At 44.6% G+C, this 70,668-nt stretch overlaps 4 protein-coding genes across 11 annotated transcripts; 3 read left to right on the top strand and 1 right to left on the bottom strand.

Annotated features, from left to right (window-relative positions):
* Positions 1 to 15,591: 15,591 nt before the first annotated feature.
* Positions 15,592 to 18,751, top strand: cdca8 (cell division cycle associated 8). 2 transcript variants are annotated; one of them, XM_047384072.1, is made up of 11 exons: positions 15,592 to 15,713; positions 15,997 to 16,089; positions 16,849 to 16,977; positions 17,073 to 17,113; positions 17,196 to 17,271; positions 17,350 to 17,417; positions 17,539 to 17,621; positions 17,698 to 17,796; positions 17,877 to 18,006; positions 18,096 to 18,182; positions 18,264 to 18,751. In XM_047384072.1, exons 2-11 carry the CDS (start codon positions 15,999 to 16,001, stop codon positions 18,297 to 18,299), a joined length of 840 nt encoding a protein of 279 aa, XP_047240028.1. In that variant the 5' UTR covers positions 15,592 to 15,713; positions 15,997 to 15,998; the 3' UTR covers positions 18,300 to 18,751. The 2 variants fall into 2 exon arrangements, with proteins under 2 accessions (XP_047240028.1, XP_047240027.1); XM_047384071.1 differs by having other exon boundaries at positions 17,527 to 17,621.
* Positions 18,752 to 32,214: 13,463 nt separating this feature from the next.
* On the top strand, positions 32,215 to 47,999 carry LOC124879902 (probable thiopurine S-methyltransferase). 7 transcript variants are annotated; one of them, XM_047384749.1, is made up of 9 exons: positions 32,355 to 32,376; positions 44,921 to 45,043; positions 45,260 to 45,352; positions 45,441 to 45,573; positions 46,242 to 46,294; positions 46,369 to 46,443; positions 46,516 to 46,601; positions 46,678 to 46,722; positions 47,805 to 47,999. In XM_047384749.1, exons 2-9 carry the CDS (start codon positions 44,946 to 44,948, stop codon positions 47,924 to 47,926), a joined length of 705 nt encoding a protein of 234 aa, XP_047240705.1. In that variant the 5' UTR covers positions 32,355 to 32,376; positions 44,921 to 44,945; the 3' UTR covers positions 47,927 to 47,999. The 7 variants fall into 7 exon arrangements, with proteins under 7 accessions (XP_047240710.1, XP_047240709.1, XP_047240705.1 ...); XM_047384750.1 differs by lacking the exon at positions 32,355 to 32,376 and adding an exon at positions 44,278 to 44,615 and having other exon boundaries at positions 44,931 to 45,043; XM_047384748.1 differs by lacking the exon at positions 32,355 to 32,376 and adding an exon at positions 44,310 to 44,615.
* On the bottom strand, positions 38,582 to 44,003 carry cldn35 (claudin 35). The gene has a single exon (XM_047384755.1). It carries the CDS (start codon positions 39,263 to 39,265, stop codon positions 38,582 to 38,584), a length of 684 nt encoding a protein of 227 aa, XP_047240711.1. The 5' UTR covers positions 39,266 to 44,003.
* A 2,137-nt stretch (positions 48,000 to 50,136) lies between the features above and the next one.
* Positions 50,137 to 67,114, top strand: sdc2 (syndecan 2). Its single transcript, XM_047384756.1, has 5 exons — positions 50,137 to 50,355; positions 61,984 to 62,098; positions 62,265 to 62,434; positions 65,797 to 65,926; positions 66,504 to 67,114. The coding sequence occupies exons 1-5, from the start codon at positions 50,299 to 50,301 to the stop codon at positions 66,665 to 66,667; spliced, it is 636 nt and encodes a 211-aa protein (XP_047240712.1). The 5' UTR covers positions 50,137 to 50,298; the 3' UTR covers positions 66,668 to 67,114.
* The last annotated feature ends 3,554 nt before the right edge of the window (positions 67,115 to 70,668 follow it).

Below are 70,668 nucleotides of genomic sequence, written 5' to 3'. Positions count from 1 at the left end.
CTATCGGCTGTGGTTGGCTTGTGGGACTCCTGAGGCGGCTGACGGGTACCGTGAGGCCAAGCGTGTTGCGGCCCGGGCGGTGGCAGAGGCAAAAACTCGGGCCTGGGAAGAGTTCGATGAGGCCATGGAGAAGGACTACCGGTTGGCCTCGAAGCGATTCTGGCAAACCATCTGGCGCCTCAGGAGGGGGAAGCAGTGCTTTGCCAACACTGTTTATAGTGGGGGCGGGAGACTGCTGACCTCGACTGAGGACATTATCGTGCGGTGGAAGGAGTACTTCGAGGATCTCCTCAATCCTGCCATCACGCATTCCGTGGTGGAAACAGAGGCTGGGGACACGGGGTTGGACTCTTTCATCACCCAGGCTGAAGTCACCGAGGTGGTTAAAAAGCTCCGCGGTGGCAAGGCTTCGGGGGTGGATGAGATCCGCCCTGAGTACCTCAAGTCTCTGGATGTTGTAGGGCTGTCATGGTTGACACGCCTCTTCAACATTGCGTGGCGGTCGGGTACAGTGCCTCTGGACTGGCAGACTGGGGTCTAAGAAGGGGGACCGGAGGGTATGTTCCAACTACAGGGGGATCACACTCCTCAGCCTCCCTGGTAAGGCCTACGCCAGGGTATTGGAGAGGAGAGTCCGACTGATAGTCGAACCTCGGCTTCAGGAGGAACAGTGTGGTTTTCGTCCCGGCCGTGGAACACTGGACCAGCTCTATACCCTCTACAGGGTGCTCGAGGGTTCATGGGAGTTTGCCCAACCGGTTCACATGTGTTTTGTGGACCTGGAGAAGGCATTCGACTGTGTCCCTCGTGATGCCCTGTGGGGGGTGCTCCAGGAGTATGGAATCGGGGGCCCTTTATTAGGGGCCATCCGGTCCCTGTACGAGCGGAGCAGGAGTTTGGTCCGCATTGCCGGCACTAAGTTGGACCTGTTCCCGGTGCATGTTGGACTCCAGCAGGGCTGCCCTTTGTCGCCGGTCTTGTTCATAACTTTTATGGACAGGATTTCTAGATGCAGCCAAGGGCCGGAGGGGGTCTGGTTTGGGGACCAGTGAATTTCGGCCTTCTGGGAGGGGCTCAGAGTAGAGCTGCTGCTCCTCCACATCGAGAGGAGCCAGTTGAGGTGGCTCGGGCATCTATACCGGATGCCTCCTGGACGCCTTCCTCGGGAGGTGTTCCAGGCACGTCCCACCGGGAGGAGGCCCAGGGGACGGCCCGGGACACGCTGGAGGGACTATGTCTCTCGGCTGGCCTGGGAACGCCTTGGGCTCCCCCTGGAGGAGCTGGAGGAGGTGTCTGGAGAGAGGGACGTCTGGGCGTCTCTGCTGAGTCTGCTGCCCCCGCGACCCGGTCCTGGATAAGCGGAAGACGACGAGTACGAGTACAGCTCATTGGGTAAAACTAGCAAAGACTCTTCCTGACAGAAAACATTAAGCCTCTATCATGCTTGCAGGAGCAAAGGTTTGATTTCCAGGGAGCTGATTAGTCTAGACTGGCGCCAGACTGATGGTCAGACCAGGTCCACCATCTTCATCCTTCTGTCTTTAATGTGGGCAAGGTGGACGCGTTTAAATGCCGTCAAACATAATGTACAGTTACATTAAATAAAAAATTTGACGACAAACGAACAAACGAATGAGGTCTGGGGATATTTAGCCACTCCTCTCTTCAATCTGCAGAAAGTTAACATCATTGTTCATTTTAGGAAAAGAAAAAAAAATACAGGCTCTCTCAACACTAAAGAGGATGGTCGTCTCAAACTCCAGTCTCCTTGTTTGATTTCTTAGGGTTTAAAGATTAAAACAATACATAGGAGTAGAAAGGTACACAGAGTAATTTCAGATTACTAAATCATAAAATATTGGAACATTTATCAGCATTTGGATTATTAAAGAGGGGTTATAGTAATAATTTTCTCCCCAACTCTCAAAATTTAAATAGCCAAATTAAGGAAAATTATGTGTGTCTTCCCTTTAAAACATTATGTGGAAAAAAGTCCAGTTTGGATTCAAGCTTATTATTTTAATTTCTGATTAAGTCAAACACTGCAGTTTTGTTTAGTTTGGGTATAACATAAAAATGTCAACGCCGGCTTAAAATACTTCTTTACATTTAACCTGAGCAGAGAAATTCTTGAATGCAGCTGCGATCAAATTGAGCCAAACAAAAAGAGAATTATAACAATAACTCTCAGGATTGTAGTTATTATTATAGAGTTACAATACAAAGAATTAGCAAAAGGTTTCAGCATCAGTGAATTTGGATTCATTTAAGAGAAAACTGTTGCTGTGCTTCTAAATAGTTTGAGATCTTTTTGGATTATGTGCACTCATCTTAAAAAGGATGCTGAAGATTGTCATAACAAGATTGATCAATTACAGCATTAAAAGATATGGTTGAGAAAACATATTCTGAAAAGAGATTGTTAAGAATTTCTTTGAATTATTGAAGCTTCAAATTTGGCCATTTGTTTGTCTTTGATGTTTTGTTTGTTTTGTTTGAATAAATGTTTGATTATATGTTGCATGAAACAATAATCCATGTTTAGAATAATGTTTCTAAATCCTAGATTGATTAAAACTTTGAGTTTTCAGGAGAGTTAAGAAGCAGCTTGTTTCTGAGGTAGGTGCATGTTAACAGTTTTGTAGTTTAAGGTTCACTAAGATGGGTTGGAATGAAGAAACTGTGGGTCCGCCCATAAGCTGCCAATCAGAGGTTAGTTCTGCCTGACTCCGCCCACCTACCAGGTTGGTTCATACCTTTGCTGTCATGGAAACGCTCAGCACCTCCCTTCCCGAGTTTTAATACTGTTTAAGAGACAATAGAATCAAAATGCTTGTAGTGATTGTTGCTTTAATAACATGTTTTTGTATAATAATTAAGGATGTAGCATGACATTTAGATTTATGTGTTTTACTATTAAAAGGTTAATGAAATAGTTTACACTAGTTTGAAGAATTAGTTTTGCATGCAGAATCATTGGTGATTTATTAGATTGAAAGTTTTCCCTGGTGCTCTTAAGCTAACTGACAGTTCAAGACATGCCAATACTTTTCTGAGTGCTAAATGTTATACTACCAACAATACCATGATAAAATGCAAAAGATTCATTTTACAGGGAAATAATTTCATATTTGGCTCAGATTTTGTGCATTCTTGATTTTTCCTCTTTGAGAGAAGTTAGTTTTCAGCTCTGTGAAACGACCTTGACAAAGAGATGCAGCTGCCTGAGAACAGAGATAACACTTCTGCACAAAAGGCAGAAGCCTGACTCTGCTGAGAGATGGGGATTTTAACTCTACCCTGCATGTGTCGGGCTCAAGGTCCACGGGCCAAAACTGGACCCCAAAAGTTTAGTGATTCTCTAGAAGTAGAGCCTTTAATATGGTGATTGTGTGCTTGAATGTTATTTTGTCAATCAATAAGCAGTTTTGTCTACATTCTGCCACAATCTGCCTTTTGAAAATGTTTTGAATCTTGCTCTTTATGTAAAAAATTGGCTAAAGTCTGCAGACACAAAATGAACCTGGATTGAAGCTCTAACTATGTTTATTTAATCTGAGATCTTCTCCAAATGCAACATTATATGTCAGTCTACATGAGATACTAACAACTTCACCTACTGGTATAATATAAAGATCTGATTGAATATGTGAAACAAACAATGATGAAAGTTTTTCAACAGGTGATGCTCATCCAGGAGGAAGACAGTGTTCCTAGGAAATGCAGCTCATTCATTAACAATCACTTTTTCTCCTATAGGTGGAAGTTTTGCTGACTAATCATAGGCTGGATCTATGAAACATTATGAGCACAGAACAAATGACCAAGGTTCAGACTGACTGATGAACCTCACTGACCTGACAATGATAACATGACACCCAACAGACAACACCTTTAAGATGGACCCACTAAGACCACCTTATTGATTCTGGGTGAATAAAAAAAGAATTGAAGCGTTCAAAACAGACCTAGTGGAAACAAAAGGGGTTATGAGGAAACAATGTGCATTTTAAGAATAATAGAAGGCAAATTATGTTCACATTTTTGCAAATAAAATGACTCTGACAGAGAAATAAGTAAGTAGTGTGTGAATGTGTGTGAATGGGAATGACTGATTTCATTGTAATGCATCTTTGAGGGACCTTAAAAGCGCTAATAAAGGTCTGATGTTCTGATGATCTTTGCCAAACTTATATCTCCCCACATATGGTATCCCACAGATTATAAGGTCAGATAATGGAACTCATTTTATAAATAAACTAATAGAAATAAGTTCTAAATTATTAGGGGTTCAGTTAAAGATTAAGGAAAACAATAGCTCAGGAGGCAGAGAAAAAGAAAAGAGGAGAAAGAGCAGCTACAGAATCAGCTCCTTAAATTGCAGCTGCAAGAGGCCAAAGAGAAAATTAAATAACAGACAAATGATATAACTGAAAATGTAATGTTAGCTGCAGCTCAACCTGTTCCTCCAGCAGCACACAACCCTATGTCTATGACTGATCACTGGCAAGGACGGGGTTACTCCCTCTTGCACCCTATACATTTTAATAATTACAGGTACAGTGGAGGTCGTGGAGGCAGATGGCATGTTGGTGGTCGGCTGGTCGTGGTGGATGGTCTGGAGCACCCAGAGGAAGAGATGGAGCCAGCGGGGCACTGGGAGATGTGTGCTACAACTGTGCAACGTGGGCACAGCAGATCCCACGTTGCCTGCAAAGGTGGGAGAGAACTGTTTGAATTTTTGAGTGGACACTGGAGCTACTTTGTTAGGTATTATTTAGTCAACTCAGAGGTAAGAACGATACAGTCATAGTTACTTGCAGCAAGGGTAGCCCACTTTGCAGTGAAACTACAAAGTTTTTGACACCCTATCTCTTTATTTATATGCACAGTTCAACAGACAGTTCAGATGTGTGTGAGACAGAAAGGAGGCTGGTTCACACAGAGATAACAATGATCTCACACACACAGGGAGGAAGGCATAGTGCAGGTGCCTTGCAACACAAAGTTTTTACATGAGTGATAACAAGTTTTTGCACCCATCCAACAGTCCCTCCTTTTATCACAAGTAAAAACATTTAATATAAAAACGAGTAAGAAAAATACTTTGTATGAGCGAAAACCCACAGACGCCCTCGGCGACCATTAAAAGTTAAATGTTGATTAATACTTGAAATCATAAAAATAAAAGAATGATACTTGAAATCATAAAAATAAAAGAATAATACTTGAAATCATAAAAATAAAAGAATTAAAAAATCTGCCCTGTTTATGTCATCATAATCGTTCCCTTCATTTTCGTGCATTTCTACCTAGTTCAGTGTTGTATATGCCACCATGAACAATACCAGAAATTCTGTAGGAATGGATGTGCGTCATGTTCTTCCGTCAGTGTTCTGAGATGGGTCCCGTCTGATGTCCATCTCTTCTGGTTCGGTATCACCTCCTGTGGATCCTGCTTTAGATAGAGAAAGAGTCCTGCTACCAGAATTAAGCTCAGGCTTATCAGTCCTGTCCACATGTTACAGAGAGCCATTTTATAATTGGGCGCAGATCAGCTGTTTTCTTCACCGGTTTGAGACGCTGGGCCATAGGGGTCCTCCAACTCCTTTGAACCCGGACTTCCTTCTGCTACCCCGTCGGTTGGTTTGGCTCCTGTAACGGCAAAACTGGCTTACAGTGGCTTTTATGGATCCAGGAAGGCCTCTCTGCTATTTTCAGAGCTGTGGGCGTTGTCAGGAGTACTTGAAACGGCCCTTTCCACCGAGGAGTGCTCCAATCCTTCCGGTGGAGTGTCTTAATCAGGACCAGGTCTCCAGGCCTCAGGTCATTCTGTGGGATAGGAGCAGAGATTATCGGCAGACCACTGGACATTTGTTTTTCTTTTGTCTGCAACATTTTATTCATCCACTCAGCTAATGAAGTTTCCTGTTGTGCTTTCTCTATTTCATTCATGTCAGAGGGCAGAGAAAACGGTCTGCCATGTACTATTTCTTTGAGAATACAAATTTATATCAGCAACTTGGTGTCACGTGATCTCAGACTCAGAATATAGTGGGTGGAGTTATACAATGATGTACAGTAGGTGGCAAATGGAGTAAGACCAGTTTGATTTGGAGTTATTCTCATCCATAATTAACCAGGGTTAGGCATTCGGGCCATGGCCTCCCTGTTTCTTCCATTGTTTTCCTTAATCTTTAACTGAAACCCTAATGTATTAGAACTTAGTTCTATTAATTTATTTACAAAATGAGTTCCATTATCTGACCTTATGACCTGTGGGATACCATAAGTGGGGAAGAAATGTGTCACTAGGTTCATCTATTACAACTAGGCAATATTTATTCCCCCGTGTTTGCAACATCTGATCTTTGCATGATCTGCAAAAATTCTTTGAATAGCAGAAAAATTTATAGTGTAGCATTAATGCTTTACCAGATGTGACATATTCCCCCGTGACACGTGGGTCTTCCCAATGTGTCACTGTAGCCGCTGTGTTGTATAAATTTTTTGGGAGGATTGGTTTATCTTCTATCTGATAGATGTCATCTTTTCTCTGTGCTCCTCTCTTTAGCCAGGCCTTTATTTCTGTCTTGGGTGCTGACTGTTGGGCGTCTTTCAGCACGTCTGTGTCTATAAATAGCAGATCTGACATTTTCTCTTTAATAGGTTGAAATGAGTTAGTTCTGTCCCTGATGATGTTTTAAAACCTCTATTTTGCCAAATCTTAGCATGGTGATGTACTGATCCGAACACGTATTGGCTGTCTGTGTATATAAGTCAGTCAGAACCTTGGTCATTTGGTCTGTGCTCATAATGTTTCATAGATCCAGCCTATGATTTGTCAGCAAAACATCCACCTATAGGAGAAAAATTGATTGTTAATGAATGAGCTGCATTTCCTAGGAACACTGTCTTCCTCCTGGATGAGCATCACCTGTTGAAAAACTTTCATCATTGTTTGTTTCACATATTCAATCAGATCTTTATATTATACCAGTAGGTGAGGTTGTTAGTATCTCATGTAGACTGACATATACTGTTGCATTTGGAGAGGATCTCAGATTAAATAAACTTAGTTAGAGCTTCAATCCAGGTTCATTTTGTGTCTGCAGACTTTAGCCAATTTTTCTTTTCTTTTTTTTTTTTATACATAAAGAGCAAAATTCAAAACATTTTCAAAAGGCAGATTGTGGCAGAATGTAGACAAAACTGCTTATTGATTGACAAAATAACATTCAAGCAAATAATCACCATATTAAAGGCTCTACTTCTAGAGAATCACTAAACTTCTGAGGTCCGGTTTTGGCCCGCGGACCTTGAGTTTGACACATGCAGAGGTAGAGTTACAATTTTTTTCAGACCTTTCAGCAGAGACAGGCTTCTGCTGTTTGCAGAAGTTTTATCTTTGTTTTCAGGCAGCTGCATCTCTTTGTCAAGGTCGTTTCACAGAGCTGAAATTTAACTTCTCTCAAAGAGGAAAAATCAAGAATGTACACAATCTGAGCCAAATATGGAATTATTTCCCTGTAAAATGAATCTTTTGCATTTTATCATGATATTGTTGGTAGTATAACACCATAGAATGATTTTTAAAGCACCTGTTTCTCACTAATGCTTGCCTACAAAATCTTTTACTCTCAGATTACTTCTTTAACAACATTCTGTTCTCTCTTCTCTAGTCATTGTTCACTGGGTTGTCCAGTTGGACAGTTTCCATGTTGTCCACATTGTCACCTCCTCTTTTAACTTCTTTTACCACGTCCTTTAAAACCATCTCTTAGTCTTTATAATTTGGGGCTACCTTGGTATTCTAACCTGGGATGGGTGGCGGTCCGCCCCCCTTTATTTGTTTTCAGTTAAGCTGAAAGTTTTTTCCTGTGCTTTTCTTAAGGCCTCAGTATTATGGCTATGTCAGTTAAAAGCTGCTCTTATTGTTTTTTGGTTTCTTTTAATTCATCTTTTTGTTTTAATCTGTTTATCAACTGTGTGCACTCAGGGACTGAAAAGTCCCCTTTGAAATTATAATCTGGCAAGGTTTTTTTATTGTCTCTTGAATCTTTTGAATGCATAATCTCCAGTTTAAGATCCCCGTGTAGTTTTAGGATTTCAGTGATAATTAAGTTACCTGAAAATCCGTATTTTTATGCCATCGTGTACATATTTCTGTTAAATCAGAGCTTTTTCTCTGTCCCTTCCCCATTGTTCTTTGTTATTTTTCTCTTTTTAGTTTTCATTATTTCTAATTTTAGATCCCCTTGTAATTTTAAGACATCCTTTGTTTCTAATTTGCCCAAAAACCCATGTTTTTTATTTTTTATTCCATCTATGACAGATCATACCTGCTCCTTTTACATAGTTCTCCATAAACTTTACCTCCCCTTCTAAGTCAATTAGTTTACTTTGTTTCTTCCCCATTATGTTTTATGTTAGTTTAATTGTAGTATAAATGTCCCAGATAAAAGGTCACTGGCATGAGACTTTAAGGAGAGGACATTAACACGCCCTTCTACTGCGACTAATTCGCAGCGGTGTTAATTTTCTGGAATGAAATCCGACCTGAATCTCCAAAGTCACCAGTACGTAGTTTTAATCTGGGCAAAAGAAAACACAGGACTAGCAGAATCCTGCTATGATTCTATTAAAATGCTTAGTCCTCCATACACACACAACACAGTCACACAGTTAGTTTCAGGTACCTTGTAATTTATCTAAGTTAACTTGGTGTTATTTTATGAGCTCAATTTACTCTGTTCTTTTTACTTTTATAGCGCTTATTCTATTCCCTCGCAGGGGAATAACCCTTAGTCGTTTTATTTGGCCCCCTTCTTGGCGGGGCCCTACCTTAATTTGTCACTATTCCTTTCACGGTGGAATAAAACCATCCGAATGCAGCGTCCTTACCGGCGACGCACTACCAACGACTGTTAAGTACTTTTCCTATGAACTGTATTTTAAAACTGTCTCACCTCGGAGTTGACTTCTTGGTGACTCTCTGGACCCTGTGAGAGTCACCCCGCGCCGAGGAAGGCGATAACCCACTGGCCAGGTGTGAATTCACACACACCGGGACTTTCAGCCACTCCGGCTAATGGAGGCTGTGCAGCGGTGCTTCGTTCGACGTCAGGCTTCCCCCACGGATCCCAGAGTCACTGTTGAAGCAAAGAGAAATAAGGTTATTGAATTAATCCGGCTACGAAGGACCAATAAATGTTAGGTATTATTTAGTCAACTCAGAGGTAAGAACGATACAGTCAGAGTTACTTGCAGCAAGGGTAGCCCACTTTGCAGTGAAACTACAAAGTTTTTGACACCCTATCTCTTTATTTATATGCACAGTTCAACAGACAGTTCAGATGTGTGTGAGACAGAAAGGAGGCTGGTTCACACAGAGATAACAATGATCTCACACACACAGGGAGGAAGGCATAGTGCAGGTGCCTTGCAACACAAAGTTTTTACATGAGTGATAACAAGTTTTTGCACCCATCCAACATACTTATTCCACCATAACACAGCAACCTCCTAAACCACTGCTCTCTACCAAGACTGTTTCTGTGATGGGCTTCTCAGGGGCTGCATAAATTCTTCCTGTTCAGACTGGGACTCAGAGAGTAACTCACTATTTTGTGTGTTCACTCAGCACACCTGCTAATTTGCTGGGCAGAGACTTATTAGTGAAGCTGGGAGCATCAGTGTTGTGTGGTACTGATGGGTTAACGATAACCTTTCCAGATGGTTCCTCTTTGGCATGTGGACAAATACTTCAGCATGGACAATATTTTTACAGCCAGTTGCAGAGGCATATGCTGACATCTACTGGGCACTGTTGACTGAACCTCCAAGCAACATCTTCTCGGTGTATCAGCTCTGGAAACCCTGGATTCAAAGTCTCTGCCCCTGCACCTCTCCGCCTGACCCGCCCCATGTCACTCTGTTCTACGACCATTGTCACACTGAATGGTACCAGATTTGTTTAATGAAACAGTAGAAGGTAGGACATGGTTTATTACATCAAAATGTTTATGTGGCTCTTGAGGGTGTGGCTGCAACAGTTGATTTAACACCTATCAGATGAAGCTGTTCCTCATGTTTCTTTTTCTTTGCATCCTGAGCATCAAGCTAAGGAATTGAGAGGAGTGGTAAAGCGCTCTCTGGCAGCTGGGGACTGGCAGGACAACTTAATTTTGGTTACAGATTTCTCAAAACAGGTTCCAGAGAAACCAACCGAGGGACCTCAGCCAACCACGTCCGAAGCTGAGGGGATCCTGCTGAAGGTGATCAAAAGGAAGTGGTCAGAGCCCAGGTGGACGGGTCCATTCCAGGTCACAGAGAGAACCTCACATGCGGTGAGGGTCAAGGGCAAAGGAGACACGTGGTATCTTTGGAGCCAGTGTGCAGCAGCAGAGGCACCACAGAGATCGCTGCCAGAGGTCCAGCAGAACCTGAGGGACAACACCAGCACACCAGAAGATCTCTCTCACCCAATTCAAGGGGCAGAATAATCCCCTAGGGTGAGAAAGCGTTCATTTACACCTAAAGGTTAGTCTACACCTTAGGTGCACCGTCAGATCAGTGGTCCCACCAATAGGGGCAGAATAATCCCCTGGTGAGACCACTTAGCTCCAGGTCAGTCTACACCTGTGAGTGAAGACCAGGACATCACACAGAAGAGGCGGATGTGATTGAGCGTTCCTCTCTTTCACTGGTGGTCGTAGCTGCTCTCCCACCGAGAACTGAACTGAACACTCTGAACTTTAAAAAATAATAATAATAAAAAGGTATTTTGTGTTTCACCATATTGTTAATCCTCATCTTTCTTTGCAGGTACCTTCGAAACAAATGGGAGGTGAAAATCTAGGACCCAGGCCCCTTAAGGGTTGGGTCATGGTAGGTATACGTGTTTTAGCATTCTTCATTGTTACATTGATTTTCGGATTGTTCTTTGAACTGCCTTTCCAAGCATGCTCCAGTCATCCAGACAATAAAGTATCAATACGCAGCGCTCCACCCATTGCCAACAAAACCAGGGCTGGCCCTTTTACCCCTCTACGGAGAAATGTCACATACACTTGCTTTGACTTCACTTCCAAATCCCCGCAGGTAAATGTAGGACAAATTCCTCGCGATTGGTGCAACTCCACTGTGTCAGGCTCAGTGATAGGTCCTTGGGCAAGATCAGGACTTTATTATTATTGTGGAGGACACCGCCTTCTGACTAGGATCCAAAATAATACTATTGGAGTGTGTGCCATGGTTAGGTTGCAGGCACCTCTCCTCTTGTTAGGAAAAGACCTTAAGTATCTTCCTTCAACACACGCCCAAAGCACAGCTTTAACTAGGAGAAGGCGTAGACATATCATAAAACGGAGCGCAAACACCTTTGACTTAAGCAAAGACTCACCCACTTACATTGATGCAATAGGAGTTCCTCAAGGCGTACCTAATGAATATAAATTAGCGGATCAAGTCTCAGCAGGCTTTGAAAATATCCCCATTATAACAGCTTTGTTCCATGTTACTCCCAATAAAAACGTAGACCGCATCAACTACATCCATTACAATGTTTTACATCTAGCTAACTTAACAAGGGATGCAGTAGAAGGCCTGTCCGAACAATTGGCACCAACCTCCCTCATGGCTGTGCAAAACCGAATGGCATTAGATATGTTGTTAGCAGAAAAAGGGGGCGTCTGTTCGATGTTTGGGGATATGTGTTGCACTTTTATTCCCAACAACAATGCACCTGATGGTTCCGTCTCAAAAGCTTTAGAAGGATTAAAAACACTTTCCGCCACCTTGCATGAGCACTCAGGAATAGACAATCCGTTAGAAGACTGGATGACGGGCATGTTTGGACACTGGAAAGGGTTGATTATGTCATTGTTTATTTCCATTGCTGTTTTTGTAGCTATTATGGTTACCTGTGGATGTTGCTGCGTACCATGTATAAGATCTTTGATTGTTCGCTTTATTACTACAACCATTGAAGGGAAAACCGCACCTCCTCCTTCCCATATGATGCCTTTGCTTGCGGTGGATGCTAACGAGGAGGAGGATGAAGATTGACCTGTAAGAGTAAGTTACAGGGCGTCTGATATGTATTACTGTCTAGGGAGCAGAAGGATGGCAGATTATTATATTGGCATATTTGGACAGATTATGGAATAAAGCACGGATAGACACCCTCCAGTTAGAGGGGTCATGACTCCCTGTCAAGACTTAGAAGGTTGTAAGCATCCTTGGGACTACAAAGGCCCGACAGGCAATAGTCCCTGGGCACATGGCACGGCATTGGAGGCAGGGTCAAAAAGCATGATGACAAACATTTCCTTCTGCTCCACAGGTTGTAATGACTGTTCAAATCTTTTATGTAGTATCTCCAATTAGTGGTGAAGTCATAGGTGACTTCAAAAGGGGGAAATTGTGGAGATATATTATGTGTGTGCATTATTATTATTATGTTCATAACCAGTGTGGGAAATAAAATGTATAACCTGAGTTAGTGGCCTGCAGAATTGTTATTGCACAAACTTGGTCTTGAGTGTGGTGAAGCAGAAAAATACAGAAGAACTGTAGGGGTGGGAAAAGGATGTGAAAAGATTAACGGGCCAAGTACCCCCTTCTTATATCAGTAGATACGGGATGCACCTGGGAGACAGGAACATGTCCTAATATGGTAGGCAGGAAAAGTTTGTACGTGACTATATGTGAGAAAAAACTGTAAACAGGGCGCTGCCCATTTTCAAGTGTGTTTTAATAAAAGCAATGTGCCCAGTGAGAAGCTCTGAAGTCGACTCGGTGTGTGGCCTGATAACGAGAGCTTTCCTGGTCCAGGTACTTTGAATAACATACAGCTGTCTCCGTGTGATTTATTATAATGTGTGTAATTCCTCCAGGTTATGGTGAATAAACGAACGCGCAGAAGGCCTCTTTAAAGATGAACTTCAACACCAGATAGAGAGCTGCATTCAGTCACCTGCTTATGAGAGCCTGCTGTGCACATCTGCTCTCCTGTCACACACAAATTTTCATTCACTCCCCCAATAATGTCTGTAACACAGATTATTTCCTCTGCGCACAGCTCATGAGTTTTTTACCAAAAAGCCTGGTCTTGCTGAATTCTATGTCAGCTCACAGTTCATTACTTTATCACAAACCTGATCTCGTTGGATTATTTCTCCAACTCACAGTTTATCACTTCACAGGACTTATTCTCAGACTATGTGTTTGTGCTTTTATTACGTCTGTAATCCGGTTTTACTGAGGCAGAACTCACGTAAAACACGGCATTCACACCCAAGTGTTTTGCCTGATCTTAGTGTATTTACTTTTCTGTAGAATTTGGGGTTTCTCACTTCCCAGGGCCTCAAACCCAGCTAACAGTCGTTCCCCCATCGAGGACGTACTCTGAACCGCCACGTTCGAGAAACTACTATATTTTTCCACACAATACCACCACTAAGTCTTGTAATTCTCTTAAAACAACATCTTATTTGCCAGTATAAAACAGCCTCCTATTCACCAGTTTAAATCCTAGTCAACATTTATGACACTCTTTTTCTTAAGTTTTGGCAGACTCAGACTTACTTAGACATCAGACACACTATTAATTTAGCCTATCGAAAATCCAAAAGCAGAGTTTGATTAAACAGGTTCTGCTTACCTGTTGTGTAGTTTTGGCTAGCCCGTGTCTGATGTCTGTTGGTCCTCGTCAGTGGTCCGAATTTCTTTCGCCTGTTGTTCCAAATCCCGGATGAGCCCCCAATTGTTGAAGCCATCTCTGCTTCCCCGGGTCCGTTGATTTGGGTACGGGTTTCAAAGAGTGAAATAAACACAAGTACAATCTACTTATGTTCACCTTCTGCGCAGAGTGAGAGATGGAGGCCCCATGCAGCTGCAGGCCCAATGCTGATCAACTCTCCGCTTCCAGCTCGTTTTATTCAGTCTCAAGGGTGTGTTCAATATATACATATATCATGTCACACATGTATAACATAACATTTCCTTATGTCCAAATATGGAGTATTTCTAGTTGTTTTCTTATAGCAAGCTTGTCTTGTCTTGTCTCGGCCTTCCTTGTCCTCCACTTGTTTACGACCTTGGACTCTCTCTATCCTGTACTCCCTTGTCATTCACCAATTTATGCCCTTGCCCTCTCTGTGCTTCTCACTCCCTATGTTTTCACTCCCATAGGACCCTTCTATGCTTCACTCCTTAAGCTTGACCCCCCTATTTCCACACATTCCAATTACACACATAGATGGTTTATATTCTACACTACCTGTGACACCTTTGTGGAGAGGGGCATCGTCCGAGCTTCTGCTGGCAACAACTTAATGCTCACCTTCTACAGATGATCCACATGGCCCTGTCTTTCAGTGTTTAACCCTTTCTCTCTCCTAGACATGGCTACTGACTGAGCTTCTACTGTAACTAACTCTATGTGCTCTCTTTCAGACTCTAACCTTGAAAACTGGCTCAGAGTTTATCTGTTCTTTCTTTCTAGATGAAACGACTAAAGGAGCTACATCCATTAACATTTAATTTCCTTCCCATAGAAAGGACTCCTGGATCAGTGCTTCTTTGTTCTCTTTGTGTCTCTGCTCTGTTCTCTCAAACCTCCAGTCGGTCGTGGCAGATGGCCGCTCACACTGAGCCTGGTTCTGGTTCTGCTGGAGGTTTCTTCCTGTTAAAAGGGAGTTTTTCCTCTCCACTGTCGCTACATGCATGCTCAGTATGAGGGATTGCTGCAAAGTCAACGCCAGTGACTGTCCACTGTCTCTACATGTTCATCCAGGAGGAGTGAATGCTGCAAGTCACTGACTGGATGCAATCTGCTGGGTTTCCTTAGATAGAAAAACTTTTTATCCAATTTGAATAAATAACTGAATCTGACTGCACTGTTCAATGATTAGGATTAACTGGAATGTATGAACCTGACTTGAAATCTATATGATTCAATTGAATTGACTTAGCCCATTTTAAAGTTACCCACCTTTCACACAATGTAACAGGAAACAACTCTCTCCAATTATGTTTACCTCCGTCTTCTTCCCTCTCTGTTGGATGGAGTAAGGGGGAGTCAGGTTTAGCCTAAACCGGCTCAGTTATGGTTGAGGTGCAAACACACCCTCCATTTCTGCTACCTGTATGACCCGTTCTCTTTTCCAATGGTTATAATCAGTCTGACAGAGAGAGGTATCCTAATCCTTGTGGTTTTTAGTAGAACAATGACCATCAGTGGCTCTAGATGGATAAACTTTATCAGTTTGTATAGCCCATTGTAAAATGGCCAAACTCTAACACTCCGTAGTTTGATCTAACCTCCTCAACAACCCGCACCATTCAAACGCTTTGTGAAGTCCCCTGAGACGACATGTGTTGTGAATTGGCGCTGTATAAATAAAACTGAATTGAATTGAATCAAAACAACAGTTAATTAATCAAATATCACTCTTTGAAATATTAAAATCAAAGCATCAGCAAAATCGGCTCAGCTTGACTAGTTATGAAAATTCCGAGTTCGTAGTTGCGCCTCAATGCAGCATGAGAACAGACCAATAGAGTGAAATGTTTTCTGGTCACGCAGAACAAACGTATGTTCTGATTGGCTGATGGGTTGCTGTGGTCCCTCCCATCACAGAGATTTGAAAGCAGCATTGAAAACGGAGGGAGAGCAGCGGTAGTAGAAAAAAAACGTTGATGTTAAGGTAATAAACTCTTCGGTAATCTGTTCGGTGGTTGGTGGGTCGATGTTTTGAGATGATGTGAAGTGTGTGAGTTCAGCTGCCGAGCGATATTCACTCACATTTACCAACAGCTGCTTCTGGTGCTGCTAGCAAGCTAGCTGAAGGAGAGGAACTGCTGCTGTTAGCGTCACCTACTGCCGTTAAACCCTCCATACTGGCTGCTTCAAACCTTTATTATGTCTGTTCAAAACAAGCTAAACTGTCTGCTTGATGACTAACTTAGTGTAACTTCATTATACGGCAGACATGGCTCCCAGAAAGAGAACTACGAAGCAGCGGAAAAACAACCCGAAAACAGCGAAGCTGGAGGTCTTTCTGGAGGACTTTGATAGTGAAGGTAGGTTCAGTTTGATAACTTTACGAAACAGTTTTTACTCTGTTGGGCTGAAGTTTCTGCATAAAGACAAATAATGTTCTATTATAAACTAAGCTTTGTCAGATTTCTGCTCAGCTTGAATCGTCGCACTGTTGATCCTTCTTCTCCCCATCTTCTGGGATTCTGTCTGACCTGCTGGATATCAGCTTGTGGACCAGACGGTGACCCATTCTTGTCTTAGATCTTGGAGTTGATCCCATTTTGTTGGCCTCTGTTTCTCCACCTGTCTTTATAAAACTAACCACAAGTTCTCAAAGAGGTTAAGATCTTGGGAGTTTCCTGACCACAGGTCCAACATTTGGATGTTCTGATCTTTAAGCCGCTTTGTGACACAGAGCTCCATCTTTCAGGAAAATCCAGAGATCCTATCCATACCGTTCCTGGATGGTGGGAAGAAGCTGCTCCTGGAGGACGTTTAAAACCAATCTTTTATTTTTTTTATCCATGGCAGAGTTCTTTGACTGGACTGGAACGAAGTCCACACATGGATTGGATTGGATATTCACAGTGTGGAGGTCTCAAGTTGGACTGACGTCCTTAGACTTGCTCAGATGCTGGAGTGTGTTTTTCTCCTCCTTCAGATGGTTCATGCGAGTTTCATCCATGCTGTCTGTGTGCTGTGGTTCTCTGCATTAATGCATTAATTCCTGCTCAGACGTGTCTAAATGCCAGCATTCATGTCGCCTGCACTGTGAAAATCATCACTCTGTGTTCGTGCAGTAAAGACCCGAGTGGGCCAGCTGAAAGAGAAGCTCAACCAGCTGCTGAAGGATGTGGACAACAGCTACAACATGGCTCTGATCAAAATGCCCATAGCTGTGAGGCAGACGGTGTGGCTGCAGCATTGCAGTAAGTCCAGGCTGACAGTCTGAAACTCCACACAGATCCCTAGAGAGGTTCTACTCCTCGGGGTGTCTCTCTGATTTTTCTGTTTCTCTCTGCAGACTCAGGCAAACCAAAGACTCCGGAGGTAGATGATGTAAAGGTGAGCATGTTCTTCATCTCTCCTCATCACCCAATGCTCTGGTTGTGTGTTAACCCTGCAGCTGTGTTTCCTCTCTGAGCAGAGAGAAAAGGAGGCAGCCATTGTGGAGAGCGTGGTGGCAGAGGACCACGCTGTCCTCCTGAAGTCTGTTAAAAAAAGTCAGTTCAACTCAGCTCTGAGCTTGTGTTGGGAGTTATAAAGATCTGCTGCTGACTCTGTTCTGGTTCCACCTGCAGCCACCAGGAAGAAAGGTGGAGCCAAGTCCAGCACAGACGATGAAACCGTCCTGAACTCAACCAGGAAGGTATGCGCAGTTATCAGTGTTAGTCTGTGACTCTGAAGGCAGCATGTTGGAGGATTTTTAGTTATAACAACAAGATAATGTCTAGTTTCTGCTTCCTTTTTGCTTTATGGTGTTGATTCAGGGCCGAGCAGTCAGAAAACCTCCGTCTACAGCAAAGAGATCCAGAGCTCTGACTGTCAGCAAGCAGAGCACCAGCATCAGACGGTAAGCGTTCTCCTTCAAACTCCTCCCCCTCTTTAGACTCCTCCTCCTCAGGTGTTCTGACTGTTTGTGTTTTCAGCTCCAACAGGAAACCTCTGCTGACCCCTGCCAGGAACTTACTGGACTCCTCTCTGATGATGGGATCAACTCCTCTTATCACGCCACGCTTTGACCCCAGGTAAGACTCACCTGCACTAAAACATGTTCGCTCTGACGCTGGACTTCAGGCTGCTCACCACTTTGGTTCTGTCTCCTCAGACTCCCAAAGACCCCTGCTGTCAGACTCCCCTGCCACAAAGAGAGGGTCTACAGCATCTCTGTGAACGGCTCTCCCATCGCAGCAGGAAGTGAGGACATCATTATCAACGTTCCTGTCGGGAATGGAGAGGTGAGTCTGCAGTGGGGGGGACTTTGTGCCTCAGCACTCGGTGTCTTTGCGGATCGGTTCCTTAATAAACCTGACCTCTGTCCCTGCAGAGCATCCAGCTGCTGGCTAGTGAGATGGACTCTATGGACCTAAATCTGTTGGACGAGACGGCTCTGAGGAGCATCCGGCTTCTGAAGGTGGGTTCATCACCTGTCCAGTCTGTGTCCACAGTGTCTCTTCATGACTGGAATCATTTTGTTCTTCTGTGTTTTTGACAGAACCGTCTGGCGACTCTGTGCGATACATCAGAGTGACATAACCAGCTGTTTCTCAAAGAACCCGTCCCACCTGTTGTGGAAAACTCAGACTGGGACTGAACCAGTAAACCTATTAAGAACAGAGGCGGCGGGTCCTGTTCTTTTATTTTTTACCTGAACCATGAAAGCTGGAATGTTTGGATTTTCTAAAATAAGGATCGATCTCCCAGCAGCTGAAGACTCTGGTCTGCAACTCTTGGGCCGGATAAGCGTCCAGAACCGATTTTCTGTTGGTGGTCTTGTTTTTTTTTTTCAATGTTTTTAGAACTTTTAGTTTATTTGGTTTCATTCTTTCTGATTTTAGTGTTTTTGTGTTCAGACCTTCTTGCTTCTTTATCCAAACTGAAACCTAATCCTTTGTAAGCTCTGTTTGACCCAGAAGAACAATTTGTTCTGTAAATCTTCCATGTTTGAATAAATTCAGAAGCAGAGTGTTCTGTGGAAACCTCTGTCGGCTCTGATCCATACATTCAGTCCTGGTCCTTCACTAACAGGCTGGAGATATTCCAACAAAAAAGCTAATTAGGTCTGTCTGAGCATCAAATGTCTGGTTCTATTGTGAATAAAGTTTATTTTAACGGGTCAAACAGTCAGAAAGTAGAGTTTCAAAACTTAATAAAGTTCAGTGTTTAAATAGAAGCAGACTTTATTTCTAACCAGATGGGACCTCCATGAAGCCTGGTGAGATACAAGCTTTGGATCTGCTGAACTGAAGCTTCAACAGGTCCAGCCTAATAAATCAGAACATCATCAGAACTTTAATTTCAGTTCAAAAGGAAAAAAAACTTCAGATCCATTCCACACAGAGTAAAATATTTGTTAATATTCTGATGATTCTAGCTTCCAGCCTGGGAAAACCCAAGATTCAGTTTGTCACAATATAATATCAGACCAATAAAAAACGACAATCCAGAAATGTAGACCCACAGAACCGATTCAGTATCTGGAATGGTTGGGCCCCTTTCCCACGTGGTGTGGCATGGGTGCCTGTGGTTCTGCTGAGATGTTCAGGAAGTCCAGTTTGCCGTGATAGGGGCCTTCAGTTGCAGTGTTGGTTCTGTTGTCTCTCATCTTCCCCTTGGCATCTGAAAAGAGGGCTATGGACTACTGAACAACAGTTCAGTTTGTTTCTCCTCAGCGCAGGTAAGGTGGTTCTGGTGTTGTCTGTGGTTTAGGATTTTTACATAAAGACTGACCTTTGTAGTCCATTTCCTGGATATGTGTGTGTGGTAGATCCTCAAGTTCTGGCTCCAGCCACAGTCCACTCCTTGTGGATCTCCCTTAAACTCCAATGAGCTATGCTTGTCAATCCTCTCTGAGCTCATTATCCCTACTTTTTCCATCCACTCAACTTTCTATGAATAGCACTCTGAATAACCAGCTTCTTGAGCGATGAGAATCTCTGGCTTACCCTCATTCTGGATGGTGCCTGTCTTCTGGACATCTCAGGTTCAGCCAGCTTCCACAGTGATAATCAGTACTTGTGAAATGGATCTATTTTAGTTTCATTTTTTGAGGCAAATCACTGAAATAAATAAACTGTTTGAAGATTTGCAGCTGTAAATATTACATTTAGACACAAGATCACAGTTGATGTATTTCAGCACCATTGATGAAGATGATGTTCAGATGGCTGAAGGTCAGTCAGGCTGAATTCTAGCACAAGTAGCAGCTCAGATCATCCTGCAGTTCAACGCTGTGAGCAGCGGGTGGCAGCATGGGGCCACGAATGGTTCGGTTCGGACGACTCGGAGTAGCTTCCGTTTGCTGTTTGAACAGATTCTGATTAATGTTCTGATTGTGTGCAGAGATGCTGCTTAACTCCATCAGCTGTTTACTCAGACAGGTATTGGCGAGTCACATTACCTGCTGACAGGAAGTGTGTGTTGTCCCTCAGGAAGCTGCGCTCTGACCTTCTGGTATGTCAGAACCATCCCAATCAGTTCTGAGTTCCTGGAATGATGAAGTAGACTTCCCTTTGGTCCAGGTAAGACAAACAGAACAGCTCTCTCTGGACTCTTGTACATTATCCTCTACCAGACTCCAGCCGGGGCTCCAGCAGCCCCAGCTGAGCAGGGCCACTACTTCCTTCCATTCCCTTCCATCTGTCTTCATGTAGTAGAGCCACAGACCCAATATGCATCGCTGATGTGTTCAGCTCCCTCATTAGTGAAGGACCGAGGAGTAACGTTGCACAGGGCCCCTGCCTTGCCGTCGCGGCGCAAGGTGTGGTCAGAGGCAAGATGGGGGGGGGGGGGGGGGGGGGGGTGTGGCTTCATCGGCTTTTCGGGGATGGAGCTCATCTGTGGGGGTGTGCCCCTGTGGGGACAGGATTCATGGCGTTTGGGTTTGGGGGCATGTGTTCGATATCTCTGTCCTGGTGGTGGGGTGGCCCTGTGGGGAATTTTATGTTGGGGTTCATTGGGGGGTTGGGACTGTTTCATCCTGTGGCGGCTCTGCTTGGCGGGCCAATTGGGACCATGTAGACCACTCTTTTGTACATGGCTCCCTCTCCGAATGAGGATGGAGGTCGTTGGGGACTAGGGTCGGGGTGGGGGGTCTTGGTCTGGCCTGCGGTCGCTCAGATTCAGGCACCACCCCAGGCTAGCTTGGCCCAGGTTCAGGTGCTGGGGCGGTTTGCCTGTCTCCACCCTCGGAGGGAAGGGGACCACCTGATGGATCTGTGGGCTGGTTGCCCCTAAGGGGTATCGGCACCTGAACCTGGTAGTACAGAGTATGTATGGAGAGTGTGAGTGAGTGTACGACATCCATTGATGTTTGTCATTACGTTGGGTGCGTGGATGTGTGTTTTTATGTGTATGCAGGAGGGTGGGAATGTATTATTATGATTGTGTGTGTCTGTTTTTTGTGTCAGGTTGGGTCTTGGAGTGTTCCCTCTCCTGGATCAGTTTAGGCCCCCCATCAAATGTGGAAAGTAAATCTTTTCAGCTTTTTTTTTTTGACACTCAAGACAACAACTCGTTGGTTACAAACTGTAACCCCAGATTCTATGAGTATAGCCGCAGCCCTTTAAGGCTATCTAGTGGGTTTATCCCTTCGCACGCAGCGCAGCACTCAAAACTTTAGTCCGCGTCCACCTGCTGCGTGGGCCCCACCCCGGTCCGTATAAATTACGGTGAGACCAACGTTCTGTTTCGTATAGGCTTCGCCCTTTAAGGCTGTCGCTAGTGTGTTAAAGGCGAAGCAGGATGTAGTCTATGCCTCACTGGGTCCATCCAGACCATAGTCTGAAGCATCCGCTTGCATGAGTGAAACCAAACTCAGCCTTCTGAATGCGTAATTACGCACTCCAAGCGTCCTGCGCATCGCAATAAACAGAATATCTGTGGTCAGGGAAAGGCTGAGATAACAGACCTGCTGCTGTAAATAGGAAACCGAAGGTTACGAACTGTAACAGTGTAACAATGAGCAGAGCAGGTCAAAAATCTCCAGGAGGGACGTGGAGACAGATCAGCAGCTGGATCATGCGTAATGATGCAGCATAACAACCTCGTGTGCCACAGACAACACAGCAGAGGAGAATAACCTCGGAGGCTTAATGAATACAGCCGCAGTGACAATAACATCATAAGTCACGAACCGTGGCTGATAATATTATGGCACCCTGGGTCTGCATGCAGGAAGGGTGACTCAATAACGAAATAACAGTCATTCTGTCAGAACCCTGAGAACAGAATGAGTCATGGAGAAACCTGACACATCTCGCAGGTAGAAACGAATAAATGAGCATGAAGAAGACCATGAGGCTGCTGTGCAGATGTCCTCCACTGTCATTCCTCCATGCAGAGCCGTGGAGGATGAAATCCCCCTGATTGAATGAGCTCTAAGATTCTCTGGAGGATCCAGTCCAGAGGAAATATAAGCCTGTGAAATAGCTTCACACAGCCAACGTGAGAGGCGCTGGACAGATAGAGGACATCCTGCAGAGTTTTCTCTGTAATGCACGAACAAACGCTGGGAGCGGCGCAGTGGCCTCCTCTTCAGAGTTATGAGGAGGAGGATAAAAACCATCCAGAGTTATCACTCTCGATCTGAACGAACGTGTGATGCTTTTAGGTGTAAAAGCAGGGTTAGGACGCAGCACAGCTGAGTTGCCGTCGGCTCGTATTCTGAGACATGAAGGAGCGACAGAGAGCGCAGATAAATTCGACTCAGTTATGGTTGAGGTGCAAACACACCCTCCATTTCTGCTACCTGTATGACCCCTTCTCTTCTCCAATGGTTATAATCAGTCTGACAGAGAGAGGTATCCTAATCCTTGTGGTTTTTAGTATAACAATGACCATCAGTGGGACCCTTTGTGAGGTTCCTTGAGACGACATTGTTGTAAATAAGCGCCGTTTAACTAAATAATCTGAACTGAAACTATCTCTGTAGTTATGCTGCTATAGGCTTAGGCTGCTGGAGGACATAATGACCACTTTCACCCTCTTCGCTACATTCTCACACTACTCTCCAATTTTGCATTGTTTGCTGTTATTTCAGCTTTTAACTTTGTTCTCTCTTTTCTCTTCCTAGAAGCTACACCTGGCCTGACTCTGTGTCTACCTGTGACACCTTTCTGGAGAGGGGCATCATCCAAGCTTCTGCTGGCAACAACTTAATGCTCACCTTCTACAGATGATCCACATAGCCCTGTCTTTTAGTGTTTAACCCTTTCTCTCTCCTAGACATGGCTACTGACTGAGCTTCTACTGTGACTAACTCTATGTGCTCTCTTTCAGACTCTAACCTTGAAAACTGGATCAGAGTTTATCTGTTCTTTCTTTCTAGATGAAATGACTAAAGGAGCTACATCCATTAACATTTACTTTTCCTTCCCATAGAAAGTACTCCTGGATCAGTGCTTCTTTGTTCTCTTTGTGTCTCTGCTCTGTTCTCTCAAACCTCCAGTCGATCGTGGCAGATGGCCGCTCACACTGAGCCTGGTTCTGGTTCTGCTGGAGGTTTCTTCCTGTTAAAAGGGAGTTTTTCCTCTCCACTGTCGCTACATGCATGCTCAGTATGAGGGATTGCTGCAAAGTCAACACCAGTGACTGTCCACTGTCTCTACATGCTCATCCAGGAGGAGTGAATGCTGCAAGTCACTGACTGGATGCAATCTGCTGGGTTTCCTTAGATAGAAAAACTTTTTATCCAATTTGAATAAATAACTGAATCTGACTGTTTAATAGTTAGGATTAACTGGAATGGATGAACCTGACTTTTGTGAAGTTGCTTGAGACGACATGTGTTGTGAATTGGCGCTATATAAATAAAACTGAATTGAATTGAAAACTGAATAAATCCCTTACTCCGCAGATGTCAGAGCTAACAGCAGGGCTGTTTTAAAAGACAGAAATTTAAATGGAGCCTGATCTAGGGGCTCTATTGGGGCTTTAACCAGTGCACGCAAGACGAGCGCTAAATCCCACTGAGGGACTAGAGGGCGTGACACGGGTCTGTATCTATGTACACCCCGCAGAAAACGCTTCATCAGCGGATGGTTAAAAACCGTTCTGTCACCAAAACCCTCATGACAAGAGGAAATAGCTGCAGCATAAGTTTTAATGGTGCTGAAAGCTAAATTTCTGTTCATCAGCTGCTGGAGGAATGACAGCACGCACCCTAATGGACATGAAAAGGGCTCCACGACTTCCTCTGCACACCAGCGCTGAAAAACTGCCCACTTTGATGCGTATGATGCTGTGGTAGAGGCTGCTTGTGCGCCCTGAATTGGGCGCACCCCATCTTGCGGGAGGCCCAGCCTCTCTAATGGTGCGTTCACACCGAAGGCGAAGCGGAGCGGAGCGGCGCGAGGCGGAGCAGCGCGAGGCGGTGCGAAGGAGACGGAGGACGTGGCGTGGAGGGCGCGCCGAGCAAAGCGAGAGCGGAGCGAGAGCGATGGACGAGTTAAAAAATCTGAACCTTTTCACGTTGCGTCAACCAATCAGGGACTGGATGTGGCTGTGACATAGGGTGAAGGACCACAGCAGAGAAGAAGCGGTTGTCATTGAAGATGGAGGACCAGATCATAGTGACAGTGTGCAGCAAGCCAGAGTTGTATGACTCAACTAATTACTTTTACTGAGACAAGTACAGAAAGGACCTGGTTATGTTTAGGCACAAATATCTTATATTTAGGAGATGTGGACATTAAAAATCGGCTGTTTTTTTATTGAGCTGAGATTTATTTACTCACCGAAGACAGATGGACAGGCGTTCAGCAGCGGAGATATAGTGCCGGTAGTTGGCGTCCCGGAGGCTGATTCGTCTCCCAACGCGGGACAGCAGATGTTCGAACTGGGTCCTGGATAGATGGAAGTACCGCTGAAATCGACCGTCGTCCAGATGCAGCTCCTGTAGTAGTTGGTGGTACTCTCCGAACTGTTCCCGTCCCTGAAGAATCTGGTGAACCCAGGGATGTCGAGGTTGGTGGCGTTTTTTGGCTCTCCACAGGTAAAACACAGTGATTATCCGTGAAATCCATGTCCGCCATGTTCAGTTGAAACCAGCAAGCAGCGGATGGAAGCTCCTCCTATTTGATGACGCGGCGAAGCGTTGCTGCTTGTTGCCAAATGGCAACGCAAAGTTCACGCAGAATGTCAACCCTAACCCTAACCCTAACCCTAAAAGCACACAAATGAGGCAAAATATTATCAGAATCCGCGTTTGGTGTGAATGCACCATAAGCGCTCCCGTTCAGCGGCCAGACCCAGAGACGTTGACCTAACTCTGGGACGCTCCTGATTGCCCCTCCCGTCTGGAGGAGTGCATCCTCTCTCCACGGCAGCTGCCACGGGCGACCTGACACCCGCTGCTGCAGGCTCAGAAACCATGGCGCACTTTTGCGCTCGGGGGCTACGAGAATCACTGAGAGCTGTTCCTCTCGGACTCGATCCACGACCCACGGGATCAGCGGAAATTGAGTAAAAGCGTAAAGGAGCGTTTTCGGTGTCCACTCCTAACGATGGATCCTCCCGTGGGCTCAGTGAGAACACACAACTGGCATTGTGTGTTCTCCCGTGTGGCGAAAAGATCCACTGCTGCTTTCCCAAATCTGCTCCAGATCTGAACAATCAGGGGGAACTCCCTCTGACAGGATGCGGGGATTTCCCCAGTGGGCCAGGTCGGGTCCCACTGAAGGAGGGACTGAGATTATCCGCCTCTTCTGATGTACAGGATCTATGCGCAGGCGGATGAACCATCTCTGAAGACGTCTCATATGGAGCAGATCCAGCGGAACAACCATGTGAGCCGCTGACATCATTCCCAGTAATCGCATAAGTTACAGAGCTGTCACTACGCTGTGAGGTTGGACATGGAGGAGAAGCGCTGACTCTCGGCTGAGAGAGCCGGCCTCTCATTGTGGCTGAGTTTAACTCCACCCCCAGATAATTGATCGTCTGGGATGGGAAAACCGAACGTTTATGGAAAACCCCAGGACTGTCAGATGTGCGACCAGCTTCTTTGTCTGTACCGCTGCTTCCTCTCTGGACCGAGCCAGCAAAAGCAGGTCGTCCAGATAAGAGGATCCTCATCCCTGCCGAGCGCAGGGATCGCTGTCTCCACATATCTGGAGAAAGTGCGTGGGGCGAGAGAGTAACCGAACGGCAGGCGGTTGTATTGATATGAGATCCCCTCATAAGCGACGCAGATATTTGCGGTGTTTTGGGATGATGGGGATGATGGGGTGAAAATAAGCATCCTTCAGATCTATGGAGGTGAACCAGTCGTTCTGGTGAACGTTCTCCATCACCTGTCTGACTGTCAGCATGTGGAAACGTCTCTCAATGATCGCTTTGTTGAACAGGGACAGATCGAGAATCGGCCTCATTCGTCCTGTTTTCTTGGGAACCAGAAAATATCGAGAATAAAACCCCGTGTTTTCCTCTCCGCGAGGAACCCTGGAAATTACGTTTTTTATCAGGAGTTCCTGCAGTTCTGACATGAGAACGGAGCTCTGTTCCGGGGAGGAGAGGACTGTCTCCAAAATCCCTCTGAACGGTGGGGGGGGGGAGACAGGAACTGCAGCGTGTAACCTCTGCTGATCAGTCTGTCCATCCACCTGTCCAGGTAACATACGCGCCACCACTCAGTGATGCTCTGAGAGCGGCCGCGCATTTATCTGTGGTGCCGTGGTGCTCATGGATACGAGCCAGGCTAGAGCCCCTACCACCGTTCAAGATCCTCTTGAGAGGTCTGCATCTGGCCCAGCACAGACTGGAAATGAGGCCCGAACAGCCCATCCGGGCTGTCTCCGGGGCGGAATCGTCCGATTCTCAACCAACATCGAAGATGTCCAATGCCTCCTCGAGGGAGCATTGGTCTGCTACGGGGAATTCGTCTTCTAGCGGGGAGAAAATGGCTAGCCGCCGTTGTTTCTCTTCCAGAGGAAGACGCCTGCAGGAAGGGCAGGTGGACTGCGGGGTCAAGGCCAAGGTAGCGTGATCAGGACCGAGGCAGCCCTCGCAGATGACATGCAGGTCGTAGCTCATTATGTAGCCGGTGTTACAAGTCGGGCAAAGGCGGATAGTGCCGACGCTAGCCATTGCTCTTCTTCCAGAAATCAGTGCTCTTAAATTGCTGAAGAAAAAATGGGAGCCGTTTGTCCAGTCTCACCGTAATTTATACGGACCGGGGTGGGGCCCACACAGCAGGTGGGCGTGGACTAAAGTTTTCAGTGCTGCGCGCGAAGGGATAAACCCACTAGTGACAGCCTTAAAGGGCGAAGGGCAAAAATAGAACTGAGCGCTACTCTGCCGGACAGGAGACGGTTGAAAGACAGAAAAAAAGGGAAAATGCATATATGGCACCCTTTATTACGGAGCCCGCGAGGGGACATGGGGGATTTTTTTTTCTTGTGCGTTCTCACGCAACAGTCTTTTGCGTTATCTCGCAATACTTTGTGGGATAGTTTCCAAACCAGATAACTGCAAAAACGGAACAAACACTACACCCGTTTTTGAGATTTATTGATTTTTATTTTGAAATCTGCCTTAAATAAAAGGATCTTCAATCAGACTTAAAGACAGTTTTTATCTACAAGCTGTCAAACTACTGAACAATAAAACTGCACGAAACCACATCTGTGACACTTTATTTGCTTATTACTGCTGCATGATGTGTACTTTTTGTGCACCCCACTTTTGTTTTTCTCGTGATTTGAACGGTTCTTCTTAAACTAAGCATTTAATCGCATTGTTGACAGCGTGTTAACCTGCATTACAAATAAACCATATCAATGACATATCAGTGCTGTTTGTTTTGTGAGCAGTTTGTCAAATGCACAGCTTTCTCAAGGTGATTAACAACTTTTGCATGAGAACGCAAAAGAAAAAACTCCCCCATGTCCCCTCCCGGGCTACGGTACGAAGCCCGCGAGTACCATAGCCCGGGAACTGACATGGGGGAAAATATATATATAGTGTGCGCATGAGATAGTAATTCGTTCCCACGAAGTAGGCATCCAGTGACCTGTGTTGCAGGAGATGTGTAACTCGTAAGTGATGAAGCTCAGTGTACGGTGCGTGTTTAAACGTGTATGTGTGCATCCGGTGGTGGCGCTGTGCGCTGTCAGACTGGGACCACGAAGAAGAGTGTGCGTGCGGTTGTGTGTTACGGTGACAGGGGTGGAAGTTCAGCTGGCCACGGTACATTTAACGCAAAGTCAGTGTGCAGTACAGTTATTAAAAACTCCGCTGCTTCAGCAACCCCAGTCCCTTCAATTATCATAGAAGTCTCACCCCCTGTGACCCGCAAGTACAGGGAGTTAACCCCGAAGGGAACAACCATTTTGGCCCTGGAGGAGGCATCTCCCCTGTGTTTCCCGACCACCCACAGTCAGGAAGTGTAGGCAGGAAAGGTTAATGCTTTGCGATGCCAGGCTCCTCAGAATCTCTTTGTAGCTCCTCCCCAGCCTAAAATAAAACTTGATCAGATCATTTGTGTCCATCCAGTTGTTGTTTTGTTCCTCCGTATGTTTGAGAAAGTGCGCTGTTTTAGTATTTTGTGAGGACGTTATATTTATGTCATGGGAACGAAAAATTCGTGCACACGCTATATATTTTTTCCACATGTCAGTTTCCGGGCGCCGTATGAATAGTTGAATGTATGAATATGAATCAGTTAGAAACAAAATGCAAGAAAGTAATAAACCTCATGAGTGGGAGTATTTGGGGGGCTTATAAGCAGTCACTAATTTAGTTTATATACTTTATATTTATTTCTAGTTTATTTATATATGTGTATATTGTACATTGTAAATATGTATATTCTTTGTACAAACTTGGCAATAAAGCTGATTCTGATTCTGATAATGAATATTTACAGGGCTCTTATGAGATCAGCATCAGACTATGGATGTATGGTATATGGAGTAGCAGCAAAATCAACATTACAATTAGCAGATAAATTACAATACAGGGCTTTACAAGTATACACTGGAGCAACCAAGACCACCCCCATCAATGCAATCTTAGTAGAGTCTGGAGAGACTCCTTTTGAAATGAGAAGAACCAAAATATCACTTTCTTACTGGATAAGACCTAAAACCAGTGGACAAGAAAACCCAGCTACAAGTAAATTATAGAACTTCTGGGAATACTCCAAATATAACAGAAATGTGGACAGGAAAGCAATGGGCAAAAACATATAAGTTAGATGACAAGAAATTCTCTAATAAATAATCCAATAGGGGCTGTGCCACCATGGCTGTATCCAGAAACAAAAGTAGACATGAAAGCTCTTGAAATAAAAAGAGAATGGAAATATAGTGAAGTTGGTGTTAAAACCAGAATGTTTATCAGACAGTCTTATTGTTGGAATAATTGAATAAAGATTTGTCTTATATTGTTGTTATTTTTTAACATAACTATTTGATCTTATAATCATTCAAGATGTGTGTGAGTAAATGATCTGATGAGTTGTCTGCAGGCAAAGATCATAAATGGAGCTGAGCTAGCAGAGAAGGAAGCAGTCCAGTTGAGGAGGTCATAAAGATGAAAGCTGATTACACTCAACAAAAGGTAACTGATCCTGGACTGGAGGAGATTGTGGAAATGTGTTGTTAATGGATAAAGTTGTTTATGACCAGTTTACGATGCAGCAGTTGTTTCCCCATCCTTTAGAGTTTAATGGTTTTGTAAACTAGGGACCCCCAAAAGACAATAAAAAGAGGATTGCGGTCGAATTGTTTTCAGAGCGGTGGAGAGTTTGTAACTGAAAGCAACTCTGACCGTCTCTCCTCGCAAGCGAGTAAAATAACTAATTCTTTGTCTCTCTCTTCTTTTTGTGTTGTTATACGTATTGTAGGTTGATTAACCTTGACACTTATTACAGTTATTTAAAAATTTATACAGATGGTTCTAAAAATACAAAGGCAAATATGGAAATAGGGATATTCATTCCAGAATTTCAATTACGTATCTGTAAAAGGTTAATGCATCTAATATATTTATATACTGCAGAAATTGTAGCAATTATGATCAGTTTACAAAGGGTGGTGATATGCAGGGACTCAAAAGCAGTAGTAGAAAGTATTCAATCAAAAGGAAATCATAGAGAAGATTTAGTTCTGGAAATCCATCAAGATCTGTTAATGTTATCGCGGTCTGGAATAAATGTCCAGTTTTGTTGGGTACCAGCACATGAAGGGGTGAGAGGAAATGAAACAGCAGATAGATTATCTAAAAGGCTCTGAGGAAGAAGATAAGGGTTTAGGTTGCATTTGGGAAAGGTGATAGGAAATAAGTAATTAAAAGGAAGGAAACAGAAATTTGGCAAAAAAAAAGAATGAAAATGAGAAATGAAGATGTCCAAAGCTGCCGCACCCTGTTGGCGGTCAGACGCCTCGGAGCTCCTCCGGTCCCCATGAAGCGATCACAGACTCTATCTAAAGACTTTTAAAGGAACGACTCTCAAACAGTTTCTAACTTTTACCTCTTTTAATGTAAATTAAGGCAGAGGAATGATTACAGAGATCAGCGCTGAGGCTCCCGTCTCGGACCGTCACCGTCTGTTAGAGGATGATGAAGAGCCTCGATAGAAGGTCACATATAGTTTTATATCTGGTTCTCCAATGTAATGGATGTTTCCTCCCTCAGTGATTATCAGTAGACTTTGTGTCACCATTGTGGTGTCTATCTGGTAGATTGTGTAGTAGCGGGTGTACATACTTATTCTAAGTGTGCTGCAGGTTTCTAATCAAACCAGTTATACCAGCTGCTCCACTAACACCCCCAGTGCCCCAGCTTCAGGTCATTTATGACAATCCTTGGGTCATTTATCCTTGTAATGTATGTTTATGAGCTTCTTATCCTCTTGTAACAAAAGGGAAACATTAGAACTTATACTTTATTTCACTATAGTATAAATGGGAAAAACAGCTATGAGTCATATTAATAAAGGTTATTCCTAACAAAGAAAACTATATAGAATTCAAGAATTTGTAATGAAAAAGCTTATCCAGCTCATCCAGCCAGCACCTGTCAGTGGATCAGCAGCTTCCTGAAGGACCGGCAGCAGCAGGTGAGGCTGGGGAGCATCTTCTCCCGCACAAGAATGTTCAGCAGCGGCACCCCCCAGAGGTATGTTCTCTCTCCACTCTTCTCCCTCTACACTAATGACTGGACCTCAGTGAACCCGTCTGTGAAATTCCTGAAGTTTGCAGATGACACCACTGTTATTGGACTGATCCAGGACGGTGATGAGTCTGCATACAGACAGCAGGTGGATCGGCTGGTCCACTGGTGCAGTCAGAACTACCTTGAACTGAACCCACTCAAGACTGTAGAGACATTGGTGGACTTTCAAAGAACCATCACATGCCCCCCTCACCATCCTCAACAACACTGTATCAGCTGTGGACCACTTCTGGTTCCTAGGAACCACCATTTCTCGAAAACTGAGATGGTCTTCACACACAGACACTGTTCTAAAGAAGGCCCAGCAGAGACTGTACTTCCTGAGGCAACTCAAGAAGTTCAACCTTCCACAGGAGCTGTTGGTCATCTTCTACACTGCCATCATTCAGTCTGTCCTGTCTTCATCCATCTCAGTGTGGTTTGGATCATCCACCAAACAGGACAGGTCCAGACTGCAACAAATAATCAGGACTGCAGAGAGGATCATCAGGGCTGACCTTCCCTCCATCCAGGACTTATACAGGTCAAGGGTCATGAAAAGAGCTGCTAAAATCTCTGCAGACCCCACACACCCTGCACATAAACTGTTTTGGCTTTGACCTTCAGGTGGCGCTACAGAGCAATGTTTACTAAAACCAGCCGCCACAGAGACAGTTTCTTCCTCCAGGCTGTTTCTCTGATGATCTCTTGACAGTCAGAGGTCCAGAACAACACCAGGCATGATTGGACCGATCCCACATTATATTCTGTTGGAAAGTCAGTTGTGTTTATATGTACATTTCAAAAGATATTCTTTATTATTGAGAGCAAAGTGGACTGGAGTCAAATTCATTGTCTGAACAAACTTGGCAATAAAGCTGATTCTGATTCTGGAGAAAGAAGCAGAAGGGAACATGTGATTTTGACTAGACTGAGAGTAGATTATACCTACTTAAATATTTGGTTTTTTTAGACTAGGGAAAGGAAAAATGATAAATATGAGGGTTGTGGAGAAAAAGAAAATCTAGATCATGTTTTGATTATGTGCTATAAATATAAAGCTGAAAGAGAGAGGATGAGGGAAGTCGTAAGGGAAACAGGGAGATAAAGGAGTTTAAAAAGAATATAAGGAACAGACGGTGACAGGGAGGAAATCAGGATTATTAATAAAGCGTTGCTATTATTTTTACGTAATACTAAATTTAAAAAATAGAATATAGTAGGAACACAAAGAGCTACATAGTCTTGTACACTAGGTGGCGGTATGCACCTTTAACTTGTTTGCAATCCGCCTATAAAGAAAAGAAGAAGACCGGCGTTAACACCGGAAATGGATCGGAGCATCATGACGTAGACGTGCCATGATAGATTAAAGCCGCAGGTGAAAACTAGAAGCTTTGGGTTTAAAACATTGATTTTTATTTTCTCTGTCGGGTCTGCATTGAGCTCAGGTAGGTTTTATTTAAAAGCTTGTAATGTAACGTAAATCTGTAAATCTCCGGAGTTTGTGGCTGCACGTTGGTCCTGCAAGCAACACACAAAACCTGACAGAACCCCTCTATCTGGACCAAGCGGACAGTCGCTCTAAGAACACTGCAGGATTGCGTCGTGGATCCAGCGGCAGCTTATATGACAACGTAGAGGACATAATGGAAACCTTACAGATCCCTGAATGGTTTAACATGTTTTATTGTTCAAAATGCCTCAAACTTTGATGTCCCTGCGTGGCCTTACATTACATATGGTAACATACACTCACCGGCCACTTTATTAGGTACACCTGTCCAACTGCTCGTTAATTTCTAATCAGCCAATCACATGACAGCAACTCAATGCATTTAGGCATGTAGATATGGTCAAGATGATCTCCTGCATCTCAAACTGAGCATCAGAAAGGAGAAGAAAGGTGATTTAAGTGACTTTGAACGTAGCATGGTTGTTGGTGCCAGACGGGCTGGTCTGAGTATTTCAGAAACTGCTGATTTTCTGGGATTTTCACGCACTACCATCTCTAGGGTTTACAGAGAATGGTCTGAAAAAGAGAAAATATCCAGTGAGCAGCAGTTCTGTGGGCACAAATGCCTTGTTGATGCCAGAGGTCAGAGGAGAATGGCCAGACTGGTTGGAGCTGATAGAAAAGCAACAGTAACTCAAATAACCACTCGTTACAACCAAGGCATGCAGAAGAGCATCTCTGAACACACAACACGTCGAACCTTGAGGTGGATGGGCTACAGCAGCAGATGACCACACCTGGTGCTACTCCTGTCAGCTAAGAACAGGAAACCGAGGCTACAATTCACACAGACTCACCAAAATTGGACAATAGAAGATTGGAAAAACGTTGCCTGGTCTGATGAGTCTCGATTTCTGCTGCGACATTCGGATGGTCGGGTCAGAATTTGGTGTCAACAACATGAAAGCATGGATCCATCCTGCCTTGTATCAACGGTTCAGGCTGGTGGTGGTGGTGTAATGGTGTGGGGGATATTTTCTTGGCACACTTTGGGCCCCTTAGTACCAATTGAGCATCGTGTCAACGCCACAGCCTACCTGAGTATTGTTGCTGACCATGTCCATCCCTTTATGACCACAGTGGACCCATCTTCTGATGGTTACTTCCAGCAGGATAACGCGCCATGTCATAAAGCACGAATCATGTCAGACTGGTTTCTTGAACATGACAATGAGTTCACTGGACTCAAATGACCTCCACAGTCACCAGATCTCAGTCCAATAGAGCACCTTTGGGATGTGGTGGAACAGGAGATTCTCATCATGGATGCAGCCGACAAATCTGCAGCATCTGTGTGACGCTATCATGTCAATATGGACCAAACTCTCTGAGGAATGTTTCCATTACCTTATTGAATCTATGTCACAAAGAATTAAGGCAGTTCTGAAGGTAAAAGGGGGTCCAACCCGGTACTAGCAAGGTGTACCTTATAAAGTGGCCGGTGAATGTAAAGTATCAGGTTTATATTTACAAAAGATATAAAAGCTACATCTGTTGAGGCTTCTCTTATACATAAAGATTTTTGACAACTGATTTGCAGATGTGTTTAAGGCTTAAACAGTCAAATCTGTTGATAGCATAACTTCACCCTGAAATTAAGTGTTCACTGATTTATTTTAAGACCTCACCTCCAGCCCTGAACCATCTTCTTAGTCTGTTTGTGCTGCAGCATTGCTGCTCCTAAACATATAAAATAGCTTCAGAGATGCATGTCTAAGGTACGGCTCCTGAGCATAAATGTGGCACATTTTAAAAATAAATGGGGGAAAAGATCCACCTGTCGGTTACCATAGAGCAGCATTTCACCGTATAAATATGCAGAACACTTGTGGGTTAGGGTGAGTTCTAGTTAGTTAACCCTAGTTCTAGTGCAGCTGATAACCTCGTATTCTAACCCAAATATTCTAACCTGACCTGTTCTCTTTTCTGGATCTATTTTATTAATAATGTGATGTTTAAACCTTACCCCCCACCCTGAAGCTGCTCCTGGCTCTATTCATATTTTATCACTAATCATTTAACACCTCGCTCCAGCTTCCTCCGTCTCTCCACCTTTTATTGCTTCAACTGCCTCACTACTTCTGACAATATTGCACATAATATCTAATATAATGTCAGACATGCTAAATAGCCGAGGATGATTAGGCGTTGACCTCGTGTAACCGTTACTCTCTGACGTCACTCTTTTTAAGAAAACAAAGTAAGTTCTGCTGTTGTTTAAGTCTTTTCTTTGGTGGTGGCATTTTGCTGAAGTAAGATGACAAAACATTTTTTGGATGGTGTTGCCGTTACTGGGAAGAATGACAAAGTTAGCCGTTCAATAATGGACGGGTGGCCACGCCGGGATCAAGATGACATCACAGATTTGATTTCTAAATATAAATGTAAACTAACAAGATGTTAGGAACCTGTCATATTCATGACAACATTCCCTACAGACAGTTTCACCTCATTCAGAGGTCTCTGATCAGACTGATACCACAGAATCCTGCGTCTGTCCCACATCACAAACACTAGAACAGCTGATGGAGCCAGTGACGTCACGCTGCGTTGCGCTTTCAAAATACAAGCCCGTGAGGTAAAGATTTCAAAATCAAGTATTTTTCTCCTCCGTGGTATAATTTTGGGGGGAACAAATGCATCTGTCTCCAATATTGGGGGGACACGTCCCCCCGGTTCCTAGGCCTATAGGTTGTGGTAATTTGGCCTTTTTCCTATCATTAAATCCCGCTGTTTAACAGCTCTAACCATTTCAGAAACATTAGAGGAAATAACGACTGGGACTGATGAGAAGAAAACTGCTGCTGGGTGTTTGGAGACATCAAGAAGGTGTTTGTCACGATCAACCATGACTTATTAGGAAGTAAACTGGAATGATATGGGATTATTTGAGAAGGAGACAGCAGAATGTTGGGAGATATTTGTTCTGAATGCCTGGACATTGATTGCATGGTTCCTCACGGATCAATGCTTGGGCCAACATCTTTCATGATGTTTGTAAATGATTTATGTAAAAAAATCTAAAATAATGAAAATGTTGCTGCAGATGATGTGGAACTACTGTTAAAGGATTTGACAAATGAAAGGAACAAACTGAAACCCTGTTTGAATGAAAATAAGCTGTCTTTTAACTTGAGAAAAACAAAAATAATATCTGGGATCTGTTGGTCAAATACAGATAAATAAGTACATGAAAATAAAAATCCTGGCATTATTATTGATGAACTCACATGGAAACCTTATATGAAATATGTTCAAGGTAAAGTTTTAAAAAGCATCTCTCTGCTGAACAAAGCAAAGCCGGCACTAAAACAAAAGGTTCTGCTCATTCTGAATTATTGTCTAGTTGTAAATGGTAAATGGACTGAACTTATATAGCGCTTTTCCAGTCATACAGACCCCTCAAAGCGCTTTACACTAGAGCCACATTCACCCAATCACACCGATACACAGATCGGTAGGCAACTTGAGGTTAAGTGCCTTGCCCAGGGGGGGCATCAACATATGGCAGGAGGAAGCTGGAATCAAACCCACAACCTTCTGATTGCAAGATGACTACTCTTCCTACTGAGCCACAGTTGCCTCAATACCTACCTTACCATACCTAAGGTATTGTGCAGAGGTTTGGGGCAACCATTATGAAACTATACTACAGTCACTAAGAACATGACACAAGAACAATAAGAGTAATTAAAATTGTTGGTTATTGGAAACAAACTAACAAACTTTTATAAAATCCAAATGAGACTGTACAACACATGTTCACCATGTGGACTTTATAAATATCCTCAGTATGACTAATACTACGGTACTGTGTTAAGATTCATTGACGTATTACAGGCAGTTCTGATTTAAAGCCAACAATAAACAACCAGAAAATCTTCAGAAACCATTTGGCAGGGTTCTGGTGTTGGGGTTAATGGAGTAAAGCTGTGGAACCATCTGAATGTCCAAACATCTCAAATACAAGAATAGGGTCATTATACCAGATGTTATACTTATTATGCCTGGGTAGAGTATTCTCATTGTTTTATTACACACAAAATTGATTATAATAGAGGGAAGGATTATTGTTATTCTTGCTGTAGTTATTATTATCTCTTCTAGAGATCTTCTAGATCTCTCTCTCTCTTTTTTTTTTTTTTTTGCTGTGTGTGTGTTTATAAAACAGCAAAGTGACTGTACAACCTCTCACTACAGAGTTTGCCCAGATGGCCCTGCAGGGGGCGCTCAGGAGGAGCTTCGTGGCTCTCCAGAACCAGCGGGCAGTGTGGAGGAGCGTGTTGGAGGAGTGTGACCCTCTCATGGAGTCTCTAGGGAACCTGGGGGAGCAGATGAGGGCTCTGTCCCGGGTCCGGGTCTCTGACACGCCTCTCAGGGTGTTCCCTGACCTCCAGGAGCGGCTGCAGTTCCAGCTACTGCAGGCTGCAGACCTCCTGCTGCAGAGACTCATGGACAGAATGTGAGTGGAGCATCAGGACACAGACCTTACAGAACTGGATCGCCCAATTTTACTCATTCCTGCTGGACTAATCTGACAGAATATGTCATCTACAGGTTAAATGGTTTTTAATGGTCTCTGACACCGAGAGGTCTTGTTGGAGATTGCAACATGTAAGCTAGTTGGATGAATAATGAGGAAAAAACATCTCCAGATATTCCTGAAGCTCTGTGTACCTCAGTGATCATGGGATTAGAATCAGACATTATTGACCAGATTTACTAACAGAAATCAATAACCTGGTCAATAAAACGAACACAGAAGGCCTGAAACCTTCAACAACCATTTTTAATCAGTAACTTTACCCTGGAGCAGGAAGTGGAGTGGAATGGCAACCACAGAAAAAAGAAAGATCTTCAGGGATCCTGGAGAACTGTTGATCCAGATCACTTTTTTCTGGACTTAGTTTTAGTCCAGTACCTCATCGGGTGTTGGGGGAATGTTGGTCTTTGACCTCTGATTCCTTCAGGGGGATAAAAAATTCCTAAATGAATTGGTGGTGGCAATGATTAGAAAAGCCAGCAGAGATCTTCTTGAAATGGGATCTTCATTTGTTCCAGATACACTGTTAGTTCTTGTTGAATCTGAGAACAATCTGACAGATGGTGTCTGGCTCCATTAGGTCCCGCATGCAGTCCATCAGAGACTCCATCAGTAACCAAGTGTCTGCTGTTCTGCAGCTGTACGAGGACACTGCAGACAGTTTGGATCTGGCAGTAGTGACGGAGCGTTCATCCCTCATCCCGTCGTTCGCCGACATGTTGGAGTGGCTTCAGGATGCTGAGCGTTACTACAGACAGCAGTATCCTTCCTGTTCACCTCTACGTGTTTGTGTCATGTTGGGTTTCTGGTTCTCCTGAGCTAACAGCCAGATTTCTGCAGAGGAAGACTCTGCTGCAGACGCTGAGACTGGACGACCTCTCACAGGTGGAGTGTGCTTCCAAGAGATGGAAAACTTTGGAATCTCCAGATTCAGAGCAACAAATTACAGGTGAGATCTGAATGAGGACATCATAACCAGCCTGTCAGTAATGTGACCCTCTGGGGTGTTTAATGATCTGGTATCGGTGGACTCTTTTACTGGACTGGAACAGAATAAACAGAACCGACGGACTCATGATGACCCAAGCCTCAATAACATCTCGTGTGACTGAAACACCCAAACTGGTGACCAGTTCAAATGATTCCCAGTTCTGGGAATCATTTGAACTCTTTTATGTGTGAGTCTGAGCAAAACTCTTGACAGCACAGTGCAATCTCTCTCTGTGTCTCCTTTCAGACACACTCTGCAGACTGTCCTTCTTCATGGAGTCCCAGTGAAGACCGTCAGCCTGAGAGCAGAACGTCTTCTGAGGAGGTGGAGCCATAATCTGACCTCAAGATATGTTACGGGATAAAACGTTTGTGCTGGAATCAGAAGAAGAAGCAGCAGAATCTGTTTAGACTCAAACTGACTCTTTATTTCACAAACTCTGCACAGCACACGGTAATATGTGAGTGAAGCTGTGTGCTCTGCAGCTCTGAGGGACTCAACACAAACCAAATAAAACTTCAGGTGTCAGGAAACAAACACGTTCACTGCATTAATACTTCAGTATGATCAGGAAGGACTCTGAGCCTCATCCCTGTCCTCCTCGTCCTACACGTACTCCTTCAGTGGCAGGGTGTTGGACGTGATGGGTTTTGGTGGCTCCTGTGCGGGTGAGTTGGCGAAGCTTCGGCCGATGTATCCCCGGCGATAGCGGCCGCCATGCTCCATGAGCGGGCAGGTGCTGCTCAGGACCGCACCGCTGATCATCAGGATGACGGCGGCAGCCCAGCCCAGGTAGATGGCCTGGCCCAGCTCCCGCTTGTGCATGATGGGCACGTTGGGGTTGTAGAAGTCCTGGACGACGGTGTTGGCGGTCCAGGAGACCGGGATCAGGATGCACAGGCCTGTCAAGATGAAGAGGATGCCACCTGCAAGCGCAATGCCCGCCTTGGCACGGCGGTCGTCGCCAGCGCAGGTAGTGCACTTCATCCCGCAGCAAGACACGGTGCAGGAGAGCCAGCCCATGAAGATGGCAAGGCACATGAGGGCGCGGGCTGCCTGGATGTCCGGTGGCAGCGCCAGCATGGAGTCGTAGGTCTTGCACTGCATGTGACCCGTGGTCTGATAGATGCAGTTCATCCAGATGCCCTCCCACTTTATCTCCGAGGTAAGAATGTTGCTGCCAATGAAAGCTGACACCTTCCACTGCGGCAGCGCCGTGACGGCGATGGCCATGATCCAGCCCGTCACAGCGCAGGTGAAGCTGATCAGCTGCATTCCTGTGTTCACCATGACAACGGTATCTCTGGAAGTTTCTCTGTTGTGGTATCTGATGGGATCTCTGGGTGAACTGGTCTCTAGTTCCGTTAGTTCCTCTTATAGTCCAGAGGTGACCGTGTAGGCAGCCATGTTCTTCTTGTTTCCCAACATCAGCTCAGAGCTTCAGGTCTGCAGATTGTCCTCAGGAGTTCCTGTTCCTTCCTGATCTGGACAACGTGGGTTATTGATGAGCTGAGCAGAGACCTGCTGTGGGCTGTGGACCATAAACCCACCCAACCATCCTGCTGCTGATCAGAACTGTGTGCAGTCTACTCTGGACCTGCTGATTATCCCAGTGTCAGTCTCCTGGTTTGGTGTAGTCTTACTGAGGTCGGAGAGAACCTGATCCCAGTCGTCTGATGTTTCTCTGAGAGGATCCTGTAAAAGGAAACTGCTGCTCCACACCCTTTCAGGGTCTGTCCTTCAAACGTCCAGCTTCAGGCTGAAGATTCAAACCTGGAGCTTGACGGTTGAAAATATTCCCAGTTTTCCTAGCTCATGAACCGAACTGGCTGCAAGCTGAAGTGTCTCCTTGTGAACAAAGAGCGGTGTTTGAACGCCACTTCAGATGCTGAGTCGCCCTTCCCCCCATGCTCTGCCCAGATGGGTTCCCAGAAAGGTTTATTAAGAAATTAAGGCAGAACCGGTCTGTGGGTCAGAATAGCTCTATAGATGGACGGAGGCTTGGACAGCTGAGGGGGCTTCGGTCAAGCCTCTAACAGGTTTGGGTCTGAACACGTCGACACGGGGCTGCCGCGAAACACTCGCTTGTCTCACTCACTCTATGAATTAAATATGGCAGCATCCAGATCTACGCTCAGGTTACCTTTCTCCGGTTGCCTGTGATCTCCTCGGTAACCGTGGCCATGACAACCAGACACTGTAAACAGGACAGGAGAAGGGTGGAGACCTTCAGGAAATGTTTGTTTCTTCAGGAAAATCTTTGACATTCTCCCAGTCGGAGCGATTTAGGATGGTGGTTGTGGTTTTTCTTCACATTGCCACAGAGTATGAGAACAGGATAGTGAGAACCTCCTGTTTTTTTTTCATCCTCATCCTGGATGTTCTGATTCAGCGAAGAAGATGCACGCTCTGACCTGAACCTGACACGAGTGTGAGTGTGAGAGAGAGAGAGTCTGCTGACCTTTTATCAGGAAGGTCTGCAGAAGATCCAGGAAAAGAGCTGCAAAATCTGGTCTACCCGCTCCAGAACAGGTCCTTGGTTTATGGTGACTAACTCATCCCTAAACTGAGCTGCAGCTTCCAGTGATGATTAATCCTTCTGCACAGATTCCTACACATTTGAAAAATTCCTGATCCAAATGTCCACATTCCTGTTAGTTTTTACTTTCTCCAAACGCTCCACAACCGACTATGAAGCGGCCAGGATCAGAGGGAGGTTCCCACCTGTCTGATCAGGATGATCCTGGACATGTCCCACCGGGACAAGACATGGGTGCCGATCCAGGTCAATTGATAACAGAAGACGTGGAGCAGGGAACAGGTTTTAGTTCCTATTGAAGGAGAGTTTGGTCCCCGTTGTAGATGTTTCAGGACTGGACTAACTGGTGACTCACCAGTAGATGTTAGAGGCCATATTGTTTGAAACTTGAAACCAGGATGAAATCCAGTTTATAACGAGGATTAAAAGTGTTTTTCCAGGATTTTCTGCCTCTATACATTAATCTGAACCTACTAGAAAACAGACTCTTCTTTTGTCTGAGTGAGCGAACCTATCTATCTACTCTGGATCTATGTCAGCGTTTCTGATGGTTGAACAGGACCAGACTCAGAGGTTACACTGCTGTGCAAAAGTATTCACACCCTAGATCGGATGTGACAGCATAAATTAGTGCACCATTAAGTGGAAGGAGAGTTATTCATGTTTTTTTTATATAACAAATCTGAACTGTTTGTCGTACATTTTTATCCTGAGTCAGTACTCTGTAGAACCACCTTTTATCTGCAGGTCTTTGGGGTTTTTCTCTACCAGCTTTGAACATCTACATCTCGATATCTATGCAGTGTTTGTCTGCGTTTTTGAATTCTGGGATTACTTCTGATAACTTTATAGCATAAGGAAAATCCGCTTTTTGAAAAGATTACAGATAGAAGGCAGCAGTTTAAAACAAAGAAACGGAGAACTTTAATGTTGAGTTCATCTCAGTTGATCTTTTGCTTTAAAATGTTTTCTTAATTTAAATGACATCCGTTAAATTGATCCCACATACAATGAACTGGTATTGGTAATAACAGTCCAGTGGTGATGCTTTATTGCCATTTATCCAATTCTTGAACATGTTTCATGTCTTTAGGAGCAACAACCTCTTTGGCCAACAGTTACAAAGTAATTGTCTCCAATAGTATTAAACCTATTTAAAAGAATAATTTGAAATTGTTTGTAATGCATCTTTTACCAATAATGTTATTTCTTATAGAATTTCTGAATATGTATTTTACTGTCCTCCAACAGTTTATTGTATTATTCCCTCTTTTTTTTCATATGATAATGGTGATTTTATTTAACTGAACCAGTTGATTGGCTGTGAAGATACATAAAAACCCCATAAAATCCCAGGCAGAGTTCTTAGTTGGGCCCTGTGAGCGAGAGGGTCACCTCTTTTCACCTTTTAGGTTACCAGAGGGAAGTCTGACTTTTTTCTGTTATGCACTCAACAGCATTTTTAATAACCCGACATTTTTGAAGTATCTGGATGTAGTTTTGGAAGTGATCCATTCTAGGGATTCTTTGGTTCTCCTAGGGGACTTCAGTTCCCATGTAGGCAACAATGGAGTTGCCCTGCAGCGTGTGATAAGGAAGAATAGCCTCCCTGATCTGAATCCCAGAGGTGTTGTGGTATTAAACGTCTGTGTGAGGCATGGGGATGTCCATACCGAACATCACGTTCGGACACAAGGTCATTTATAAGGTACCAGGCCACCTTGGGCCAAAGCACGATGATGATTTTGTAATCATATCAGACCTGCAATGTCATGTCTTGGGAACTTGGGTGAAGAGAGAGGCAGAGCTATCAGCTGATCAGTGCCCCATAGTAAGTTGGTTCTGGTGGCAGGGGAGGCAACTGACCAGACCTGGTAACCCAAACAGGTGGTAAGTGAAAGCTGGGAAGGTCGGGCAGAGAAACCTTTTCAGCGATCTTGAACTCACATCTCGGGGAATATTTCTCTCATGTCCCGGGGGAGGTTGGAGACTTGGAGTCAAAATGGGTCATGTGCAGGACCTCCACTGCAGATGTGGCTTTCTGGAGCTGTGGCCTGAAGGTTACCGTTTTTCTGTCACAGTGGTAACCAGAGGACTCACTGGTGGACACCAGTAGTGATGGAAACAGTCAAGCTGCATAAGGAAGCCTTTGGGGCCAGGTTGTTCATTGAGGTTAGCAGACGTCCCTTTTCAAAGCCTCCCTCAAGACCCCAAGAAGTTCTGAAAAATTGTAATCCTGAAAAAGGAGAAACAAGGACTGGCCCAAGCTGTGTAGACTTTGGTGAGCAGAGCTCCGGACCCTCACGACGGATATTGTTAGGCGGTGCAAGGCGCACTTTGAAGATCAAGGTTCCTCCGTGGTGGAGGCTAATTCTTAAGATTCGGGAGAATGCAAATCGTATCAGTGTGCCACAGTGGTCGTCCCAGTTTTTAAGAAAGGGAACCAACTATCAAGGGATCATGCTTCTCAGTCTTCCTGGGAAATTACTCTGAGGTGTTGGAGGGGAGGCTCTGTTCAGGAGGAGTAATGTGGTTTTTGTCCTGTCAATGGAACAGTGGACCAGATCTTTACTGATCTTTATTGAAAGAAATCAAGCCAAATGTCAGCAGACAACATATCTCATATTGAGGCTAAGCTTTTCTAAAAACGACACCTCCATGTGAAATGTCCCTGAAGTTGGCTTTTTAGGAAAGCTGTCATGTTAATTAATGTGTAACTACAACAGATAAAATCTAGTTACATTTTCCAGTTTCACAATCATGCCTTGCAAGTATTAGTCCTCATTTAAAAAACCAAATTCTCTTCAAAGAGATACTACATCTGGATTAATAGGAATATATTTAATAAAAGTAAAATTCCTACATAAAGTCTCCTGTCAACTGATGCTTCTTTGACTGGTGTAAAAAACGTTGCCAAGAGGAATAAGGCAGCAGCAGAGAGGACACCTCCATTATTTAATAATTATTGATTTTTGCACAAATTATAAGGTAACTGTAAACAAGTCTGCATATCCTAAAATTAGTGTGTTACGTAAAGCAAAACGAAACGAGTACATGGTGTGTAGACAGTTGTATTAACCTGAAGGTTCTGGGATAGATTATACACATGTTGGGGTTTCATACTGTAATATCTTTACATGTTATAGGTTCTTTGAGAAAGGCACTCAAATATTTTTTTCCTCTTGCTTGTTTTTAACTGTAACTCACAGAGTCTAAACTTTTATTTTCCAGTGAAATCAAATTCAGCTGTGTCCGACTTAGCAGAGCGAGAGTCTTGAGAAGACTATGAAAATAAAATGAGGAGTGGGGGGTGTTCTGCCTTCATATTGTGTAATACAAGTAGCAAATAAATGATGCAGAGAGCTACAAGGGTTGGACAATGAAAGTGAAACACCTGTCATTTTAGTGTGGGAGGTTTCATGGACCTAAATTGGACCAGCCTGGTAACCAGTCTTCATTGATTGCACATTGCACCAGTAAGAGCAGAGTGTGAAGGTTCAATTAGCAGGGTAAGAGCACAGTTTTGCTCAAAATATTGAAATGCACACATTATTATCCTGCAAGAAGAATGGCTTAAAATCCCTCTGACCACTGTGCAGGACTTGTATATGTCATTCCCAAGACGAATTGACGCTGTATTGGAGGCCCTACACCATATTAATAAATGATTGTGGTCTAAAACCAGGTGTTTCACTTTCATTGTCCAACTCCTGTATTTCCCTTAGAAATCAGGATTGCCGCCCGTCGCATTTCTTGACCTCCAAGCCACAGGGAGCGCTGTTGCAACAAAAATATGTCTTATTTATTTATATAAGGGGGGAGGATCCCACTCCAAAAAACTGTTGATGTACTACTTCCGCTTCCTGTGGAGCTCCGCTACTAATCTTCCGTCAGACCTCTGGTTAAACGGCAGCAGAAGAAGGACAGCGTCAGGAAGCGGAAGAACAGAAGACGCTGCTGCAGAGGAATATACGGATAAGAAGAGCAGAAACAGTCAGATGAACTTTTACCCGGAATTATTCAACACGAGAAGAACGAGCCTGTAAGACTGAACTCAGGACAAATCTGGACCGTCATCAGCACCTGGTTTCTGTTAGAAAGGTGAGCTTCTGGTCCAGCATGTTGGCTCACAGGTGAGCGTCACCTCAGTCAGGTGGACATCTCTGGGATATCAAACAGATTCTGGCCCATGGAGGGAAACGGGTCGGTGTTCAGAGTCTAGTGAACTATTGTTTGTCTGTAAACGTCAAGGTCAGGTCAGGACGTCAGACTTTGTCTGAATTAGCTGGACCAGTTAAACCAGTAAAGGGAGTGAGTTAATCAAACCTGGATCAGATGTTTCCAGCACATCAGCTTTTACTTCTGGCCTGACTGAGTCCGTCTCTGACACTGTGTTCCTGCTGCAGCCTTGCCCAGAGGAACTTCAGCAGGATGTTGGAGCAGCAGGCTGATCGGATCATGCAGCTGTCTGAGTGGGAGGAACGCTGGCAGGAGAATAAGATTGGCTTCCATCAGCCGGAGATCCACAGGTAACCTCGATCTCACCTGTCCGTGTTTCCTGATGAACTGCTGTGTGAACGAAGGGCCAACGGGGTCAGAACTCAGCTGAAGTGAACCCGGTTTTTGAGAACAGAACCAAATAGTTTAGTTTCAATTCCAATCATTTTTGGATCTTTTTGTTTCTGAATAATCTCTCCAATCTCTCCAATTAGCCAGAGGATCTGACAGTAGTTGATCTCCAACAGGATGCTGCAGATCAACTACAATGCGGTGGTGAACAGACGGAGCAGCGTCCGGTTCTTCTTTCCTCTGTGTGGGAAAGCTGTGGACATGAAGTGGTAGGAACATCTGATTCCATCTGATCCCGTTTGTGGGAAGCCAGCTCCTATCTGTATTCATCAGCTGGCTTTGTCTGACCCGGCTCAGGTTGGCAGACCTGGGTCACTCTGTGGTTGGCGTGGAGATTTCTGAGATGGCCATCAGACAGTTTTTCCAGGAGAACAACATGACGTACAGCGAGGAGAGTCTTCCCTCCCTCCCTGGAGCCACACTCTTCCAGGTGAGTGGACGCCTCACACAGTCTGCACTCTGACTGCATCCCTTTAGACCCAATCAGCTGATCCGAGTCTGGATGTGTTTCTCTGTGCATATCCATTGCATGATCAACTCTCACTGGTGGATCTGAATGACTCTCTCAGGTAAGGACTTGAAATGGGGGGCAGGCCACATTCACTGCGCATGCTCAGAGAGACACCAGGTCAGATTGAGATCTGAGATCAGATTCCTCAGACCAGCACGTACCACTGAGAAAATCTGGTCTGAAAGCAGCAACAGTCATAGAGGCTGAACACACTGCCCCCTGGTGGTGGCTTTTTGTGTTCCTCTTTTAGATGAAGAATCAGAGAACTCATCTTTAGAGAAAGTTAGAATGCAGCATTTTATTCTTAGTCTCTTCAGTTTCATCCAGTTTTTCTGCAGAGATGATCTGTGTCTCCTTTGTTGTTATCAGTTGATCTGGGCTGTTCAGACGGTTTGTTTGACAGAAACACAATGGGTTTTACCTCAGCTGCTGGTGGCTCTGCAGTATGCAGAAGGTTCTGCAGCCACCAGTAAATGGTTTTACAGACTGCTGGTTCTGATTAGCTGTGAATTCAGTCAGAACCCCTGTCTGCAAGTTTTTCTGAACATGGAAAGAGTTCTCAATCGTGTGTGTTTTGTTGTATGCAGAACTCCGAGAAGAACATCTCACTGTATCAGTGCGACCTGTTCAGCTTCTCCAGGTGAGTTTGCCTCCTGGCTTCAGGATTTTGAGGAACACTTCAGTTGTCTGTGAGTGGTTCTGTTTGCCTTGCAGCTCCGTGGCAGGTCAGTTTGGAGCGATCTGGGACAGAGGATCTCTCGTGGCTATCAACCCAAAGGACAGGGAGAGGTAAGATCAAGTCCTATGTTCTGTGACCCTCTGCATGTCTTTCAGTCCTGAACCATGTCCTGGATTCTTCAGGTACGCGGCTTTGATCCTCTCTCTCATGGGTGGAGACTGCAGATACCTGCTGGACACGTTGCTGTACAATCCAGACCTGTATAAAGGTATGTTACCATGGAGACCTTAAGTTTTTGAGTTATGTCTGACCAAGCTCCAGGTCTCACTGTGTTTATCTTGCAGGTCCTCCATTTTTTGTCCCTGACAAACAAGTCCAGAGTTTGTTCGGTGAGTTTCAGCTCCAACATGTAGCAGAAAATACCCTGATCCCAACAATAAGTCCTGTAGAAGGAGATCCTGGATACATACTGGGTTTACAGGACAGTTCTAACCTGCTGGCAATAGAATTAAACCAGATCAGATCTTCATGTCAGACGTTTTACTAAAGGTTATTGTCTCTGCTGCCTCTAAAACCTGATAAATTGATGGATCAGAACTCCATCAACAGGAAAGTTAAATGGTGACTGAATGGAAACAATTCCTTTATTTCCAGTCACAGTCTGAAGCTTGGAGATTTCCTGTTTTCCTCATCAGCTTCAAGTCATCTTTTAATTTCCATCCCTGCATTCTAGGCTGCAACACATTCCAGAGACTTTGGTTTCGGACCACCGGTTCCAGTGCAGGTTTTCTGTCATGTTCCCATCTCATTCTCCACCTTTCTCTGTTGGAAACGGGCCAGCCCAGCAGCTCTACCCTGCTTTTCGTCGGCCTCCTGAAGGCTTCCTGAAGGCGGCAGATGTTAATCTAAAATCTCTTTTGGACCTTTCTGCATCAATGCTGCATCACAGAAGAGGATATGATCCAAGCCCATACCATGATGCAACCTCCTACCATCACAGAGCCTGGCAAGTTGGATGATTCTTTTCCAACCAACATCTGGAGATCTGATCCATGTTCCCACTGGGTGATGGTCCATCCCAGAAGCCTCTGAACCCAGAGAGGCTGACGCCTCCTCTGAGGTTAACATCAGGCTTCTTCTCTGCTTGGTAAAGTGTGTTGATGTACCTCTGTATTGTAGAGCTGGACAAAGGTTCTGCAAAGTAATCCCTGCTTCATGAGGTTCCACCAGCCAGTCTGGATGCAGTGCAGCTTAAAATGAGGACCATCCCAGCTGTTTCTGGAAGCTCCTGCACCCTAAAAAGCAGGACTAGGTGGACCTTTGATTAAATGAAGCTGATGGGACTGAGGAGGAGATATCCTGCCATCATGTCATCTTCCTGGAAATAAACATTGGATTTAAAAACATGTTTAAGCAGGTTTACATGAAGAGTGTGAGCTGTGTGATATAAGTGGTTCTTGCTTTGTTTCAGGGAGCAGCTGTAACGTGGAGCTGCTGCAGTCTGTGGACGCTCTCACAGACAGACAGAGGGCCTGGGGTCTGGACTCTCTGACTGAAAATGTTCATCTCATCACCCCAAAGGCAACAAACTGACAGCTGGCAACACGACGCTAGTCAGCAGCACCTTTCCTACCAGTCGAAGAATAAAGATGTTTTTAACAAAATATGTACTTCATAGCTGTTCTGTTACTTTGAACATCTGGTTTATTGGTAGATTCACCCACAAAAACCCAGAGGTCAGGTTGAAAGTCCAGGGAGAAGATTTAGATGCCAGACAGTAAAACCTCCAGCTCCATCAGCCTGAAGATCGCTTCAGACCTGAGCCAGTCCTCCTCAGAAGGATCCAAGTCTTATCAAGGTAACCCAGGTTCAGTTCAGGATTTTCAGAATCACAAAGCTGCTTCACTTCTCACCTGGGTCTGTCACCATGGTAACTTACTCCCTCTCAACCAGTCAATGTGCTGAGAAAATTAAAAGGATGGAGGTAGGTGAACGTCTTGTCCACTCCAGTTTTCTCCTCAGCGTTCCATCACTGTTCAGTAGAAAGCTTCTGTGGGAGACATCTGAGCAGAACTGGTCCAGGTGGACCTGAAACAGAGACTGGTTCCTCTGAAGTCTGTTTATGTTTTAAACTGAGGATGAAAAATGACCCATAATCATGTTTCTGAAATGAAACGCCTCCCACATGCTTGTTCATTTGTTTCCTTTAAGCCCGGTTTCTTCCTGCCTTCTCTGTGATTGGTCCTCCTGTTTTACAGGAACGTTACAGATCCAGAGTCTTAAACCCTGAGCTCTTACTGAGCCCATAACCAGCTTCTCATCAAACCTGAAGCTCTTTAGTATCACGGTAGTTAAGATGATTCTCTTGGACCTGTTTCATCCTATAGGGTCCAGATCTAGACGGTGTTCTGATCCAGTTCCAACCTGATATTTGAGCTGAGTGCATTTGCTCTCTGACTAAAGATCAGTTGAGATCATCAGTGAAGATATTGAAGCTCACCAAAGGTGTGTGAGCAGTAAGCTCCTCCACCAGGTCTGGCCTGCCTCACACTTACCTGCTGCTGCAGAAGGAGCTTTGTGTCCTAATTGGCTGAGCAATCTAGGACACCTGGAGAAGAGTTAATCTCTGAAAAGAGGAAGGAGAAGCTGGGACAAAGTTTCAGGCTGGGAGAGGAGCATCATGATATCTTTAGTTTTTTTTAGTTTTTTTTTTATGAAATACAAACTGATTTAATAATCAATATATACTGTAGGTCAGAGGTTAGAAGCTTCAACTCATAATCATTGGAAAGTGAGTAAAAAGCCAAAGTCTGAACAAAATACCGTGAAAGACCTTCAGAAGGTTGAAGAACCATTAATTCAGAAAACTTGAACAGATTCCAGAATGAAAACTGTATCCAGGCTGCTTCTGCCAGAGGTTTGAACTGATTCTTGTCAGTTCTGTCCAGTTCAACACAGTTCTTCCATCTCCATCCTGAGCATGCTGAGGAACTGGATCAGGTTCAGATTAAAACCTGAATTTGAAGCTCAGCTCAGAGATTTCATATCTCAATCCCGCTGAGACAAAACATCAGGATCCGGCAGATAAACGCTCAGCCAGCAGCCACAGCATTGTGTTACCATGGAAACCACTTCACATGTTGCGGGAAGGAAACCTGTGTTGGGCCTGAAGATCGTAAATCGGGATCCTGAAGGTCAGTCTGTGGGGAACATGGAGCTCAGGTGAGAATCGAGCTGATACCTTTTCAGACTCGGTGGCAGTTCTGTCTTCCTACCAGCAGAGGGACGCGTTGTCAGCCGGTGAGGAGAGCAAGCAGCCTCATCTCAGGTTTTATACCGACCGGTACATGGCTCCTCTGAAGGAGTAGTCAATCTCCTCAATGCTGCTGCAGGGGGACGTGTCCTCTTTAATCAGAGAACTTCGTTGTCTCCAGCAGCTGGCAAGATAGAAACTTAGCAGAGATGTCAGTGGACCGGCAGAAGAGATACAGCCCCGCCCGCTCGGCTCGGTGCGCCGCTCGGTGCGCCGGTGATGAAATGATGCGCAGTCAGGTTGTCTCGTGCCTGTAGTTTGTTTCCTCACGTGCAGCTTATCAGCTGGAACGGTTCTGGATTCTGATGAGGATGAACACAGCCTGTTCTGATCCATAATAGGCAGTGATGATCATCAGCTTTCGTTCTCATCTTTCCGAGACTCGCGGTGACTCCCCTGCAGAGGCGTGCACGCGCTTGGTGGTGCTCGTGCACAGCTTCGAGCTCGTTCCTGCCACTGCGCGCTCCCGCAGAGCGATCGACGTGTCTCGTACAGATTCGGGCTGCGGTCTCACCCGCTCCTTGACTTCAAATTGGGTCCGATTTCCAGAGCTGACAAAAGGAGGAGGAGGAGGAGGAGGAACTACCGGGAAGGATCCCACTCCTGAGGCAGGAGAACTGGGAGCAGCTGGAACACGACTAGAGCTGTAAGAATGAGGGGCGGCTGGATTCTGCTGAGCCTGACTCTGAGCTCCCTCTGCGGGGCCACGGTGAGTGGGGACGGGACGAAGCGCTCTGACAGGGTCCACAGAGGTTCTGAGGTGTCTTCAGGTGCAGCTGCGGGGCTCAGAGAGACCAGTTCTGTTTAGTCCAATAGGATTCTGCAAACCGTTCATAACTTTAGACGTCGTTGCGGACAGAAACGTGTGTGTGTGTGTGTTCAGTCTGATCTTTTCACTCCCCTGAGTTTCTGCTGCTTTCACCTCTGACCTGTTGCTCTTGTTGTTTTCTGTGATGAAGATATTTCTGGCTCATTCCCAGTTCTGTCTGTGAAACGCCTCCTCCTCCTCCTCCTCCTCCTCCTGATGAAGACTGAGCTGTTCTCTGACTTGCTGCTCTGCTCCTCCACCTGTAGGAGCAGTTATCATGGTTCTGGATCTTGTGGAGGTCTCTTCCTGTTAGAAAAGAAGTCTCACCATGTGTGGTGTCAATGAGTCAGTGTCCAGAACATCAGTTAACAAGAGTCAACACTTGCCTGTACACTGGAGCTCCAGGATGTAGGTTTTGATCCAGAAAAAAGTTCACTTTTAGGAATCAACCTTGATTTCTGGAGAAACTGAAGTCCTGAACACTTGAACGGAGTCATTGGTTCCATATGCTGGCTGCTACACCATGGTCCTGTTAGGGTGCCTGCAGGACTGATTCCTATTGATGGTTTTAGCTTTTGTATTGTCATATAGTTTCTGGACAGTAGAAGTTCTCAGGAACACCACAGAATTGCAGCTGTTCTGCTCAGAAACGTGTAGCTGGCTGTGTGGTGATCCAGAACATCTCTGTTTGCTGCTGAATGTTTGATTCGGATCTTTCTGAGGAATGGAAACGAGACTCGCAGTGATTCCAGATCCTTAAATGATCTTTGTTAATGTCTCCAAATCCAGTGTTCCCCAGGCAGGAAAAACAAAGTTCCACCAGGGCAACAGAACAATGTGACCTTTAACTCGGGTTTTATAAGTGATGGATCTGATTGGACAAGAACAAGCCAATTACAGGGCAGATTGTTCAGAGTCAGAGTAGCCAATCGTTTGCAACCCAGCCTGGATGGTTTGGATCAGATGTGCATTAGAACCCTTCTGGTTCATCATCATCTCTTCCTCCCTGACAACATGCAAGCTGTCCTCATGCAGTTGTCATGTTATCATAGCTGACCTGGATTAGTCAGAACACCTGGAGCTCTGATGCTCCCAAGCTGCTTGTCGGAGCCAGGAGGAGTTTCCTGGGAGCGTGGCCGGTGTCCAGCGGTCCAATCTCTTCATGTTTGTTTTGGCATGAGTTACAGAACAACTTAAAAAGGAGTTTTGGAAACTTTTGAAAATGTTCTGCTTTCCACCTGAATCCCATTTAATCCCTCAGTCTCATACCGTACTTTTCTAAGGGGTTGGACCTCCCAGGTGTTTCAGGCAAGTAGGGGAGGGTGTGGGGGCTACAGGGTGTGGCTCTCTCACCTTTGAACTTGAAATCCTTCAGGAACTCACTTGGAACCTAAGCTGCTCTGGGAAATTCACTCACAAACATAATTATTCGGATTTTTAAAGTCAGTCAGTCATTTTCTACCACTTATTCCATAGTGAGTCGTGGGGGAGCTGGTGCCTATCTCCAGCAGTCTATGGGCGAGAGGCGGGTTACACCCTAGACAGGTCGCCAGTCCTTCGCAGGTCAACACACAAACAACCATGCACACACTCACTCACACACCTACGGGCAATTTAGATTGACCAATTAACCTAACAGGCATGTCTTTGGACTGTGGGAGGAAGCCTGAGTACCCAGTGAGAACCCACGCATGCACGGGGAGAACATGCAAACTCCATGCAGAAAGACCCCAGGCTGGGAATCGAACCCAGGATCAGCTCAGCAGAACAGGTTTCTGCAGGACAGAAAGTCTGAATCAGAAAGATTCAGTCTGGAGGAGGAAGAGACGATGAAGGCTGTCTGTTACAGGCCCAGCAGACCCGTGTTTGTCTCTGACTGTGGAACAACTGAGTGTAGTGAGGAGACTGTAGCTTGTCTGCTGCTGATTCTGCTCCTGTTTGGACCCTAACTTGCTCCTGTGTGTGTGTTGGACCAGTGATGGGATCATTAAAGATCTGGAGAGCCTCTCGCAGGATGGAAAACAGTTTTCCATTCCTACAAGGATCCAATCTCTCTTCCATCTGTTGTTTTAAATGTGCAGCTGTTTGATCTGAAGCTCCAGAATTTGGACACAAATCAGTTTTCTATAAAAATCAGGTTAACTAAAGTTCTGAGACTAATTCCCAGTACTAAGTTCACAGCTGAATGCATCTACTCATAGATTTCTGAGTGAACCTATGGAGTCAGTGAAAAGGATAGACTCCTTTCTAACAGGAAGAGACTTCCAGAAGATTCAGAACCAGGCTTAGCAAAAACAGTCATCTGTCTGATCTACACAGAAGTACTGATCTAGGAGTACTTTCTGTGTTAAGGAGTTAATGGCAGCTGTACCTCCTTTAGTGGCTTTATCTGGGAGAGCAACACAGCTAAACAGATGAGCTCTGAGCCAGGAGGAACATCTATGGGATGGAACACAGAGAACATAGTTAGTTCCTTCATTGGCTTTGTCCAGGAGAGACACTGGGTTAAACACAGGTTCAGGTTTTCACAGCTTAGAGAACATGAAGTTGGAGCTGCTGATTTCTGAAGCAGACTCAGGTTGGATTCCTTCAGTTATTTAGAGAGAGGATCAGAGAACCCTGCTCACTCAGTTTAATCTCCTCGTGTCTGATCAGCTTCAGCTGCAGCAGTGAAGATCCATGTTCAAATCCTACTTCAGGATGGAGATAAAATGTACATTCATCTGAAAGAGGTGACAGGTGGAATTAAAAACATGTTGGGTTGTTAGATGATCACAGTGATGGAAGACCAGAGGAAAACTGTAGAACAAACCATGGTTGATTGTAGGAAACATGCCACCATGATAAATCTACATTTATATGAGAAGATTGATGAAAACAGCTGTAAAACAGTCTGGAAGCTCGGTAACTTGTGCGACTGTTTGTTTCACCAACAGACACGCTGCCTCCTGCACCTCGCTACCAACATCAGAAGCAGCCGTTCCTTAAAAAGAAAGATGGTGCTGCTCCTCTGGTGTTCTGTTAGGGTTCTCATTAACGGAAATAGTTCCAGGCAATTCTCTTCCTTCAGCCAGCTGACAGGCAGTTCGCAGCAACAGGTGGCAGAGGGGGGACACTTTTCCATGCTGCATTCAGCTGGCAGTCTAAGTGGAATCGCTTTGAAAGGAAATTCAAACCTTTGGAACAGTGCTCTTAAGTCTTTGAAACACCTTCAAACCAGAAACCGGGCCGAACCTGGGTCACTATGGTGATGCTGACAGACAACATTGTTCCTGTTCGGGTCGGGACATATTTACTTGCGTCCACAAGCTGTTGGGTCCTTTCTGAGACGCTTCATGTGGACTAGAGGGATTTCATTAGTGAAGCTCTGAGAGCATGTGGCTGTAGACCAGCTCCATTCAGACAGAACCTCTGAAGAGCTCATTAATATTCACACAGAGACTTGTTTGTCCCTGGAATTGGGCCGCCTCCAGTACTCCAATACTTAATGCTGCTGCCTACAGCTACCTAACGCCAACATCTAACGGACCAGATCCATATTAATGGTCCGGATCAGGCTGAGGCCCAGCTCTGATGAAGTAACCTCTGCTTTGATTCTGTCTGGGCTTGTAGGCCAATGTGGACCTTAAGGAACTCAGTGTGGGAGGTTTGGAAAATCCAAACTCCCTCATCAGCTGCGTTTGTCTCCCTGTATCCCGCAGCTGTTTCCACAAACAAAATACTGAGCTTTGCATTTCGAAACCTGAACTCAGAGCTGAAGCCAGCACAGATTCTGGTCTAGACTCTGGTCCTGAACTCAGCTGAGCTCTCACTCCTTCTTGGAGTCCAGATGGTAATTCACTCTGCAGAGATTAGTTATTGACAGTGGTCCAAAAGATTAGAGTCTGGATTCAGTTTAAACCTGGAAGAGGTTTCAGGTTCCTCCAGGTTCCTGCTGCTCTCTGCTGTGGGTCCAGTGTTGGAAAACTGACTCTGTGTTCGGGTCAGAAACTGGTACTCCCAGTCCTGCAGCCTTTAGATGTTTCCAACACCTCAGTGTAAACGAAGCTCCTTAGCAGGTCCTTAGGTTCTGCAGAACACTTGTAGTGACCCAGCTATTTAAATACTGTGTGAAACCTGCAGTGGGACACCAGAACCTTCCCACAGAGGTGCAGACGTGATGCTTGTCAGTGAGGGTCAGTAACTCTGACAGTCTGCTGGAGGTCACTGTGTGTTGAAAGATGAGACACTGTGACCTTATTTCCTCACTGAAACCCAAATTAAACTGTTCCACAGCAACAAAGGACAGCTTCTGGATCAGAACTGCATGGGGGAGTCAAACTTTCCTTCACCTGGACTAAACTGGACCAATAGATCACCTGAAATCATCTGAATGTCTTCCTCAGTAAAATCTGATCCCAGGAATGACACAAAGTGTTGAGCTTTGTCTAACTCCCTCTCCCTCTCTACGGGGAGATGTTGTGGGAAGGAAACATGGATCACAGGCTGAAACAAAGCTCCAAGCGGGTGGATCCAGCCTCCTCTACGAGCTCCAGAAGCAGCTTGAAGAAGACGTTCAGCTTTGTGCTCTGTGGTCTGCTGTGTTACCGTCTGCAGATGATTGCCGGGTCTCTCTGTTCTCACACGTTCTGCCTGAGCTCGGCGACACTAGCACTCATCCGCCTGTTTATAGATCTGATGATGTTGAAGAAGAACCCTGGACGGTTTAACAGAATCATCAGAGCTCACCTTCTGCATGGGCCAGATGGTTCAGTTCTGGGTGATGGAGGAAAATAAGCAGAAAGGGTAATATGGGGGATCAAAGATGGTTCTGTTCATGTTCTGAAGCAAAACCATTTGTGTTGGATCTCATTACTGAACATGAGCTGACCCAACCTGACCCATCAGTAATATTTGGCAGGTGAAAACAAACTGGACTGATAATCAGTGAAGGTGGAGTCAGAGTGGCATCAGAACCAAACCGGTCCTGTTCTGTGGTGTTAGCTGTGTCAATGTTTCAGAGCTGCCCTCTGCTGATGTTGCTCTCCTCAGTCTGACTCAGAACTCCAACCTGAACGAGGAGTTAACGAGGAGTTAACGAGTCCTCGAGAGGACGGAGAACCCTCCTCACCAGAGCTGATGATCTCCTTGTTCTGTCTGCCTGAAGGGTTAGGATCATCACCATCATGTTCACAACATGATGGTGATGATCTTGATCTCCTACAGCAGCTTCTAGATTTGACTGGAGTCATTCCTCTGTTGCTCTCACAGACACACATCGACCCAGAGTGACTCAAGTCAGCTCTCTGGATTAGTCCTGAGTAATGGGATCAGAGATCACCACCTGCTGGTGCACCAACTTCCACCCTCGTCCTCTGCCAGGCACCCCTACGACCTCCCCCTCCTCCGCCTCAGACATTATTTCCTCACATAGTCTCCCGCTGACTGTCCCTGCTCCCATTAATCCTCTTATTGCTGGAATTCTGTGTGGGCTGGACCTGAACCCGAGCGGCTCCATGTTGATAATGAATGGGACAGGAGGTCACCATGGAGCTTCAGGTTGTTTCGGAAAGAATATGACCGAGGCTCTAAACAGGTAGAACAGAGTCTGGTCCTACTCACCCTCTGACATCAGAAACAATTCACTGAAGACCCTGTGCTGAGCTGATTTCAGGTCAGGGACTGATTCTGAACTAGATCCAGAGCCAGTCAGAGTTACTTTTACAGGCTTCCAGAGGGCTTCCAGAGAACCAGGGGCAGCCAGTGTCCAGCAGGTAGAGCCCCTTTTTGCTGTCTGCTCAGACATGGTGACTGTCCGTCCATCTCAGCAGGCAGCTGCTTCCTGCAGGAGATAGAAACACGCTGAGCTGCTCTGATGTTAAATAGCTGTTTTGGACTCCCTGAGATGATCCAGGTCCAGCTGCTGACCTGGAGTCTCTGCAGGCCATCAGGGTTCAGAACTGTCCATCTCAGCAGGCTTATAAGCAAAGAAGCTGTTGGCCTTACAGAATCTGGATCTGTTCTGGTCCATGAGCTCGGATCAGAGCATGTGGTGATTAAAAAGCCGGAAGCAGCATTTTCCTGCAGAGGTGAGCTTAAATGATTGGACCCGGCTGAAGATGGTTGACTCATGTCAAAGTTAAATGAAACACATCAGGATCTACACCAGCGTTCCTGACAGCACCATTAAACTTATGTTTACTTTAACTGGACCAATGGCGAGTTCTTATTCATAGGTTTATTGTAATTAATGATTCTCTGTATAACAGCAGCTTTTCAGACCAGAATACAGGGAAACAGGCCTGAACGCAGCAGACAGCTTTATTTCTGTTGGTTTTATCTAGGAGACAGCAGGCCAGTAGATCTGCATCCTACTGATATCTAACCATTTAGAGAGGGGAAGAACACAGAGACTTTAAATATCCCAGCATCAGATACAAATGTGTCTGCAGAATGAAGTAACAAGTCATTTCCATTTTAGTTTTCGTATACATGTAAGATACCCAACGGATGGAATCACGGTTCTGTTGCCTGAAAGATGTCCTTAGAGGAGGTTCTTTATTCAGATGATCAACCAGGAGCTGTCACATCTGCAGCAGCAGCACCAGGAGGAGGAGTGTGACCCTTTGGTCCTCCATGTCTGTTGACCAGTCCACCTTCGGTCTCCATGGTAACCAACTGCTTTACTGGCCAATGGGTGGTGGCAGTTTCCACCTCCTTCATTACTGCTTCACGTTTTAACAAAGCGACATCCATAGCAGAATGCAGCACAGTTAAGCTAGCTTTCAGGACCATCTGGCTGTTTGGAACGTGAAGGAGCTGGAGCAGTTTAACCTTTAGAAGACGTGGCAAGCTCATAGAGACTGATCCAAAGAGATTTCGAGCTGGAAATGCTGCAAAAAGTGCCTCTAAGAAGTACTGACTTCAGAGGGGTGAACAGCAATGCACCCAGAAATGTTCTGTTATTTTGTCCTGTTAGTTGTTTGCCTCACAATAAACAAAAATACTATTTTCAAAATTATCGGGCTTCTATTAATGAAATGCTTTAAACTCTCAAACAAAACACGGGTGTGAATACTTTTGCTAGATGCTACCTGCTGTTTGCTGCAGCTGGATCAGAACTTTAAATCAGATCAGGACCTAGCTTCAGGCCTTTATATAATCCCAGAAGGCACCTGGTTTGCTCCAATAGAATGGATCAACAGTTGGTTTTTGGTTCTCAAGTCACTTCACAGAAACGGGTCGGTGTTTGGTAACTGGAGTTCTGGTAACTGGAATGAAACAGAGGGTGAAAGCCCCGAAGTTAAACTGTTGCACAGCTGGTTCTGGTCCGTTCGGTTTTCTGTGACATCCTAACATCTCCTACGCTGTGAGTTGGCTCGATCTATGATGGCTCAGAGAAGTGAAAGCTGCTTATCTGGTACCGAGCTTCAGAGGTTCTTCTGTTTCCTGAAGCTGCAGCTCTTCATGGAGGTTTTCAAACCAAACAGTGGGAGGTATAAAGAAGAACCCGCTTAAAGAGAATGTTGGGACCCACAGCCATGGAAACATTAAAACTCCGGTACAAACTTTTCTGGAACTTTCAAAATAAATTGCATTAACCTACTTCCAGCAACTGAGGAAGGGGGGGGGGGGGAGCAGCAGACTTCCCATGATGCCACTGGGTGTATAAAAGCACCCCCCTTTCCAATGGTCCGATCTCCTCCACACGGCCGTCCAGAGGGACTGGATAGGGGAGACGAGCTCGCTAATGTCTGTCTGCTGGCAAACTGACATAAACTCTTCAACTGGATCCAAGGGTGTCATAAGATCATCGATCATATGCGCTAAGTTAATTACTGATGAGTTACTGTTGAAAGAATCCGGTATTCATTCATAAAAGGGAGATTAAGGTACAAGCGTTGCTTGACTTTCTCTCTGAGGCCTGCAGAAGCAAACTGTGTTCCAGAAACGCGGTCTCTACGAAGCCGAGTGGAGCGGTTTTTCCCAGTCTGAAAGGACGACAACAGGAGCCGCATCACCATGGTAACGTGCAGTTTGGTCTGCGGACAGAACGGGCCGCCCAGCTACAGCTCCGGATGTTAGCTGGAAGCTAACCCTTTGTTCACAGAGCTTTCTTCAAACTTCGTCGTCGCCCAGACAACTCTTCCTCAGGATGGTTCAGAGGTTAGGTTTGGGCAGAGAAAGATATTTAGATTGAAATGGTTTAAATGTTTTTCATTTTATGAAGTTTGGTTTTGTTTGTGTGTTTTTAAAGTTAAGACAAACTTTATTTAAAGGGTGATTTTAAACAGAAGATTGATCGTAACGCGCTGTTTAACCCTTTTATTATGTGTGTTTGATTCTGGTGCTAAGCTGTCAGCTTCTTTGTTAGCTTTCCCTGCTAACAGCTAAGAACACGAATATTTACCCAGAAAGGTTGTTAGTTTTCAATCCAGTAAATAATAGTCCCTAAATAGTCCCAAAATACTCCCTTAATAATATTTCTTTAAATATTATTTTAATAAATGAAGGCAGCTAATTAGACACCGTTGAGAATTATTCATCCAGAAGGTTGGTTTTATTCAGCAGATCATTCTTTAAAACATTATTTTATTAAAATAATATTTAATCTGATCTTACATTGTGAATGGTTGTCTAAACGTTTGCTGATTATTTCCTAAGTTGGTTCCAAGAATAACTTAACTTCATTTCCAGATTCTTCTAGATAATCCTTGGTTCTCAAACATAAACATTGCATGGTAATGTTGCATCACTCTTTTGGTCATAATTATCAATCATCTTTAATCAACTTGTTTATATTGTACATAGTCCGTTAGTCTTCATTATTCTTTAATTCTGCTTGGTAGTTTAGTTGGATTGTTTTAGCAAAGTAAAGAGTTTGTTGATTGAAATATGTTTGACTTTGAGTTGACTTATTTTTATTAATAAATTCTTGTATTTTAATAAATTGTGTGAATTCATTCCATATATGTGCAGAGTTTATGCTGTTCAATAATGTCAGAGCTCGTCTCACACCTTTCTATTCTGTCCTAAAACCATCACCTTACTGGGCTGGTATTCACAGGACAACCCTTAACAGACCCAAATATTATTTGATACAATATTAATATTAAATATTAAACAATATTCTCAGATTCATAATCACAAGAAGTTCTATTAAAGGGTTTTCCTGGTTCTGGATGTCGGATCGGAACATGTTTGGTTCATGTCTCATTGTTCCTCCTCCCCGTTTGACCTTCAGTATGAAGACCTTCTGTTGAATGGAGGGGGAAATACATGCAGCAAAGGTCCTGAGGTCGGGAATCAGACCCCGGACCGCTGCATCGATGACCAATGACCTCTGTATGTGGGTCTACTGCCCCAGGAAGTACTCTGTGGGTGGTTCTGAGTGTTCACAGCCTTGGAGTCAGTTTCATTAGGACACTGAGCTGCAAGCAGAGCACCTGCTCTAATGTTCACACCTTTTTAATCATTAAGTCATTTATTAACAACCATCTTCATCCTTAAACTGATTTTGCATCTGGGCACAAATACCTTCATTTATCATTAACTAATTAAATCTTTCCCAATCAGGAGCCTGGATAAAACTCCATTCACTCTAAACATTTATAAACCCAGTTTTAAACCCACAAGAAACTCTTTGTTCAGAACTGGAACTGAAACTTGAAAATTATGTTTTAATTATTTTCCCCCAAAGCAAACTAGTCAAACAAATCTGGTGCACATCCACCAGATGTGCAACCCACCCACCCATCCATCCATCCCTCCATCCTCCCATCCATCCATCATCCATCCATCATCCATCCATCCATCCACCCATCCATCCATCCATCCCTCCATCCTCCCATCCATCCATCCATCATCCATCCATCCATCCATCCCTCCATCCTTCCATCCTCCCATCCATCCATCCATCCCTCCATCCTTCCATCCATCATCCATCCATCCATCCATCCACCCATCCATCCATCCATCCTCCCATCCATCCATCCATCATCCATCCATCCATCCATCCCTCCATCCATCCATCCCTCCATCCTCCCATCCATCCATCCATCCCTCCATCCTCCCATCCATCCATCATCCATCCATCCATCATCCATCCATCCATCATCCATCCATCATCCATCCATCATCCATCCATCCATCATCCATCCACCAATCCATCCATCCATCCCTCCATCCTCCCATCCATCCATCCATCATCCATCCATCCATCCATCCCTCCATCCATCCATCCTCCCATCCATCCATCATCCATCCATCCACCCATCCATCCATCCATCCCTCCATCCTCCCATCCATCATCCATCCATCCACCCATCCATCCCTCCATCCTCCCATCCATCATCCATCCATCCCTCCATCCATCCATCCCTCCATCCTCCCATCCATCCATCCATCCATCCATCCTGCCACCCATCCATCCCTCCATCCACCCATCCATCCATCCATCCATCCTCCCATCCATCCACCCATCCATCCTTCCATCCATCCATCCATCCACCCATCCCTCCATCCATCCATCCATCCTCCCACCCATCCATCCATCCTCCCACCCATCCATCCATCCATCCATCCTCCCATCCATCCATCCATCCACCCATCCATCCCTCCATCCTCCCATCCATCCATCCATCATCCATCCATCCATCCACCCATCCATCCATCCATCCTCCCATCCATCCCTCCATCCATCCATCCATCCTCCCACCCATCCATCCATCCTCCCACCCATCCATCCATCCACCCATCCATCCTCCCATCCATCCCTCCATCCATCCATCCTCCCATCCATCCACCCATCCATCCATCCTCCCATCCATCCATCCATCCACCCACCCATCCATCCATCCATCCCTCCATCCATCCATCCTCCCATCCATCCATCCTCCCATCCATCCATCCATCCTCCCACCCACCCATCCATCCATCCATCCACCCACCCATCCATCTATCCATCCATCCATCCATCCATCCATCCTCCCATCCATCCTCCCATCCATCCATCCACCCATCCATCCATCCACCCACCCATCCATCCATCCATCCATCCATCCATCCATCATCCATCCATCCATCCCTCCATCCATCCATCCATCATCCATCCATCCATCCACCCACCCATCCTCTTGGAGACATTGTCATGGTGATGATGTTGAGTTTGTTCTCTACAGATGGTTCACCTGTAGACAGGGCTTGATGGTTTTAGACCAAGCGGAGTGACTTCATCTTCACTATCTGCTGAGACCTCCTGAGTGCTTTAAGTTCCTGTGAACTGAGTTTGGCCCAGGGTGGACAACCAGGGGTCCATCTTGACCTGAAACGGCGCAGTCAAGAGTTTAAGGCGAGAACACGTTCTTTCACTCAGTGTCTGGAAGTTTTCAGCTATAGAAACATCCAGACAGCTTTTCTTTCTCAGTGTTGTTCCTTATTAAACCTTCAGGTTCTCAGGGGTCTTTTCTCAACACAAACAGGAGGCAGATGGTTTGAAATGGATTTTTGTGGGAATATGACGTAACTCTGTTGTCTCCATTGGTTTTCCAGATCGCAGCAGCAGCCAGGACTTCCTCTCAGACAGAGGACTTGTACCTTGATGATCGTGGATCAGGAGGTTACTATCCAGTAGATGACGACGACTTTAACTCAGGCTCCGGCTCTGGTAAATCGAGAACTTTCTGTCTCTTGTGGTTCTATCTCCTCTGGTTGTGTTGTTTTAGTGATTTCATGTAGGAGTTTATCAGGTCAAGTTGAAGCCTGACACTGTATCAGGTTTCTCTGTCTTTTAGAAGATATTTAAGTTTGAGGAACCTGCTCTGACCTCTCAGGTGGAGATGAGGAGATGCTGGAAGAAACCGTGACTGTCAGTAGGATTTATATTGAGCCCAATGCAGCTGAACCTACCAAGGACTCTACCAAGTCCTTTACTCCCAGGATGGACCCCGGTGTTGAAGGAGAGGCCAGAGATGGCACACCCAGGAAGCCTTTCAGGACAGAGGTAAGAGCTGAAAACGTTTTAAATGACAGACTTAAGGAACAGAACGTGGTGTAGAGGTAGAGCTGAAACATCACATTTAGATCAAATGTTCCTCAAATGTTCCCAAACCGAAGCATATTTGTAACAGTCACTGAGGGGCCGCTGTGGTGCTGCTGAGACCTGTGGATAGGTGGTGATGTTATTAATGTTAATGCACCATGATCATGACATCACGTCATTGTTGACTCAAATGTATGGGCACACATTCCAGTCAGAAATATTTTGTGCTTGTAAACCAGACTGTGAATTAGGTTTTGTAAAAACACGCTAAGAATTTCACCTTTGCGTAGATAGGAATGTGTGTAAAACAGATTTGTTCTTGTAAAAAATAATTACACAAGTTCCTAATTTTCTTTGTTAAGGTCTGTTTACAGATACAAAACTGAAAAAAGACAGATAGTTAAATGGGCACTTAGGACATTGTAGAATCCTCCATTTAGAGATATCTTGTTATAGGTAACCATTTCTGCTTGAACTGATCAGATCTTAGTTGTAGTTGAGCCATTAGGGCCTCCAGTTCATACACCTCCCTCAGCTTCTGTTTCCATTCTGCCAACGTAGGTGGCTGTGAACTCCTCCATTTAATCCTTATCAATTTCCGAGAAGTCATCAAGACTATATGTAACAAATACTTTTGGTCTCTGGTGTATATGCCTTCAGGTATTAGGTCTAAAAGAAACTGACTTGGAGTAAATTCTAAATCAATTTCCAGAACTTTATGGATTTCATTCTTTACTCCCTTCCACAAATTAAGTATCTTTGGGCAGTCCCAGAATATGTGTGAATAATCACCTACCATTCCACATTCTCTCCAGCAAAACATCGGATCCGGACTATCTACAAACCTGGAGACCGCCACAGGTGTCCTAAATGCCTGGTCTTCGTCTTCCAATCAAACTCTTTCTATAGGTTATTATTTATTCCCTTATGACATCCAATGCACATGGTTTCCCATTCCCCATCCTCAATCCTATTTAACTCCAACTCCCATTTATTCTTAATATCTGGAGTACTGTCTGGTATATCTTTCAACAGGTTTCTATATATATGAGAAACACACTTTTTATTGGGAAGCTGAAGTTTAATTATATTAATAAAGTAGCTCTCTGCATTTGTTGGGACATTTTTTAATATATTCCAATTATCATGATGTGTGATATAGTGTCTAATTGAACATATCACTTTGAGGTATAGAGAATCTGTCTTGGAGGTAAAAATCTTTAGGTTTCTTCCTGCCCATCTCTTTAAGGTGATATCTGTTGTTGAGGGAATGAAGGCCTGTGAGAGGGCAGCTGTCCCTCTAATTCTCTTTAGGACTGTAGACCACGCATTTAAAGTGTGTTTCACCCATACATTTTTTATATCCAATTTTCTCTGAGACTGCTTGCTCAAAAACACCAGAACGGGTAGCGATATATTTGGCAATGAATTCTTTCCTATAATTATCATTATTAATCCAAGCTACCACTGCCGTCAGTTGCGCCGCCCACCAATAATATTTTATGTTAGGGAGGCCAAGTCCACCTCTATTCTTGCCAAGTACAAGTGTTTTAAGTCTCACATGAGGCCTCTTATTTTGCCATACAAATCTTGATATAAGCTTGTCTAACTTATTGAAGGCTGATGTTGGGATCCCAACTGGAACCGATTGGAACAGATACAGGAGTCTAGGGAGTAGATTCATATTTACAGCCTCTACTCATGGTGATTGACTGAGCTTCTACTGTAACTAACTCTATGTGCTCTCTTTCAGACTCTAACCTTGAAAACTGGCTCAGAGTTTATCTGTTCTTTCTTTCTAGATGAAACGACTAAAGGAGCTACATCCATTAACATTTACTTTTCCTTCCCATAGAAAGTACTCCTGGATCAGTGCTTCTTTGTTCTCTTTGTGTCTCTGCTCTGTTCTCTCTAACCTCCAGTCGGTCGTGGCAGATGGCCGCTCACACTGAGCTTGGTTCTGGTTCTGCTGGAGGTTTCTTCCTGTTAAAAGGGAGTTTTTCCTCTCCACTGTCGCTACATGCATGCTCAGTATGAGGGATTGCTGCAAAGTCAACACCAGTGACTGTCCACTGTCTCTACATGCTCATCCAGGAGGAGTGAATGCTGCAAGTCACTGACTGGATGCAATCTGCTGGGTTTCCTTAGATAGAAAAACTTTTTATCCAATTTGAATAAATAACTGAATCTGACTGAACTGTTCAATGATTACGATTAATTAGAATGTATGAACCTGACTGTTGTGAAGAACCTTGAGACGACATGTGTTGTGAATTGGTGCTATATAAATAAAACTGAATTAAATTGAATTGAATTACTCTCCCAAACAGAGATAATGGTAGCATATGCCTTCTTGCCAGGTCCTTTCTAAGTATATCAAATATTTTGTTATAGTTTGCTTGGTATAATTGTGTTAGATGGGGAGTAAGTGTGATTCCCAAATATCTGAATTCCTGTTTACATCTACGAAACGACACCAACTCATCAATCTGACTAGGCCATACCCCAGCCACCATCATCGCCTCTGATTTACTAGGATTAACTTTATATCCCGGTACTAAGCCATATTCATTTAGATTTTCTAGGACGGCTGGGATTGAGTGGATGGGGGTTTAATAATATGTCGTCCACGTATAGAGCTATTTTATGTTGGTTTCCACCCTTGTCTTTTATTCCTTGTATCATGGGGTTGCTTCTAATCATTTCCTCAAGTCGTTCAATGCTAAGAGTGAACCGGGCTGGTGAAAGTGCGTCCCCTTGTCTCGTCCTTCGGAGCATTTGGAGCTTTGTCCATTAACTCTAACTCTTGACCGTGGGTTTAAATAAAACATTTTAATCCAACTCTAAAACGTTTCATTAAATTCCATATAAGCCAGTGTTTGCTCCATGAATTTCCAGTCCAGCCTATCAAATGGTGATTTTCATTTGACTTTGAATTTTGATTGTCTGGTGTATGAATGGTGCTAAGGCTGGGAGCTCATCACAAAGATGGAAACACTGAAAAAGCTGTTTAGCCGTTATAAGAAGGGTTCCTTTGCTTTAATGCTGGTAAAGGTTTTTCCACTGATCATTATCAAAGGTACAAATACATTTTAACATGCATTATTTTAAGATAATGTAAATAAAAAGTGATATTGTTTGTTTTTACAAAATCGTCACTGCTGTTTTTAAGGGAAGTCTGACTTTTTGGCCGAAGGAAAATAATTTTAAACCCAAATCTTCCCAGGGTGTGAATAATTTGGGTTTAGCTGTATATAAACAGTTCCCAGGCTAATCCATATAGTCATGCTGTTTGTCCCTCTCTTCCTCCCTTCCTTCCACAGACTCCAGTTCCAGTCACAGAAGATCTGCAGAGGAGCCAGTTAACCAGTACAACCGAATTGTCTGGTTCTCCGCTGGAACCCATTGACGTTCGGACTGACAGCCTGTTCCAGAGGACAGAGGTGTTGGCAGGTTGGTGTTTTCTGTTGTGTGGATGTGTATCAGAAGATCTGCAGGTATATCAGGGGTTCAAGTAAAACAAACTCTGGACTGGTCCTTCAGCTGATGGTTATTTGTAGATTTAACCTGCACCTCTTTTCAGGTTCTCCAGCTGTGACCATGAGCTGACAGTTTCACCCGTCCTGTTGGTTGCTGCTGAGCTGCAGGATGGACCAACTGAGCCAGAGTACATCAGAACAGCTGAGATGTTTTGTGGGACTATGATGGGATCTTTTAGACCCTCAGATATTCCAGAGGACACCTAGATGTGTTCAGGAGTTCTGACAGTGTAACTGATTCTAACAAATCCTGATCGATTCTTAGATGGGCCCTCAGATGTTCTGATGAACTCTGTGCAGGCTGGAAGATGATTTCCAGTAGACTGTATCTCTGAGGAACCATTAGAAATCAGCACCACCATGGAGGACTGGGTCAGCAGGCTTGGTTCTGCATTCTGACTGGTCCAGATGTGAAGTCTCCATTGCTGAGAACCAACTGCTGTATAACTAATTGACACCAGTTGAAACTCTGACCTTTGTCTCTCTCTCAGCTGTTATTGCAGGCGGCGTGATTGGTTTCCTGTTTGCCATCTTCCTCATCCTCCTGCTGGTTTACAGAATGAGGAAGAAGGACGAAGGCAGCTATGACCTGGGACAGAGGAAACCTTCAGGAGCAGCCTATCAGAAGGCTCCAACCAAGGAGTTTTATGCATAAAGTCTCGCCGTCTGTCGTGATGAAGCCATTGCAAGAACCCGTCGGACCCACAGTCCAACTCTTCAAACAGGAAACGTTTCACTGAAGCTGCTCAGAGGAGAACTTTTCCTAGAGAACTTTGTTTTTTCATCTAAGGCCAGACTTTCTGTCTCCTTGTGGAGTTAACCTGTTTGTGTTTTAGTATGTCTAAAGATGTGTCACCTTCATGTTCTTCACCTTCGTGCTGTTTCTCCTCTAGGTTAAAGTTCCCTTTCCGTTCTCACATCAGATCTCAGTCCGACCCATCAGCCTCCAAGTGTTCAACTCAGTTTGGTTCCTTATGCCGCTGCGGTTGGATCTCTGCACAGCTAGTGTAAAATCAGAACCATTTAGAGCCATGTGCAGTTCTAAGTCCAGAATCAGAACCAGTAAGAATCTTCTACAACTAAACTGGGTCCTGGTTCTGCCTCCCAGCTGTTCTGTAACAGGATTACAGGTGTTGGACAATGAAACTGAAACACCTGGTTTTAGACCACAATAATTTATCAGTATGGTGTAGGGCCTCCTTTTGCAGCCAATACAGCATCAATTCATCTTGGGAATGACATATACAAGTCCTGCACAGTGGTCAGAGGGATTTTAAGCCATTCTTCTTGCAGGATAGTGGCCAGGTCACTACGTGATACTGGTGGAGGAATACGTTTCCTGACTCGCTCCTCCAAAACACCCCAAAGTGGTTCAATAATATTTAGATCTGGTGACTGTGCAGGCCATGGGAGATGTTCAACTTCACTTTCATGTTCATCAAACCAATCTTTCACCAGTCTTGCTGTGTGTATTGGTGCATTGTCATCCTGATACACGGCACCGCCTTCAGGATACAATGTTTGAACCATTGGATGCACATGGTCCTCCAGAATAGTACGGTAGTCCTTGGCAGTGACGCGCCCATCTAGCACAAGTATTGGGCCAATGGAATGCCATGATATGGCAGCCCATACCATCACTGATTCACCCCCATGCTTCACTCTGGGCATGCAACAGTCTGGGTGGTACGCTTCTTTGGGGCTTCTCCACACCGTAACTCTCCTGGATGTGGGGAAAACAGTAAAGGTGGACTCATCAGAGAACAATACATGTTTCACATTGTCCACAGTCCAAGATTTGCACTCCTTGCACCATTGAAACCGACGTTTGGCATTGGCATGAGTGACCAAAGGTTTGGCTATAGCAGCCCGGCCGTGTATATTGACCCTGTGGAGCTCCTGACGGACAGTTCTGGTGGAAACAGGAGAGTTGAGGTGCACATTTAATTCTGCCGTGATTTGGGCAGCCGTGGTTTTATGTTTTTTGGATACAATCCAGGTTAGCACCAGAACATCCCTTTTAGACAGCTTCCTCTTGTGTCCACAGTTAATCCTGTTGGATGTGGTTGGTCCTTCTTGGTGGTATGCTGACATTACCCTGGATACCGTGGCTCTTGATACATCACAAAGACTTGTTGTCTTGGTCACAGATGCGCCAGCAAGACGTGCACCAACAATTTGTCCTCTTTTGAACTCTGGTATGTCACCCATAATGTTGTGTGCATTTCAATATTTTGAGCAAAACTGTGCTCTTACCCTGCTAATTGAACCTTCACACTCTGCTCTTACTGGTGCAATGTTCAATCAATGAAGACTGGCTACCAGGCTGGTCCAGTTTAGCCATGAAACCTCCCACACTAAAATGACAGGTGTTTCAGTTTCATTGTCCGACCCCTGTAGATCTCTGCACTAATCATTATCAGTCCTGTTGTAGAACCTGACAACACACACACTCACGTGTTTGTTATTTAGTCTCTTCTCTTGGTTCCATCTCATAGAGTTCTGAGCTTTGAGTCCAGTTGTTGCTTGTGTGTGTGAAGATATATAAATGTATATTCACAAACGTCAGAAACCTTCAAAGTGCCTACATGTGTCCGTGCTCGGAGCGAGTCACAGATCCCTGGAACGTTTTTCGTCTTATTAAGCTGACGATATTGTCCGTATAATTTGAACCAACACTACTGAATAAAGTTTGTGGCCTAAAATCCATCTTTTTCTCCCAGTCTAAGTCCTTCTCTCTGCATCTCAGCTCATTGATTCACTCCAGCTTTAATTTGGAGCTCTGTCTTGATCGGATATTCCAGTTACAGAAGGAAGGTGTCATCAAAGCAAGGAGGTTGTCCAGGATCGGCCAATATTTGGATCCTTCACTCAACCAGGGGTTTCTGCTCCTTGCCATCTACACAACCTCATGGTAGCTGCGAGCCTCAGAGGGTTATGGACTTCCTAAAACCAACCACCAGCAGCAAGTGGTTTGCTCACAGGGCCCCAAATCATCATCAAAATTCCCAAGAGTTCCCTACCTTCAGCTTTTACAGGGTGTATTTATTGAGATTTATGTGAAACTCTTGACCAATCCGATGTACCATTTACATTTACGTACATGTTCTGGCACACACAACACTGGACACTTAGCAGTGGTTGCAGGATATCAAAACCGACCTGCTAACAGTCCCATTACTCTTATCACTCCCGTCATTCCAAGGCTGGATGGGACAGCAGTTTCCCATTTTAGGCCAAACAAGGTTCAACATGGGCCTCTTTCCAGGAACATGCTCTCTCAGGTCAAGAACGCCCTTCAACAAAATAACTTGCTTCTACAGTGCAACAGTACAGTTGATCACAGTCTCAGGTGGTTTTCACACCTAGTAGTGCAGTAGATGCAATACGTTTGGAGTTTTTGCATTCTGCCGGTTTGAGTTTGCTTTTAGAATACAGTTTGTCAAACAAACCGGACCTTTTGAATCATGTATTCCCCTCTTCTGACGGTGCCAAGAATGGGTTCCTTTTTGTCTCTTGAAGCCACTTTTCAGCTGGTTGTGTATTTTTATACATTGTTGGCAGAGTTTTTATTTTCACCTTTGTCTACTAATATAAAAACTTCATTCTTCTGGGAAGTACTTATGAGCGATCTTGATCTACTTTTAGAACCTTTAACTTCTCCTTCCACATGTGACAATGATCCATTTCTTCTGGCAGTCTTGCTCCAAGGATGTTATTTTCCGTTGTATTTATCCACAAGGCCCTGCGCTGTGGTCCACTTCGGACCAAGACTTACATTTTTACATGTATTGGAAATAGATTCACACCTCCCCAAATGAACTGGACTTCCAGAACTAACAAGCTGCCCCCTCAGAGATTCGGTCCTTGGGCCTCAACGACCGGGGTCCCTAAATTGGTTCAGATGTTTTTCATCTGTCTGAAACGGCCTCAGGAGACGGAATGGTTCCTTTCCTGTTAGCAGGTTGAAGAACATTTCACAGTAAGAATTGAACCTTTGGCGTCTGAGAAGCTTCAAACACCAGTCGGATCTCTGACTCTTGGCAGCAGAACAAACTGAAGTGGGTCATCGGCATCTGTGTTTTAAAGAGAATTGAATCTCTTTATTTGTGTATGCAAGTACTGTTCTCCCCGGTTTGCTCACGGACATCCCAGCAGCTATATAACTGTAGGCTGCTGTTATACTCGTCAAATGCATATGAATAGATGTTTACCTGTTGAGATGCTGATGGACCCTGGATCAATTGATTGTTCCAGCCCGGTCTCCATACATTGTAACATCAGCGGACAGGTCAGATGTCCACGTAGAACATTTTAGCAATTTTAGCTGCAACACAGAGGTAGCAAGTGTTTGTGTTAACGTTCTTCAGCGTCTTCAACAGTCTATGACTGTTTGGTGTCTGAGGGTTAGGACTGAAGATTGGGTACCATTTACTGATATGGAAACCTGACAGTTTAGGCAAAGGGTGAACAAGGTAATGGGTCCCCTGATTCCACCCACTTAAAAAGAGCTGCTTAAACAGGGTAATAATATTTGGCTGGAGACACGTATTCTCCTCTATGTTTTAAGGAAGTCAGGGAGAAGGTTCAGGTTCAATTGTTTTTTATTTAACAAAAGAACAGTTGGCTGGAGATGAACAGATTTTTAGTTTAAGC

Source organism: Girardinichthys multiradiatus, chromosome 13 (assembly GCF_021462225.1).
Source record: "Girardinichthys multiradiatus isolate DD_20200921_A chromosome 13, DD_fGirMul_XY1, whole genome shotgun sequence".
Lineage (NCBI taxonomy): Eukaryota > Metazoa > Chordata > Actinopteri > Cyprinodontiformes > Goodeidae > Girardinichthys > Girardinichthys multiradiatus.
The sequence above is the reverse complement of the archived record's forward strand: the minus strand, read 5'-3'. Positions and strand labels throughout refer to the sequence as shown.

Excerpts from the sequence above, each read along its gene's own strand:
- cdca8 (XM_047384071.1), top strand. The coding sequence starts at position 15,999 with ATGGCTCCCAGAAAGAGAACTACGAAGCAGCGGAAAAACAACCCGAAA. Across the intron at positions 16,090-16,848 it reads GGAGGACTTTGATAGTGAAG|TAAAGACCCGAGTGGGCCAG; the intron begins GTAGGTTCAGTT and ends GTGTTCGTGCAG. Across the intron at positions 18,183-18,263 it reads GGAGCATCCGGCTTCTGAAG|AACCGTCTGGCGACTCTGTG; the intron begins GTGGGTTCATCA and ends TGTTTTTGACAG.
- LOC124879902 (XM_047384749.1), top strand. The coding sequence starts at position 44,946 with ATGTTGGAGCAGCAGGCTGATCGGATCATGCAGCTGTCTGAGTGGGAG. Across the intron at positions 46,295-46,368 it reads GACCTGTTCAGCTTCTCCAG|CTCCGTGGCAGGTCAGTTTG; the intron begins GTGAGTTTGCCT and ends TTTGCCTTGCAG. Across the intron at positions 46,444-46,515 it reads AACCCAAAGGACAGGGAGAG|GTACGCGGCTTTGATCCTCT; the intron begins GTAAGATCAAGT and ends TGGATTCTTCAG.
- cldn35 (XM_047384755.1), bottom strand. The coding sequence starts at position 39,265 with ATGGTGAACACAGGAATGCAGCTGATCAGCTTCACCTGCGCTGTGACG.
- sdc2 (XM_047384756.1), top strand. The coding sequence starts at position 50,299 with ATGAGGGGCGGCTGGATTCTGCTGAGCCTGACTCTGAGCTCCCTCTGC. Across the intron at positions 62,099-62,264 it reads TAACTCAGGCTCCGGCTCTG|GTGGAGATGAGGAGATGCTG; the intron begins GTAAATCGAGAA and ends CTGACCTCTCAG. Across the intron at positions 62,435-65,796 it reads GGAAGCCTTTCAGGACAGAG|ACTCCAGTTCCAGTCACAGA; the intron begins GTAAGAGCTGAA and ends TTCCTTCCACAG.